The sequence below is a fragment of the Hemicordylus capensis genome, chromosome 1, assembly GCF_027244095.1.
Source record: "Hemicordylus capensis ecotype Gifberg chromosome 1, rHemCap1.1.pri, whole genome shotgun sequence".
Taxonomy (NCBI): Eukaryota; Metazoa; Chordata; class Lepidosauria; order Squamata; family Cordylidae; genus Hemicordylus; species Hemicordylus capensis.
In genome coordinates this window covers 299,583,868-299,655,956 of record NC_069657.1, presented here as the reverse complement: position 1 = coordinate 299,655,956, position 72,089 = coordinate 299,583,868, and the positions used below count along the sequence as shown (strand labels likewise).

At 43.1% G+C, this 72,089-nt stretch overlaps 1 protein-coding gene across 1 annotated transcript; it reads left to right on the top strand.

The window, feature by feature from the left end:
* Window positions 1-20,348: 20,348 nt before the first annotated feature.
* Window positions 20,349-71,550, top strand: LOC128340820 (protein eyes shut homolog). The gene is made up of 3 exons (XM_053286549.1): window positions 20,349-20,457; window positions 51,866-51,978; window positions 71,453-71,550. Exons 1-3 carry the CDS (start codon window positions 20,353-20,355, stop codon window positions 71,493-71,495), a joined length of 261 nt encoding a protein of 86 aa, XP_053142524.1. The 5' UTR covers window positions 20,349-20,352; the 3' UTR covers window positions 71,496-71,550.
* Window positions 71,551-72,089: the final 539 nt, after the last annotated feature.

The window sequence follows — 72,089 nt, the reverse complement described above, 5'->3', positions numbered from 1 at the left end:
CACAACACTAGAACCAGGGGTCACCCCATGATACTGAAGGTTGGTAAATTTAGGACCGACAAGCGGGAGTACTTTTTCACACAGTGCATAATTAATCTATGGAATTCTTTGCCATGGGATGTGGTGATTGCCACCAGCTTGGATGGCTTTAAAAGGGGCTTAGACAGATTAATGGAGGACAGGTCCATCAATGGCTACTAGTCTGGTGGCTGTGGGCCATCTCCAGCCTCAGAGGCACGATGCCTCTCAATACCAGTTGCTGCAGGGGAGCTGAGCAACAGCAGGAGTGAGGGCACGCACATACCTCTTGCCTGTGGGCTCCCCAGAGGCATCTGGTAGGTCACTGTGTGAAACAGGATGCTGGACTAGACGAGCCTTGTGCCTGATCCAGCAGGGCTGTTCTTATGTTCTCATGAAACCTAGATGTTTGAGGGCCTATCAGTTTGAAAGTGGAACAAGGCACTTCCTTGGGTGATTTCCTTGGTATGCAGAAATATATAAGTGACAGTGAAAGATAAATAAATAACCAACCCAGCCATGTGAGCAAATACCCATCACTTTATCACGTAGGAGTCAATTCCATAAACTAAGTATGCTTCATGTAAAGAAGCACATTCTTTTATTTGTCCCAAACTTACTGACAATCAAATGTGCATACAAACTACCACAGGGTTAACATTCCCTTTGAAACTATATAAACCAGTGTTTCTTAACCTTGGGCCCCAGATGTTGTTGGACTACAACTCTCATCATCCTCAGCCACAAAGGCCATGTCTGGGGATTATGAGAGTTGTAGTCCAACAATACCTGGGGCCCCAAAGTTAAGAAACCCTGATATAAACTATTCTTAACAGGCCAGAGATTTTAGTGTACAGGAAGAGAAAGCCATGCACTCCTCCCCACTACTTTGGTTCCCAAATAAGCACAGAAGCAGAAGTGATGACAAATACATGCTACCCTCCTCTGCCCATAATGTGTAGTCATGGAGATGTGTGATGTCCTCGCATATGTGTTTCTCGCCTTAGCAGCACACAGTAATGTGGAGGTTGGGCAGGGAAATGCATAGCATAGTATCTTAATGTCACACATTTTCATAGCTACCCATTACAGAGGGGGGCGGGACTTAATGCAAAGTTGCAATTTTCAATAGTGAATCTGTATTGATCACCACCCCCAGTCTGCCCTCAGACTATGGCCTCATTGATATGATATGCCAATTCTCAGTTACACTTCTCATCATCCGAATGTGGAGAAAACCCAAAACCTTGGTTCTGCTGGCATCTTCAAATTTCAGATTGAACCCTCAGCTTGAAGTTGGGCAGGCTGCTGGAACCGGAGCTCCAGTGACCCCATCGTGCCATCCAAATGCAGCAGCCTGGGTTGTGCTGAAGCTCCTCCCATGAACATGCCCCTCCATTTCACAACCTATGGTTGGCAGACGAGTGTCACTCTTGCTGGAAGAGGGAGAGGAATTGCTGGCAGAAGCAATGAAATTGCAGCTGCCGGATTGTCTGGGGCATGATTCTTGGCTTAGGAACATAGGAAGCTGCCTTCTACCAAGTCAGACCATTGGTCCTTCTAGCTCAGTGTTGTCTACACAGACTGGGAGAGGCTTTTCCAAGTTCCCTCCCTGGCATCTCCAAGCTAGGGCTGAGAGAGACTCCTGCCTGCAACCTTGGAGAAGCCTCTGCCAGTCTGTGAAGACAATACTGAGCTAGAGGGACCAATGGTCTGACTCGGTAGAAGGCAGCTTCCTATGCAGATGCTCTTCCCAGAGTGGCCCCATCCCCAAAGCGGAGTATCTTAGTGTTCATGTTTGTAGTCTCCCATCCAAATGCAAACCAAGGCAGATCCTGACCAGCAAAGGGAACAATTCATGCTTGCTTCTCCAAGACCAGCTCTCATACTTCTGAGGTTAACCTCAGGTAAGCCTACCTGTGGTTTCATTTGTCTAAATTGGGCCTATATCTATGTCTGTGTTATGAAGCTGCCTTATGGTGAGTCAAACTATTGGTCCAACAAACTCGGAATTGTCTAAGACTATCCAATGGCTTTGTGGAAGAGGTGATATTTGAACTTGGGAATTTTCTGAAATGCAGCTCAGACCCTTTGCCAGGGCTGCACTAGCAGCTGTTGTTAGACTGCAACTCCCATCATCCCTGACTATCAGTCAGTGGAATATAGGAGTTGTAGTCCAAAGACAGCTGGAGGGCCAGAGTTGTGGAGTCTTGCCCTTAGCCAAAATGCTTATACTAGCTTTCATGTCATCTGTGTAATGCTGTAGACTGATGCATAATTAGATCAATAACTGTAATTAATTTTGAGCCCATCAGTAATTAAGCAATATTTTAAATGGGCTTGTGTGGAAGGTGAATAAATGAAAGCTAATATATTCTGGGTATGCATCAGGATCAAATGGGAGCAATCAAGGAAGAGGGTTAACCGGCCTAAAAAGGCTGCTTGGAGCAGCTGGCTCCTTTAGATTATAGCACAAGATGAAAACTTCTGCTAAAAGGTATTGCTTTTATGGCACACAGGAAAATGATGGCACATTATTCAATTTGATGTGGCATTATCATGTGTGAGAATTAAGCTGCAATATTATCTGGTCATTAAACACCCTAGTGCCAAGAAGAAATTGTTACAAAAAGGCCTTCCAAAATTTTGATGTCTAAGTCACTTTATTCCCAATATGTCTATTTCTATATTTCCAATCGACTTGATTAACCTGCAGAGTATATTTAGTGAGTGTTATTTTGATCTTAGTCTTTTTCACAGATGAATGGAGTAGCAGCCGGGCTAATAACTTCACTTCCTGGGGGTAATGCCACACATTAGAAAATGTCATAAATACTTGATCCTCCAAGTATACTTTCAAGTGTATTTTTATTGGGGATGGGGATAAGTGTACACAATAAAGGAATAGGATTTAATGGCATGAAACCCTCAAGCAAAGCCATCTCTTCAGATTATTCTAATTTGCTGAAAGTATCTAGTTCTTTCCTTTAAAGAGTTGACAAGATGGCAGTAATAATGAATTCAGGGATATGAGAGACAAATAACTATACAAATCAATTTTGGACTCAATTTACATTCCCTTGACATGTCATGAGGCTTATCAAAGGAATGCTTTCTGAGGCATGGCTCACAATTTAGATGCTCCCAGGCAACATTTGCTACTGCTAATAACATGTCACTCAAATCCCAGTCTGGACAACAGGTTATGCTGACACAGCTCCTCAGATTCTCAGTTCTGTGGAGAACATATGCCAGCAGTGTGATAGTGATTCTTCCAAATTCCTCTAACTTTCAGCTATAGGTTTGAACACAGGAACCACATGGATGGGGCCAATTGTATGGTTCCTTCCCATCTGATTGTTACCCATCCAGGAAGGATGGGAAATGGAAGGAAATAGAAGTAAGTAATAGGAGCAAGTTGGATCCTCCAACCAATACTGTGAGTTTATTATTCATAGCACCTTTATTATTCATAACAACACCATGAGGCTATTCACACGATGGGAGAAAATCAGGCCAGCAGAGGCTAGCCCGATTTTCTCCCATCGTGAGAACCACCGGGCTTGGCTGCAAGCCTGGTGGTTCTTCAGTGGGTAACCCGCTAAACTACCCCTGCCCTAAAACCGTGCTGTGGCAACTCACAAGTAGACCCCCACCGGGAGGCTTAAAAGCAGCCTCCCAGCTCGGGGGTCTCTCCAGCATGCCCTGTGAGCCTGCACAGGGCATGCTGGAGGTTCCGGGGGCTGCGCGGCCCCCAATCCTCCCAGCCCCCACCAGCTCCGTAACGGAGCCAGCAGCTATGTGGGCAGCCACTTCGGCCACCTGGAGCAGACTGCCAGCTTATGTGTGGGGAGAGCAGGCTAACCCTCCCCAGGCAGCTCCCACTCATTGTGGGAACCACCTCTATGCATTCCTCCTTTAAATTCCCTGTGCAAACACAGAAGTAGATGGAGATTGTATATCCTTGCCATGCCATGCACAGCGCTGGTGCAAAAAGACCTTGTGTCATGCTTGTGGAAAGCTCTAAAAGCATCTTTCTTTCTTGTTTACCATATTGTCTGTGGGTTTTAAGTAGGAAAGGTCAATTCTTGCATTCCTGAGGGTCAATCTAGTCCCCAAATTCTGGTCTGGAGATCAGAACAATCCAGTTCACTCAGGAACGGCCAGACTTTTTCAAAAACATGATGTCACCTAGCTGTAAGTGGTTTACTGGTATGCATGCAGCACATGCTTGCAGATAGTATGAGGTCATCACCTGAGTGAAAGAGGGGCTGAAAACAAATATGCTTCCTGAAGGATCCCCTCAAGATGCAGAACTTCAATAATTTACTTAATGAACTAGTGATAAAATAACTTTTATCACTTGATGAAAATTTGGTAAAACCATCGGGGGTGGGGGAGAAAAAATGGCATTTGGGATCACATTCAGTCCACAGATTCCTGGCTTACACTGATCATAGGTACTAATTCAACATCACACCATCTTATACTTGGAGTACAAGATTAATCTGAAATAAATGATTATTGTAAGCACGTTAAGAGCCCTAGCCTCAAGTTTCATTTATATGTCACAAAGGATGGAGATAGATAGGAAATATTCCTTGGTTTGTTACTGATCTCTCCTTAGGTCCATTTAGGTTTTCATTGTTGCTGAGCACAATTTTCTTTATCACTCCTTCATGAAAGTTTCCATCCTGATCATTATAGCTGCTGCTAGCCTTAGACATATTCACACCTGATTTGAAAAGTCAAAGTGATAGCCTCCTGCTCTGGAAAGAAGCTAATCATTTGTTTAAAAGGACAAATGGAAGTGGTGATTGGAGACAAAAATGTGAAAGTGGCACCTCTTGCAGATACTGTTGGCTGAGGGACTGCTTCATAGGATTTCTTGGTACACCTGGCCCAGGAGATACTAGTAATGTCAAAGTGAAGTTGGCTGAATGCTGTACCAGCATTATAGGCAACTGTGAGGTGGCATAAAAAATTATGAGTAGCTCTGCTTAGATGGCACCAAAATGAAAAATCCCTGAAAGACATTAGAAGAGGTACAAAATTTGAGGGTCACCTTTCTTTAAACAACCTATCAGGTTTCTTAAAGGATGCAAATATTCTGTCTAATTACTAATTTATTCTCATCACCCTCTTATACATGACATCCACTAACCCCATACTATTCCCAGGCATCTGATGAAATAACTGGAGAAGAGTTATAAATTATGATATCAACCTGCGCTCAGTATTAAAAATTATTTGGCAAAAGCTACTTTTCACATACTTTCTAGAGCTGCCTGGCCATAAGAAAAATCTGCATTTCAAACAAACAGCTTTTCATTTTCTTTAGTAAGGAATAAAAGCTAAAATAGCTGAAATGTTTTAATTCCCAAGAAGCTTAACTTTTTTCTTTGTTTTCCTGCTTTCTTGCTGAATGGTAAAAGAAAGGAAGGAGAACTCCACTGACTGCTGAATATCAGGATCCACTCCTATATTGTGCTTCTACAATGTATGTATTTGCCTGAAGCTTTTCCTTAGGATATATCTTTCTGGGATTACTACAGTTATGTTTTATAATATATCCCTGATTTTAAAAGATCCTCTAAAAACTGAGAGGGAGAACCATATCAAGAATCCAGAGATCCTTGAGCACAGCGGTAAATTGCATATCTAATGCTGTGTGTGGAGGATCTCCACTGGTAATCAGATGATCAGTACTATTAGCTCTAACATCACTGACCTTTATTATAATAACTTGTATATTATCAAAGGAGGATGGAGCAGATGCCAGCTATTACGCAGCTACTCAAAAGTTGCACCTCAAACTCATCAGATTCAAGACACAATTATAAAGCATTAATAAATATCTGTCCTAAGTAGATATACTTTCAACATTACTGAGTTTTCTTTCTTTGTTTTTCCATAGGTGGCAATCGGGTCTTGTTCAAATAAATCCCAATGTACAATTTACTTTTAAACATTCTACTTGAGATTCAACAGTGTTGGTGTCATGGCTCTTTTTGTTTTTTTTTTAGGGTTTTTTAATGCAATCCTCTAAGCACTACCCCCTCAACAATTGTCATTCATTAGACTTCTTGAAATAATAGCTCCTACTCTTTGGATCCCTTAGAATACAACTCAAAGGAAATTGGAATTGTCTTGTTGAAATTACTGGCTCGCCTACTGAGCAGAGCTTTGTCAGCCTTGTAACAGTATTTGCACAATTGCACTAGAGCGCAGAATTGTTCAAATGCAGTCACATGATAAAGGACCACTGTTTCCAAAGGCCTGCTCTTGTACATCTGGATTTGCACATTTTGCAATGTTGCACAGCTGTACAAATGCTCCATTTGTAAAAAGGCTGACAAAGCGTTGAGTACTATGTGAGCCACTGACTTAAATATTAAATCATGCTCTTGAGTTGCAATCACATGTGCGCATACTTGAAAGTAAGGAAATTAAAATAATGTAATTTAGTTTATTAATGGATTTTTACTTGAGTACCTAATCTTTTGTAGATTTTACTCATAGTGAATCCATCATTATTTAGCTCACAGTGAACTTCAGTGTGTACCAACTTTGTCATCGAGTGCTTACAGTGCTGCAACTCTAAACGTAATATAAATATAGTGCGTGACAATGCTATTTTATTTCACAGTTCTCACCCTTTTCCTTTTGGTTTTCTTGCACTATACTTTCCAAAATGGTCTTTATAAAGAGTTGTAAGCATTAATTAAATCAAGACCCAATGGAATGTTTGGGTTTTTTTTTTTAATTTCCCAAAATTAATTATTGGGAAAGTTTATTTGAGTTGAGGAAGAAAAAGCAATTGCTATTTCTACAAGAGTAAAAGAACAAGATGGATTTAATTATATTTAATTGATCATAATAGAGTTAACCACACCCTAATAATACCAATTAGCTGATCCTAACCATTGTTTTATAGCCTTTCAAAGATAACAGCTTAATGAGGCAATTATGCTATATTTTGAGACAAATCATGTGATCTATTTTTACAGATCAGTGTCATCAAAAGAGAAGTTTAGCACTGAAGATTTAAGATCATCATCAAAATACGTATAACATACTAAGGTCATTCTCACAACCAAAAAATATGTTCTACCAAGGTTTGGGAGCTGTGTGTGCTCCCAATTTTTGGTTGTGTGGAAGCAAGGTAAGAGGAAAACCTGGGTAGAAGTGATTGGGTGGAAGCGTGTTAGGAGGAAAAGCTACCCAGTTTTTCCTCCTACCTTGCTTTCACACAATCAAAAATTGGGAGCACACACAGCTCCCAAACCTTGGTAGAACACAGTTTTTGAACACGGGAATTAGTACTCTGGAGATATGCAACTTTGTTGCTGCTCTACTCTGGTGAAAGTTAATACTTACTGGAGCTCTTCTCACGATCGGTGAGAAGAGCTCCTCGGTGGTCTGTGGGGAGAGTGGGTTTGCCCGACCCTCCCCACAGACAGTCATTTACCCCGCCTGGGGCTACTGGCCCATGGCTCACCCGGCAGCTCCGAGGGTCGGGTGCAAGGAAGCGCCGCCATGTGGTGCCCCACCACCCAGAGCCCCAATAATGCACCTCCCCCGAGCGTGCCTGCCACGGCTGCCACAGCAAACACATAACCAAAAAAATGAGGTCAAGGGAGTGCTCTCTTCCTTAACCTCATTTAAGCAGGAGGCTTCACAGGCATGTTTGCCACCGTGTAGCCACTGGGATCGGGCCTGAACCGGGTGGTTCACACAAGCATGCAAAACCAGGCTGGGTTCCCTTAAACCGGTTTTGCTCGCTCATGGGAAAAGCTTCACTGTGTTTCGTCCATAGACAAAATAGTTTAGAACAGGGCTGCAAAGTTCAGCCCTCCTGCAGATGTTAAGTTACATCTCCTATAATCCCTGGGTATTATAGTCCCAAAATAGCTGGAGGCCTGAAGTTGTGCAGCCCTTTAGAATGACCAAGACAACCACAAGACTTGTGGCACTGTAAAGACTAACATGCATTGTAACATAGGACTACAGTCCACTTCACCAGATGCAATTTTTGTCTGTGATAGCTGAATCTACAATAAATGTGTTAGTTTTTAAGGTACCGCAAGATGCTTTCTTGCCTTTGCTGAAACAGATGAGCATGGCTAACCTTCTGCAAGACAAGTGAACTGAACACAGGACAAGTTTCTGGATCACTGCTTTCCTTTTCATGGAATCCAAATGGATGAGAAACTCAATTCCCAGCATGACTAGCATTTAACAAGCTGAGCTGTAAATGAAATCTGTGTGTTTCATTACCTTTTAAACTATTATGCCCTAAAATCCAAAATATGTTTTTAATCATCACTCACAAATGTCACTAAATATAAGGAGGCCACATGTAAGGTTTTGGAGGCACTTGCAAATGTGCAAATGTTATTGTTATGTTAAGTCACCATTTATCCCCCTTGGTGTATCAACTGATTGTCTGACCTTTCCATCCATCCAACTTTGAATGGCTTTGGGCACTGAATCCAGTTCTACATAGACAGAGCTCATCACCCAGGTTGCAATTAGTAAGCCAGTGTTTAATGATTACATTTGGAGAAGCACAAAAGATAAAACTCCACAATTGCCACTAGGTTGGACTGGGACACAATTACAAGCAGCTTAACCACCAGGCGCACTTGAATGAGTGTGCATGCATTTCAACATTTACAATTATGCAAACGGGGTTGAGTGGGGAGCCCAAAGGAGAAAAGGCATCCTGTTTTTTCACTTGACCTTTCCGGAACCCTTCGTGGTGTTGGAAGAAAAAGTATTTTAAAACCCAGATGGAATATTTATACAGCATATGTACTAGCAGGCAATTGTGTCAGGAGCAGATGTTAAACAAGAATATCTCAAAGCTGTTATTTTAATTTGACCAGTCCCTTGAAGATTCAATCAAGCACAACCAAAAGGTACATGGCTGCACTCTTGACAAGTGCAAGGTGAAAGCTGTTCCCCAGTCTTCTAAATTGTGAACAACTTCTCCAAGGCACATAAAGCTCCAGAAAGCAATTCCAGAATGTTAGCAGCTCATAGGCAAATGCATATATAACAGCCATTACAACTAGAACGTCTCATACCAAAGGCTGCATCTTTTATCAAGTAGAGGCCTTTAATCAAAGTTTTGGTTGTAAATTCTAATGCACACATCCCTCCCACTAGCTAGCTCCTAATCAGCAGGATATGAAAGACGAATTTATCTTCTGTACCACTCCCCCTGCCTCACTCCATCCCTGATACATGCTTTCAGTCCTTGCCACCCAGCTCTTTCTATCTCCTACCTTCTCTGACCCTCTTTGCACACTTCTGTTCTGTTTCTCTGTCTGCAGCTGCCCATCTCTCTCTCTCTCTCTCTCTCTCTCTCTGTTGTGCCCCGTCTGTCTGCCTGTCTCTCCCCTGTCATTCCTCCATCCAGGCTGACACATGGTCTGTTTACAATGAGGCCTCACACAATGTAATAGGCTGATTCTCACAACCTGCAATAGAGTAGGACCCAAGTTTGGGAGCTGCGCACTAGGGATGTGCAATTGGATTCGTGTGCAAGTTAATTCATGCTGAATTGAGGCAATTTGCATGATTAAAACACAAATTGAATCGCCCTTAAAATAAAGGGGCTGATTTGCATTAGGATCAAGTTAGGCCTGAATCAACACGAATCGATTCATGTTATTTGAGTGGCCATTTTGGCAGGGCCCCTGCCCCTTGCTGATTGGTTTTCTGGCAATGACTTCTGATTGGCTTCTGATCTCCTTGCTTCTTGGCTGGCTTGTTGTCATTCAAATCAAGTGTTGTTATGGGCAACTGTGCCCCTAATGGCTTTGGAGAGGGAGGAGAGAGGGAAAACAAAAAAAAAGGAGATAATTTCAAAATGTTTTCAAAGGGCCTGGAACTGCAGAGTTGCCAGAAACTAAGGGGTATACTGGTGGGTCAAATGGGCCGTAAACCAGAATTTGGCTTTTTAAAACCCAAATCTGGCCACCTAGCCTGGGAGGCAGAGAGAGCCCTTAGTGTGCCCTTGAGGAGGATATAAAAGGAGAGGAGGAAGGAAGGAATCAAGGAAGGTTTGATGATGTGGTTTTCTCTGCACTGAGTGTAGTGTTCTGTGCTATTGCTGCTATATTAACTATCAGATTTTGCTGGATCTTAGATTGATAAAGGCAGAACTTGGGTACCTGCCTTCCTTCCTTGAATTATGGTTTGGTTTGAATTGTAGCATTGGAAAGTAGCAGCTCAAGTCTCTCTCTGTGTGTGATATTTTCTTGGTGATTGCTGTGAGCTCCTTGTCTGGCCTTGAGAGAATAACTTATACTTCACTCACTGTTCTAATCTGCTCTGCAATCTGCATTGCAAAGTGTACTCACTCAATCAAAATGTGCCTGAGGACGTTGCTGTAGTTAGGGATGTGCGGACCAGTTCGAATTCGAACCGGGGTGGTTCGGTGGTTCGGATTCGAACTGAACCAGCCATCAGGTTCGAACTGCAGGTTCGACTTCAAACTGAACCAGGGGGTGGTTTGATTTGAACTGGTTTGGACACCCAAAAATTGGTAGGATGGTAGCTTGCACCCAGGGGTACCTGTCACCCAAACCCCAAAGCAATCGGACACTTGTATGATTTTTAATGAATTTTTGAATATTTTATTTTTTCTCATAGGGTATAATGGGACTTGAACCAGGCCATTATAACTTATTGTGGAGCACCCATGGGTGCCAACAACCACCCAAACCCTGAAGCAATAGGACAGTCCTGCGATATTTAATGAATATTTGAAACATTTTTAATTATTTTTCTCATAGAGTATAATGGGACCCGAACCAGTCCATATCCCCTATTGTGGAGCACCTAGGGGCACAAAAGCAGGGTGGGTGGTAGAAAGACAGGGGTGCCTACCACCCAAAAAACCCCAAGGCAATTGGACACTCCTCTGATTATTGGTGAATTGTTAAAGTATTTTTGAATTCCTCATAGAGAATAATTAGGATTGCAGCAAATGTATAGCCTCACGTTGGGGGAAAAGGGGTGCCGTAGAGTGGAGTGTGGTGGGTGGTAGTTCCTAGGGTGGGCAAGGAAGCTACCTGAATTATTTGAAAGGAATTGGGCAAAGGGATGATTTTTAAGTGATTTTTGAAGTTTACGTGTCTTTAAGGTTTTTCTCCATAAAGAAGCATGGAGGTGTCAGCAAATGTATAGCTTCACGTTGAGGGCAAAGGGGTGGCCTAGAGCAGTGTGGGGTTGGTGGTAGTGCCAGGTAGGGGCAAGGAAGCTACCTGAATTTTTTCAATATTTCAAAAATATTTTAACAATTCACCAATAATCAGAGGAGTGTCCAATTGCCTTGGGGTTTTTGGGGTGGTAGGCACCCCTGTCTGTCTATCACCCACCCCGCTTTTTTGCCCCTAGCTGCTCCACAATAGGGGATATGGACTGGTTCGTGTCCCATTATACTCTATGAGAAAAATAATTAAAAATATTTCAAATATTCATTAAATATCGTAGGACTGTCCTATTGCTTCAGGGTTTGGGTGGTTGTTGGCACCCATGGGTGCTCCACAATAAGGTATAATGGCCTGGTTTGAGTCCCATTATACCCTATGAGAAAAAAATAAAAATAATTTTCAAAAATTCATAAAAAATCATACAAATCCCAATTGCTTTGGGGTTTGGGTGACAGGTACCCCTGGGTGCCAGCTACCATCCTACCAATTTTGGGGTGTCTGAACCAGTTCAAATCGAACCACCCCCTGATTCGGTTCGAATTCGAACCTGCAGCTCGAACCTGATGGCTGGTTCGGTTTGAATCCGAACCTCCAAACCACCCCGGTTCAAATTCGAACCGGTCCGCACATCCCTAACTACAGCAACGTCCTCAGGCACATTCTGATAGCTTCCTTGCCCACCCTAGGAACTACCACCCACCACACTCCACTCTACGACACCCTTCCCCCCCCCCCCCCCGACGTGAAGCTATACATTTGCTGCAATCCTAATTATTTGAGTCCCATTATACCCTATGAGAAAAAATAAAAATAATTTTCAAAAATTCATTAAAAAATTGTATGAGTGTCCGATTGCTTTGGGGTTTGGGTGACAGGTACCCCTGGGTGCTAGCTACCATCCTACCAATTTTTGGGTGTCCAAACTGGTCAGAACCAGTTCAAACCAGTTCAAGTCCGAACTGAACCAGGGGGTGCTTCGAACAAAACCAAAACCGAACCACCCCCTCCTGGTTCAAACCCGGTTCGAATCCAAACCGAAATGGGTGAACCGGTTTTGTGCACATCCCTAGCTGTAGTTGAGCTTATGGCTATGCTTGCTGCTGCTAAGGGTGCTGCTGTGGGAGCTGTTGCAGTGCTAGAAAGTAAGGATGGAATCATAACTCTATGTGAAAGAACAACTTGTGCTAATGATGTTACTGCAATACAGGCAGGTCGTTGGCAGTGGTTTTGGGTCAGTGATTCCTTTTTGGACATCTTTGGACTGTGTGTTTGGCAGAATTGTAGTTCTGTGTTGGGAGGGACTGTGCATGCTTTTGTCCTGTTTTTCAAGGCAGGATTACAGAATTTGTGCACCACACTCTGCTTCTTTCACCCATGAATCACCCTGTTGTTCCCCATGGGTAGGTTCTAGGGACACCAAATGGGTTGGGTGATACAGTATGATGGGTTCTAACTACCACCCAACCCAACCCACAAAGGAAATGGGCAAGTGGGTGTTCTTTAATTTTTTAAAAACCTAACCCCCCCATAGGATTCTATGGGGTTTTATGGGATTTTTTTTTAAATCGCCTGCTTGTCCACTTCTTTTGTGGATTGGATGTTAAATAGCATCCATCATGCCCTACCACTCAACCTACTTTTGTGTCCCTAGGACCAATGGGGAACAATGGGTTGATCTGAATTCCCCATTGTTCCCTATGTGTCAATCATGATTTTTTGGTGAACTTTCAAATCAATTTGTCGAACCAGCCAGCAGTGGCCAGCTGGTCTGATGAATTGACTCTAATTTTTGCAATGGAATTCAAGGTCTAATCGAATCGCCAAAAAATAAAAATAAAAATCATGAACACCTCTACTGTGCACACTCCCTTTTGGTGATCATGTGCTTGTAAGATGCAAGGTAGGGAGAAAAAGGAAGCCTTACAAGGGAGAAAAAGGAAGCACCTAGTCAGCAAAGCAAGTGTTTTGTGGGCTGGAGAGGGTGAGGGGGCCACAAGTGTTCCATCCCAATGCTAGCCACACCCGCTGTGTCTTTGTGATGATGTGGCATGGAGAGTGTGACAGCAGTGGGTGGGGAGAAGCTGGGCAGTGGTCCAGTTTGCTTTGCCTGTGATTGTTTTGTCATAAATCCATAAAGCCATGGTGGTCAGTAGCACCTTGGTTCAACTTCAGTTGGTGCACCAGATTGACCCTTCCTTGAGAGGGCTGATCTGGCCCCTGTCACCCATGTCTTTGTCACGCTGTGTTTGGATTATGTGCTCTATGTGGGGTTTGAAAAGCATTCAGAAACTACAGATGGTGCAGAATGCAGTGGCCAGATTGATCTCTGGGACTGCTGTGAGTGCACATATTATTCCAGTCTTGAGGACACTGCACTGGCTGCCAGTCTGTTTCCAGATACAATTCAAGGTGCTGGTTATTACCTTTTAAGCCCTAAATGGCATGGGCCATGAGTACCTTATGAACCACCTGCTCCCAGTCCCAGCTGAGTCTACCCACCTGACTAGATCAGCAGGGAGGGCTCTGCTCTGCATGCCAACAGCTGCTGAGTCCCGTTTGTCAAGTGAAGGCAAGTGTGTGGGATAGGACCTTTTCAGTTACTGCCTCCAGGCTGTGGAACTTGCTCATGGATGAGATCTGCATGGCTGACTCTCTCCCAGCCTTTAAAAGGAAACTGAAGTCTACCCTTTTGATACAGGCTTTTGGTCAATGTGCTGTCCCTGCTGTTTATACATTTTTAGCCACGTTCTTTTCCTGGTTTGTTTGTTTTTAAAATTGATTTGTATTGTTTTATCTGGTTTTTATGTTTTATTTAATTTGAATGTTTTATCTTGTTAAATGCCCTGGCATCTTAGGACAAAGAGTGGTATATATAAAAATATAAATACATGAGTTAAATTTGGGCTGCTTGTCATATCTTAGTTAGCTTGCAATGTTTTAGACCATGTATGGTTTCCGGAAAGACTTTTAAAGTCTTTGGGCTTAGATTGTGAGCCCTTTGGGGACAGGAATCAATCTTATTTATTTATTATTTCTCTGTGTCACCCTGAGCCATTTTTTGAAGGGTGGTATAGAAATCGAATAAATAATAAAGTTGTTATTATGCTTTAATCATGCATTACAAAGCAGGGTTTTTTGTTTGTTTTTAAAGTTCTTATAAAGCGAGAATGTGAGTTACAAGAAGATTCACACCAGAACAATGAATTGCTTCCCAAGTAAAATTGGGATGTTTGCTAGCCCTTGAGTAGAATGAAACACAGATATTTTGAATACAGTATATTATTATAGCCTGCCCTGATAAATTGAACTTCTTGGGTGTTTGATCTGTCTGTTTCAGTTAGTCATCACTTTGAAGTGAGATTGAGCAGGTCTGTTGCTTTAATTTAAATCATTTTTAAGAAGGCGTTTTCTTCTTGGCAATATTGAGAACTGGAGAGACCACTTCCCATGAAATAGAGTTTATCTCAAAATGTAACAGGAATAAAGGTTATTGTTGCACACTCATTCCAAAATTTCAGCATGAGGCATTTCCTTGTAGTTATGAACAGGTTTCTCATACATGTTGTTCATAATGTGTACATATACTGTGTGTTTTATTGAGGGAAGGCTTTGAGGGAGGGTTAGGTCTCATGTAGAGCAACTGCTGGGAGGGTGGGCCTTTTCTAATAAGGGAGAAGCCCAGGAAAATCAGAACAGATGCACCAATCCAGAGGACTGGGTGGGAACTATACTCACAGCCATCAGCAGGAGAAGAAAAAGCTTTGTTCTTAGTTGTTCTGTCCCAGGAGTGCCCTGAGGACGCAGCTGGCTGAGAAGCTCCTGGAGAAATGGGAGGCCGAGATCCCGGCCTGTGAATATCAGATAGGGACCAGTTCAGTTAGATGTGTGAGGGAAGTTGCTTTCCTTTATTGTATTGCTTGAATCTGATTTGCCAGGTTAATTAAAACTCGTATCTTACGATCTGCTTTATGAAAAGACAGTTGTTCATAATGCACACCTTTTCTTTTTAATCTAATGAGAAATCCTTGTTTCTGAAGTGTGCTACTCTTCATTTTGGGTCTGCTTTAGTCACATGCCTTTTGGAGGCCTAGGACTGCTCAGCTCTTCTAGGGAAGGTTTTGCCACTTTACCCCCCTCCCCACACACACACATACCAGAATCTTATGAGGAAAGAGTGGTTTCTCCCACATTAAAACAAAGTGGATGGTGGCAGCCTACATTGGATCCCTTACAGTCAAGGATTCACATCAGTGTGAGCTCCCCCCTCCTCCTCTGGCTCTGCTAGGAGATTTATTTATTTATTTATTATATTTTCTATCCCACTCTTCCTCCAAGGAGCCCAGAGCGGTGTACTACATACTTAGGTTTCCCCTCACAACAACCCTGTGAAGTAGGTTAGGCTGAGAGAGAAGTGACTGGCCAAGAGTCACCCAGCTAGTATCATGGCTGAATGGAGATTTGAACTCGGGTCTCCCCAGTCCTAGTTCAGCACTCTAGCCACTACACCATGCTGGCTGAGATATGACAGGTGTGTATACAGATACTTTGCATCATCATGTGTTCTCTTCCGCACTTGTTACATATTGCTGTCTTCATGGAAGAGACTCCTCTGGCTAGAAATATTGCAACCGGCAACAGAGGTTTTCTGGTAACTATGAGATCCTTCTGGTTTTGGTGCATTCTTTGTTTAAGTTGTAGCCTGTTTTGGAAGATGGCTCCCCTTGCTCCTCTGTGATCTCAGCAGCTAGCCAAATAAATGCATAACTCTAGTGCACACCACTCAAAGAAATTCCTATTCATATAGTTACTTGCTCCCTTCTTTCCTGAGCCATGAAAAGTTCCAGGCGCAGCACTACTGGGTTTAGTTTTCCTCTGAATGAGAGGGCACCAAAGACTCAAGGCATGCTTGTATTGTTTGTTTTCTGTACAAACATACAAGTAGAACATAAGTGGAGGCAAAGAGGCACACCTACATCAGCAGATCTGCTGCCTCACAGCAGATCTCCAGAGAGAGACCTTTCCCCACAAAGGGATCACTCCCTCTCCCCATGTCTCTGTTTTTGCTTTTTTCCCCTCTCTCTTTTATACACACACACACACACACACACACACACACACACACACACACTTACACTTCTTCCACCACATCTGGAGAGGATTCATGTATGGCAACCTTCTTCACAACACTATAGAGGAATCTCCAGCTACCCAGAGATCATCTCTTGCTATTACTTCCTACTGGAAACCCCAACCAGCCATTCTGGGTTATTAGCCCAACAAAGGACTAGTGAGTCAACAGCTATAACATTATGTATGGAGAAAAGAAAGTTCTTCCTTATAGTTATTTGATATTTTGGAGGGTAGGAAGAAGTCATCAATTTATATTTCTTTCTTTTCTGACAATTTTTACAGCAAACACTGTTACTGTTCTTATCTGTACTTGTTTCCTACACATATGAATTATTAGAAGGCACTTTAATTTTGCTCTGGCTCCTTCTAGAATGCACACCATATATAGGAATATATATAGGAGAGCTAGTAGTGTGGTAGCAGACATGAATAGTCCCCTTTGCTAAGCAGGGTCCGTCCTGTTTGGATTTAAATGGGAGACATGTGTGAGCACTGGAAGATATTCCACTTGCGGGGGGGGGGCTGCTCTGGGAAGAGCTCCTGTGTGCTTGCATGCAGAAGGTTCCAAGTTCCCTCCCTGGCATCTCCAAGATAGGGCTGAGAGAGACTCCTGCCTGCAACCTTGGAGAAGCTGCTTCTAGTCTATGTAGACAATACTGAACTAGAACAATCCTTTCAGGGGTTGCCAAAGGTAATCAACTGGAGATTCAGTAGTGGATAACGTGCTCCAAAGGTTACTGAATTCACATATTATTTGCTTGCAGCACTCTGTTACATGGCAGGATCTTGTTTCCACTTAAGATTTTATTTTGTTTTATTTTGCTTTCCGCTTAAACTTCTATATCTTGCTGCGACCAGAGCATACGAGTCTTGAATCTTCTTAATCATCCAACCGATCAAGTTTTAGTGGTTTGACCTTGCTCTTAAGCAGCCCTCTGCTTTCTTGCTGTGCAGAAAAAAGGTTGAATATAATGAAACAGCAAAGAGAAAGGCTGTTGCCTGATTTTCATAGGTCCTCACTGTGCTGCTTTTGATTAAGGGAGAACATTTCCTGCTAGCTGGCTAAAGGAACATGAATTAGGGTTGTATTGTTAAGGGAAAGAATAATAAAATAACATAATTTGCCTTATGCCAAGTGTTTTCAGTGCCTTTAGCTTTAGCTGAAGCATCAAACTACATTCTGCACACCCACAGAAACACTCAGTGAGCAACCACTAATTTGAAACTTTAAGATAAGTAATAGAGTTTACAGAACTTACTGAAAAGATTCAGATTTTTTTCTTCCTTACAGAGATATATTGTACTGCCCAGATGGTGGGAGTTAGTGGTTCACAAACTGCACAGCAAGCTGCCCATCCGAGCAAGAGGTGTGCTCACTGCTTCCACGGCTCTTAAAATATACTCTGCCAGTGCACTTGCAAAGGCGGGGAGGCTCTGTGCCTACAAAGGAGTGTGTCCGCCCAGAGAACTTGTATTTTGGGCGGTATAGAAATATGTTAAATAAATAAATAAACCCCCATTATTCCCAATGGGAGTAGAAGCCACTGTGCGAGGACACACTCCTCAGTAGGCATGAAGCCTCGCCATCCTCACAAGTTGTGCCAATGGGGTTTAAAGTGGTTGGAAGCAGTAAGCACACCGGTCACTTACACAAATGGCTCACTGCATTGTATGAGAGCCAGTGTACTATAATGGCCAAGGGCCAAATTACATGTGACATTAAATGTGAATATAGAATACATGACGTTTAATCCAGAAGAGGAATGAAAGTGGTCCTTTTTTTCCTCCTTTAAAAGGTCATGATCTGTGCTGACAGTGTGGCACTTGGTGACATTATTACTTTTCCACTGCATCATTTTCACCCCAAAAATTAGTCCCACAAAGTGGCATTTGCTGCAAATCACTACACCTTTGAGATGTGGCGTCTCAGAAGAATATGCAAGATTAATGGACCAGTAGAACAACAAATGAAGAAGTACTTCAAAAAGCAAAAATACATAAATAATACAGACAATCGAGAGACATGAACTGGCATATTGTGGACATATTCTCAGAGGAGTAAATTATCAAACACAACTAATGCAAGAAGGAAAGCTAGCAGGAAAAAGATCAGGAGGAAGAAGAGATGGATGGATGACCTGAAAGAATGGCTAGAAATGGACACAGAAGATATCTACTATTCTAGGGACTGTGATCTTGTTGGAGATGGAGTTCCAATGCATAGACCTTTTGCATCAACTATCCTAATGACCACTAGGGGTATTGGGAGTAGAGGTAGCTAGTGAGGGTCTCCTGACTTTCCTCTACTCTATGACCTCTGCTTTAACTCCTCAGGTACATTCTGTAGTGAGTCAGTCCTCTTCCTTTCCTCCTAGAGAGAAGATGGAGACATCTCTCTCTCTCCATACCTATTCATTATGTAGCTGATAGATACATAGGGCTTTCCTATTCTAAATGTATTTCACCAATAAATCAACTTTAGACTCTACAGTGATCTCCATGTGTTTTCCTTAAATAGCTGCAACAACTAAACTCTGCACTCTGTAACTGGAGTGGTAGCTTCCTTAGACTTTGCTAAAATAATAACAAACCCCAACAGATCTATGGTTATTGCTGACTGCCAACCTCCCAATCAAATGAAGAGAGAGAGCGATTACTTCAGGAACAAATTGCCATGGGAGAGGGGCTATTTTTAAGGCAAAAACAGCATGGGGAAAGTGAACCTGCCTCCTGCACCACACTCCTTCCCTGGATTAGAACCTTATTCAACTTATTTTAAAGAGAGAGAAATAGTCCAATCCTAGGTTAAGTACATCTTCTAAAAATGCATTTAACGTTTGGCCCTTGACTGTGAACTGTAAACTAGGAAACCCCCCGTGCAGAACTTGAACTCACCAGGGGCCTTAGGCAAGCCGTTCTTTCTCTGCTTCAGCTTCTAATGCTAACTTACATTGCAAGGTTGCCATAAGGATTACAATGGCCTTATATGTGTGGTGAAGCATTTGAAACACTCCACAGCACTATATAAATGCTGAGCATTATAACTGTGTAAGGCTCTTCACACAAGCATCCCTACCCAGGCTTCCACAGCCCTACCTGGGTAGGGCTGGTCGTGTGAAGCGCAGGAATCGAGGCCTTGCGGGTAGCCCACGATTCCCCCCAGACTTTTACTGAGGTAAGAGAGCATGTGCGTGCTCTCTTATCTCAGTCCCTAGTCATGGGTTTCCAGTCGTTTATCTGCCTGAGCAGACACAAGCATCTAGAGTGCATTGTGATATTTCTGGAGGCTGGGCCGCATTTCCCTAGCCTCCAGAATACTACACTGCTCACTGCAGAGGTGACTGTGTGCATGGTGGAGTGGCACAGCAAGCAGCTCGAGAAGTTCATGTGGGGGGAAGTAGGTATACTCCTGTTTCCTCCCAGCCCTCCCTAGCCACCAGGAATTTAGGTTGTGTGCATGAACGTAATGTCCCCCCCGCCCCGCCCCCAAGAAGTAAACTACTCTTAACTGTATTTTTTTTTTAAAAAAAAATGGCACTAATTCAATATAAAAAAGTATTTTCTAAGGGTAGATCAACATTTAACATAGAAATATTTACCAAGGAAAAAATTAACATTTTATTTTAAAGTATTTCTTAAAAAAATTCTTACTTGATTTCACAGTCATCTCACCATCATCTCTAAACTGCTATTACATTCTTCCCTTTCACATAGTGATTTCATTTGCATGGCAATTATATCCCAAAGACATGCCAACTTACAATTGATCATCAAATAGCTTCTATTGTGTTTATGTATTTCAGTATAAGATGAGCTGTTTACTTCATTTTCATTTCTCCTTGATTTGGCAACAGCCTAATTAATTTGTCAGAGCATTTATACAATGTATGACATGGTAGTAAAACTTCTCCTCTTTCTGTATTTATGCAGGCAAGACTTGGTAATGTGTGAGGCTGAACTGACTATCTTGGGAGTAATGACAAAGACTAGCATTCCCAGCAATCATTGGTCGACTCTCATTTGTCAAGAAACGGGACCAATATTTATAGGTGGCTTACCACATCGGTATGCAACAAAGCAGGTATTGTTACATTTTATAGCATGCTATGTTTTATGGAGAGTACACTCCCCAGGATTCCTAGCCCAGCCAATTAGAGATGTTTGCCATGCATGCACTTCTCTGTGGCACACCTGTTCTTTGCTTGTTTCAAACCATGGTGAGGACTGAAAGAGTTGGTTCATGGGAACAGATGGATGGTTGGATGGGTGGAAAGGCAGTAGGCTGGATCAATGAATGCAGAAAATAGCAATGATATTGTCAGCATTTCCTGGTATAACTCCATAATCCTGGATAGGCTCCAGATGTTGGGTTGATAATTTTTCTTCATAGCTGTTGGCAACCTTCGCTTTCTCATATATATATATTTACTGTAACATATATAGATGTGGTTAATGTTCATGTGAAATTGCCTGAAGTTAACTTGATAGATGAAGTTCCTATTTCATACTCTTTTTATAAGACAGAAAAGGAACAGTTGGTATGAGCTAGAAATTGTGTGTGCTCTCTCTCCCTCTTTCTTTTCTCTTTCTTATCTCATTTTTTCATAGACAATCAGTTCTGTGCTCTCAAAACTCTGAATAGTGTAATAGGTTTTTTGGGTTTCTTTCTTTTTTTACTCCTAAAGGTAAAGTGTGCCGTCAAGACGCTTTTGACTCCTGGCGCCCACAGAGTCCTGTGGTTTTCTTTTGGTAGAGGAGGGGTTTACCATTGCCTCCTCCTGCGCGGTATGAGATGATGCCTTTCAGCATCTTCCTATATCGCTGCTGCCTGATATAGTAGCAGTGGGGATTCAAACCGGCACCCTTCTGCTTGTTAGTCAAGCATTTCCCTGCTGATCCATTAGGCGGCTTTCCTTACTCCTAGTGATGGCAAAATATTACTCATATCAGTTGATTTATGAGGGCTGTCTATGGAATGCTTTCCAGAAATATATACAAAACATGCTGCAAACCAGTACTTCCAAATTTATCTAAACTAAGATCAGAATTTACATTGAAATTTACTTCTCCAGTTAGCCAAAGCAGAAGAACATACACAGCTAAGGGAAACAAAGTATTGGCGTTCTTTTGTGGGTTTAAAAAAAAAAATTAAATAGACTCCCTAAAATGTGGCTGATGGAAGCTGTTCTGTTGTCATTTGGTTGGTTGAATAACAATAAGAAACATTTCCAGATGAATAGATTAGGAAATATGTTTGGTTATGACCCCAAATCATTTTTAGCAACTGCTGAAGTAAACTAAACTAGCATCAGTAGTAAATCAGTATAGATGTTACTATGCAAAAGAATGAGGCAAGATTCTCCCAGTGCTCTTATTTTTCTTAAATAAATGAAAGATTCATTTGTGATAATAATTTGTGTATTTTGAGTAATATTCATAGCTATAACTTGAGAGGCCATTTTAAAGTAACATTTTACATACATTAAAGGGAAGGGAGAGCTAAAGAAAGAAGATGGCTGAACTTTCCTTATACTGATAGGAAATGTCCTTGTGTTATGAGTAGAAGATCTCTTAATAATTATTAATGGACTTGTCTGATATTTAGGAGATGAGGGGAATGCAGTTCATTTTATTTATTAAAGATTAAACAAAACAGTTGATCTGGTTTCTTGCTGGAACTTTACCTGCTATCTTACTTGCATTATTCTGACTATCTTACTTGCACTATTTACCTTACAACAAGCACACATTAAAGAATAATGTCAGGAAAAGAACTGGCTAGGGTGTTTTTCTTTCAGTTGTGTACACACACAAATTTTAACAGACGCTACAACTTACTGTAAGTCTATATTGTGTATTCTATTCACTTTTTGTCTGTCTTGGTGTGGCAAAAGGTGTATACAAATGAGCAAAATATTCCATTTAAAAGTCATTTCCAGTTACTGCTGCCAATATCTAAGCCAATAATGCCATGCATGAATAGGAAGAATTACACGATTTATTCCAGCTGTTCTCTTTCCACTAAGGCCCTCAAGAATAGAGCTGCACAGGAAGCTGGCAATTCAGTCTGCAGAATCAAAGTGAGCAAACAGTAAAAGGAACCACCTCCATATAATTACCGGATCTCAAGGAGAACCTATATCTAGGCTGCCAAATCTGATCTTCCGATCCTGCCAAGGGCAATTACTGATGGACTATTAGTGGTTATGCCTTGGCAGGGAGAAATAGCTCCAATACTGGCAAGCCAGACATAGACAGAACAGCTTTTTGCACAGTATTAGTCCAAGCCTAACAAAGTGATGCAAATGCCTATAGTCCCTGTTTGTGCCACAAATACAAATATGGAAAGAAATGACTTGAATTATTTGTGTCTTCATATGAGTAAAATGGCAGCCCTAAACAATCCCAAGGTGGGATTGGTGGGCCACTCTATGAAACAGGATGCTGGAATAGATGGGCCTTGGGCCTGATCCAGCAGGGCTGTTCTTATGTTTTTATGCTCACATGGGGTCCATATTATATTTAAACCAATCTGAGCTGGCTTATATATCTCCTGTCAGCCATTTTGAATCCAAATAAGATGGAGGTACTGACTATGAGGGATCAGGTTCCAATCAATTAATCAATCAATTTTGATTATGGTCATAGACCAGCATAAAGTATAAGGCATGATTACATATTACATATTAAAAGTAAAATTAAATATTAAAAGCTTAGAGGTGCACAATACAAGCATATAATGAAAGACTATGATAAAAGACTATAGGAATCAGAAGTAGAAGTAAATTTTTAAAATAAAACTATGGATGTCTAAAACAAAGCAAGACTGCAGACTAAATGACCTGTGTGTGATGAGTGGCAGAGATTTGGAAATTGCAGTTTTAAAAGGGTACAAATATTTATAAAATATTTATAGAAAGCATCATAAAAACATCCTTTAAAAGGGCCTAAAAGAGAAAACCAAGAATGTATTGAGAAGTTATATGAAGAAATGTGGAGGCATACAAGGACATATAGAATCATACAGGGGCAACTACAGACATAGTAGACTTTGATCCATTTAGGGTAAGGTAAAAAGCCAAGAAGCTGTGGGACTCTAATACTGTAGGAGTGCTGGACTGCTAATTGTGCAAAGAGGCACCTTTTTAACATGGTGATTCTATTTAGCAGGGGGAGAGTAACAGGCCCTCTCCACCCCTAGCACAGTACCTCCAGTGACTGTTGCTGGTGTCAATCTTATGTTTCTTTTTAGATTGTGAGCCCTTTGAGGACAGGGACCCAACTTATTTGTTTATTATTTCTCTGTGTAAACCGCCCTGAGTCATTTTTGGAAGGGCAGTATAGAAATTGAATGAATGAATGAATGAATGAATAGTGCTCCGAGGCAGCAGGCAAAGGTGTGTTCAAGTCAGTCCATAAAGTTGGGCACTGCACAAGCCAGTGGTCATCCTCCAATGGATTTTAATTGCTGCTGCGCAGAACCTGGCAACACTGTAAGTGGTGGCAGGGTTGCTATCAGAAAGCAGTAAAAAGGTGTAAAACTGGTTCGTATGATCAGGATATTTTTGTAATAATGGTAGAATGAAGGTGGCACAAATGTCCCTGTAGTACAAACACTGAAGGAGGATGTGCCATGTTGTTTCTACTTGCCTTGCGTCACAAGGGCATTGATGTTCCAAGAGTGGGCTCTTCCTATATCGTCCCTCAAACATGGCTGAGGGAAGAACATGGCAACATGCCAGCTGAATGTCTGTAAAATGCTGTTTGATAAGAGCCTTGGCCAGATCGTAGCCCATGTTAACTAAGAAGGGTGGGAACAGGTCCAGGGACAACATTTTAGTCCTAATTGACTGTTTCCAACTGGACTGAAAGTCATCACTCAGGGTTAGGGGGCCAAGGCCTGAGGGACAGAGAGATAGTCTAAGCCAATGGTTAAGTGTGGTAATCCAGACCCTTGCCTCCACTTTAATCAAGCCCTTCTCCAATCGCAAGGTGGTGTTGGAGACATGTCTTGGAACTTGAAGAGCTGCTCTTAGAAACATTGATTGCACATGCTCCAATGGGGCGAATTTGGGGAAGGGGCCCAGCTGCGCACCGTAGAGAAGCTGTGCTAGCAGCTTGGCTTCATACAATTTAAGTTCTAAAGGTAAATAGTGGCCATCAATTGTCCGGAGAAACTTAAGGATAGCAGAGGTACTCCTCTGTGCATTTAATGCAACATGGTTCCCATGTGTCTTCCTAGTGCCAGTGGAGTGAAGGACTACCCCCAGGTATTTAAAACATGGAGCCTGTTCAATCTTGTGACCAAGTGCTGATCTTGGGCCTTTTAGCAAAGGCCATAATTTTGATTTTATGATAATTAAGTTCCAGCAGATCTTCCTTGCAATACTATGCTAAGGCCCTCAATGCACATTTAAGGCCAATGGGAGTTCTTGAGATTAGTCTTGCAGTATCATCTGCATATAGTGGGGTGGAGATACGGCTCCTGCAGGTTTAGGAAGGGTGGAAGCCATGGATTCCTTAAAAGGAATGATAGGCCTGTGCAAAGTCAGATTGGTAAAGTTGGACATATCAAAAGGGTTCAAAGGGAATCCAGACTCAAACTTGCATAGTCAAGTTTGGTTTGGACTTTTCCGACCCCGCTTTGGGAAAAATTGGAGCTTTCCAGAGCTCCAAGAGGTGACAAGAGTCTCCTTTGTTTTGTTTAGTGATTGTGGCTGGGGGTGGAGGAAGCTGCTCCTGCCTTCTATCTGCCTACCAGCCTGCCTGTGCAAATCCCACCCCCCTTTTAAAAGAAATTGCAATTTTTTTTGCCCATTGTGATGCACCTCCATTGCATCAGCTCCGTACAGCACTAATCTGGGAAACATTTTCTTATGTTGAGACTTTTACATTTACAAAAGTTCCCGTCCCCTTTAAACCAAATATCATCTCCCTTTGATCTCTGTATTCAACAGTATCCACAAACAATGTTCCAGTTGGTGCAGAGCAGCCATTTGAAATCTTCAACACCAACGCCTCTTAGATGCTTGCATGGCAGGTTTCCTGCTCCTGCCTGCTCCTCTTGACTATTTCCCACACTGATGGTGCCCTTGGTGAGCACTGATGGTTCACCAGCACAACAGCTCTTCTCTTCTCCCATCTATTCCATCTACCTTCTTCCTCTCCTTTTCTCCTCTGCCTTCCTCCCCAACCGCCTCCTAACCAACATTCCACACCCTTGGCAATGGTTGTTTAGATCCTGTTTCCTGGATATTCTCTCTGACATCAGCGACACAAATAATACATCTAGAAGCAAGGGGAGCAGCTAATCCTGTGGGGTTGGGGCCTTATGGGATAGGAGAGCTGGGCTTCTAAAAATACATTTTCATATCTCCAAATTTTTGCTATATTTTTCATTATGACACAGATTCTTACCTCCTTTGTGGCCAAATAATGAAAATTCTATGTACTTTAGTTTTGTTGTGTGTTAAATAAGTGTCCTTTCCTGGTTTTCCATGGGGCAGAGGCAGGACTTTGGAGAGGTCCAAGGGAAGAAATTGACTGGATACCTGTCAGAGCTAGACTGAGCTGTTAAATACCTCTGAGCTCAGACAATCCTTTATGGACTTTCCATGCCTGGAGAGTGGAAGGCTTAAAGGGGCAGCCTAAAATTAATTAATTAATTAATTAACTTTATTTGTTGACTGCCCCATAACAAATTATTATTATTCCTTCTGGGCAACTCACAATACACAACTAGTGGTGTGCACGGAACCATCTGGCCCGGTTTGGTTCGAGGCTGGACGTGCCTCGAACGGAACCGGGCCAGTTCGGTCCAGCCCCCATCGAACAGCCCCTGATCCAGTCCAGGGGTGGTCTGTGAATTTTTTATCTTAATTAAAAAAAAATTAGCCAGGCCTCGCAGAGGGCATTTGCGCATGCACAGCGGTGGCCAAAATGGCCACCGCTCACCTGTACAGAGGCCCAAAAGGGCCAAATATATTACATTTACCCTACCATGGCAGTGATGAGGGAGGCCGGCGGGGGGAGGAGGGACCCTCGTGGACCCCCCCACGCCCTCCAGCAAGCCCCCCCAAAGGGGCTACAGGTATTTAGAACCATTTCTTTTTTAAAAAAAATTAGCGGACCTGTCCAGCAGTTTAGTTCCGGTCTGGACAGAACCGGGGGGGGGGTTTCAATTCTATCCCAAACCCCCGAACCTCCGGACCGAACTGCCGGACCACTGGACACATCCCTAAATACAACAATAAAATATGAAATAAAATACACACAATAAATCATAACAAACCAAAAGGGGGAAGAAGAAAAATACAAAATAGAATAGAAAGCAATTTTAAAGCTCTTTAAAAATCAGTTAAAAATCAAATTTAAGAATCAAAATGTAACACTCCAAATCCATGCCTTCTGGAGTCTGGCACTCCTCCACTGCTCCTTCCAGGTTTGTTGCTGGCACTGGCATGCAAATATTGGTGTGGGATAGGCCAGTTCCACAATGGGCTTGGGTTTTGAGGGTACTGCCTCAGAGAGCTCAGGCCCTGAGGGAGCTACCTCAGGAAACTCCAGCTCTGGGGCACTCTTGGGTTCTGGTCTGGTATCAAGATCCAGGGCTGGGACTTGGGCTGGTCCTGTCTCCTTGAACTCTGGCCCTGTATTAAGATCTGGAGCAGAGATTGGTCCTGCTTCCTCAGAGTCGCTACTGTGAGTGGAGTCAGTCTGAGCCATGACAATAGAGAGAACAAGTACTATATGCCCAATTTGTGGTGATGTGGAAAATATCTGAATATGTTTTAATGTCGCTTGATGACGAAACAGGCTGTAAAAGAGAAATAATTTGTAGCATGGCTGGCAGGCAAACACCTTTTTTCCCCACAGGCATTACAAGTTTCCCATTTATTTTATTTTATTTTATTTTAGGTTAAATTTGTATACCTCCTTTCATTAAAACAATCCAAAGGCGGTTTACACACAAATTAAAAACAAGACTATAAAAATGACACAATTAAAATATTAAGCTAAAATATAAAACAAATCTGATTAAAAAGATTTAAAATACACGCATTTCATCTCATCTCCTCACTTTGCCCAGAAAATTACTACTGCGGCATCTGAGTTTTCCTTTCTTATGCAAGCTTTATGCATTTAGTTTCATTATGAAGTTTAATTATGCTGAATAGTTTTCTTATACAGAGAAGGAATATGAAATAATGATAGTTGACATCTTCAGTGGTGTAATAATAATAAGCCCAGAAATATAAATTACTGTAGCAATTACAGCAGCACAAATAACACCATTAATGCAATCAACTGTTAGTGTGAATATTTGACAACAACCTTTAATCTTCCTTCAAGTGCATCTATTTTACATTCTCTGCACCAGAATGCAACCTAATCAAACAATTAATGATACTTTACTGAGCAAGAACGTAATTGCACTAGAACTTCAGAATTCAGAAATAAGTCATTATTTATTTCAAGTTATTATTCACAATAACAATTTTCTTTGTGCATTTTGATATGCAACTAAGTTTTAAAATGGTTATGTTATAGCCTCCAAATATCCTGGTGTCTCTCACGCACACATTTAAAAACAAGAAAATCTGATATTGTTTTTGAAGCACTTTAAGGATGTCCTGCTGTGATGACAAAAAGACATGAAAGAACTGCTTCAAACCCTCACTGAAAAAAGCGTTCCCATCTGGCAGTGCCTCCAAGCAAGGAATGTTTGTGAGCTCCTTCCCACATAGGTCAGCCAGATCCCATGGCGATTCTCCAAGCCAATAACAGTCCAAGGCCACAATGCAGCTGATCTTAGGAGCCTGATCTGAACTTACTCACAAAGCTGGAGATCATAGGTTCAGTGTCAACTAATACTTTCGCAGTGTTATAGCAAAGCACACCTTCCTGCTTCAGTGCGATGAGCAGCAGAATAGGGGTTGTTGGGGCCTTTGGGGCAAAGCCCTGTAGTGCCCCCCCCCCCCACACACACACATGGCACATTGAGCCGTCCACCCACCCAGGTTACAAGAGAGTGGAAAGGGAGTTGATGGCAGCAGTGGTGACAGGCAGCTCCTCTCCTCCCACCCTCAGAGGATAGAAAGAAGAGGCAGAGCCACAGACAGGCAACCTCTTCCTGTGCTCTTCCCAAATGCTTGTGGTCCCAGAGTAATTTGCCCTCTTTGCCCTCCTCTGTACCACTGAGAGGAGCCACTGCCAAATTTGTTTCTTCCCATTCACTAATGAGGATTGGGTTGGAGGAGGAGGAGCTGTGGTGCAAGTCTCTTGACCAAGAGTCTCATGTGGCAGCTCTTCCCTCTCTTCCCCATTACAACTTGGCATCATCATGAAGGCCTTTGAGAGAAAACCCACTAGTTGAGGGGAATAGTGGGGAAAGGAGGATTTGCCACAAAACACTTGGGCCAAGAGGGTTTCCTATCCTTTCCATTGGCCAAGGTGAGTTTTCCCTGAGGCTTCATGAGGTCTCAGGGACCTCTTTGGGAAGCTTCAATGGACCAATGGGGGTGCCAGACAAAGGCAGCAGTGGCTCAGTTCTGTCTGTCAGCTTGGGAGTGGAGTGAATACTGGGGATTCAAGGGTCAGTTGGAGGGGCCCTTTGATGTGGGCCAACTTAACTGACCTCTGATACTGCTCCTGCGCATAAGAATACTTTAGATCATTCATAAAGACCTAACTTGTAGGCAATTATGCTGAGCTGAAAGATTTATAGTAGCAGAATAAAGACTACCAGAGTCTGCAGCCAGATGATGAATGCAAGTTAATGTGAACTACAGCACTTCATTCCACTGCATTTTTGCCCTCACTATCTCACTAGGATTGCCAGGTCACAATGCTATGGTAACAGAAGAAGCCATAGCTGACAGAATTCTCCTGTATTTTAACACTAAGACACCAGAGCCCTCTTTCCAGTTAGATCTGACAGATCTATGCTCCCTTCCCTTCCCAGCGTGGCCAAGCCTTTTTTCCGGACCTTACTATTTCCATCTGCCCTTCCCTCAGATTCATGGATCCACTGTTGATTTTGCTGTTTAAAGGTAAAGTGTGCTGTCGAGTCGGTGTCAGTTCCTCATGACCACAGAGCCCTGTGGTTGTCTTTGGTAGAATACAGGATGGATTTAGCATTGCCATCTCCCATGCAGTATGAGATGATGCCTTTCAGCATCTTCCTGTATCACTGCTGCCTGGTATAGGTGTTTCCCATAGTCTGGGAAACATACTAGCGGGGATTCGAACCAGCAACCTCTGGCTTAGTCAAGCCATTTCCCTGCTGCGCCATAGCCACCCTTATTCTTGATTCTTTGACCTTTGGGTTCCATATCTTCTGGAATAATCTTCCCAGTTAAGTGTTTGCTTGTTTGTTTTGTTCACAAGATACAGCTCCTCCTTCCACAGGATTTTCACAAAGCTTGAATCTCAAACTGACAACTGCTTCTTCCCACAGAAGTTGAACTGCTGACATTTTGTTGCTGACACTTTGGCTCCTCTGCAGTTGAAATGTTCATAATACAATATAGATCATTCCAGACTATGCTTTGGATTCCTGAACCACAATATTTCCATATACACCAGGAACCAATTTCCTCAACTAAAAAGTATTTAATACTCATTTTGTTTTATTTGCTGAAATATCAATTCCTAAAGTTTTTCCCCAAAATAAATGTTCATAACCCCATGTAATGAAGGCTAGTTGTTGCTTACACAAATGAAATTTATAGATTTAATTTAATTATTATTAAAGCCCACCATGTGTATATAAATCAAGCTAATCACATACATCATTAGCAGCTAGTTTGACTGTTCTCTAGCCTTCGAAACATTTAACAATAAAATATAACCAAATTATTCTTCAGTTTCACAGCATTGTCTCCACATAATTCATCCCCACCCCCACCCATCCCCTCTCTCTCTGGAAAGTCTATGCTATATAATAAAAAGAGGAAAGAAATTTGCAAGGGAAAAGAATATATGAAAAATGCATTTGCTTTTGAATCATGAATTTTTGCTTGTATTACTTGTGTATTTATTTTATATAATAGAAAACAAAAACAATAATAATGACAAATTAGTAAAATTATTTTTAGATTAAACTGCAGATAAAGCAAATGCATGGTTCATCATGACCAGAAGATGCTAGACCCCATATGTCCCACACAAACTGAAGGTGACAAATAGATGCTTCTAGAGCAGAGGGACCAGTCTGAAAGGACTCTCATCACATTTAATTCAGACATACATCTCCCTTTTCAGTGTCAAACTCTGGAGAAACATGCAGCAGAAGTTTGGCATGGGCAGTGTTGATTGGCTAGCGCCAGTGACAAATCTTCCAACAACTCCTATGGTCTACGGAGATTTTGTACAAGGAGACACAATCTAAATAAAGCTATAGTGACACTTGAGGCTTCCAACTGCATCTGACCATGTTTGAGGCAGGAACATTACGGGGAATGCAGCACCCTTGCATATGACCATGTTCAGTTGGAAACCAGAGTATTGCCACAGTATCTATGATTGCTTCAGACATCATGCCAAACTGGAGGCAACCATGCCAGAGGTTCAGGTTGTTGTTCATCTGCACCCAAACCTGAATTTGAACCCTCGGTTGCACTTCGGTTTCCCTGCTGAAACCTCCAGTTAGAAAGTGGCTTTGTGTCATCTGAAGGCTGTTGCTGTTTGAAAACAGTATTGAGAGTAGGAAGCTCCTCCTTCTCCAGTTGGCTGCTGCAGTTTTCCTTCATGTGAAGGAGGAAGCCCATGCAACTAGTTCCTCCCTTGCTTGCAGTCCCCCAGACTACAGATCAGGATCATCTGATCATCTGGGAGCACAGCAGGGGGAATGGGGGCAAACTGCAGAACTGTTGGACCTGCAGTTTACCATTATGTGCGAAGGCAGCCATTGTCTCTCTGATTCTGTGGCTGACCCAGCATTCAGTTACATCTTTTATGTCAATTGCAAAACTTAGCTCATGCCAGGGTGGTGCAGAAAAACCCATTGTAACTTCTGCTTTACTGTTGTATCTGTCTTCATGCTGAGACTGCTGCCTAGAATACACCCAACACCCTCATGTGACTGCAGTTTACAGGAAAAGATTGGTAGTAATGGATAAACTGACCCTATCTACCCCCAGCACAGTACTCCTCCAGTAGCTGTTGCTGGGATCTATCTTTAAAAATAAATAAAATTGTGAGCCCTTCAGGGACAGGGATCCTTATTTACTTACTTATTGTTTGATCTAAGATCGTAAATAAACAACTAACTTACTTACTTATTATTTCTCTATGTAAACCACTTTGGAAGCTTTTGTTGAAAAGCAGTGAAGCTGTTCTGACTATCACTGAAAACTGGGCTAGAGTGATCATCAGAACCACCGGGCTCGCAGGTGAGCCTGGTGGTTCCACAGCAGCTAGCCCGCCTGACAACCCCTCCTCTTAAATGAGGTTAATGGAGCGAGCTCTCCGTTAACCTTGTTTTTCTGCTTGTGTGTCAGCCGCAGCTGCTTGCAGCCGTGGCTGGCACACTCAGGGTGGAGGGGAGAGGGGACCCCAGGAAGGCACTACACACTCATGCAGTGTCTTCCTGGGGTTCAGGGGGCCGGGGCCATGCGGTTGTGCCCCCCTTCCCCCAATCCCCAGAGCTCCCAGCAGAGCTGCAGCCGGACATGGGAGCGCCCAGCAGGAGCAGCCACTCGTCTGGGCAGCCGATCTGGCCACCCAGCAATGAGCAATGCTCATGTGCAGGGAGAGTGAGCTAAACCTGCACAAACCCTCCTGGTGCTTCACACTAATCATGTAAAGCGCCTCAGTATATAAATATTGTTATTGTAGTTGTAAAATAACTTTCAAGGAAGGTTGCCCACCATTATAGGTTTTTCCCCCCTCATAAAGGAATCCCAAATAATTGTTTAAGGTACCCCAGAGTTGTGTGGAACACAGTTTGTAACACACTACCTTATGGGACTAGCACCTATTTAGAAATAACACCAAATTAACCTGCAATGACATGATTCCTCAATCTTTCCATCTTATTTTCACCAAAGACATAACTAAGCCTCGGGTAGAAACAAATGTCTACAGTAATACATTTTTAAATGGTTAATTAAATAAAGGAAATATTTAGTGAGTTCGGGGCTCTGCTCATTTCTGTCCAGCTTCATTTCTTTTGACCACTTTTTATTTTACTGTTTAATCTAATGTGATTTTCTGAAATGAAAGACACAAGTTATGGAATAATTTTCAATTGACTACTCTCCATACATTTTAAAAAGCTGTCTGAACTGCATGGAGTGTTGATGCTTGCCAAGGACCATTCCAAATGATTTTCTTCTTGTTTCTTAATAATAGTATTATAAGGAGCCATTCCTAGTAGTCTGACATGCTTTGGTTTTCTCACTACTGTTCATGTGTTCATGTGTGGATGTGTTCATGTGTGGATGGGGCATTAGTCACTGTTAAGAAGATAAAGGGTTGTATCCTAAGAATGTTAGTTATAACTAAATTCCATTGGCCAACATATTGTGCAGCCTAACATGGGTGATGCCAATCTGCCCACACTGCTGTGGGCTCCTGTTGAAGAATCAACAGTCTTGTGCTTTTGTGCAAGAGTGCAAATACTTTCAGTAATGCAGCCGCACTACGGAAGTACTGCTAAGATTTGAGAAAATGTGTTTTCTAAGTAGTGCTTCTAGAGCATGACAAACACTGAATCCACTCTCATTTGCTACCAGAGAATCTACACTCAGAACACCTCAGAAACAACAATACCCAGTACCCCATGGGCTTGTGGGTATGGGGGTGGTTGGCACCCTATGTGCACTACACCACGACTCACTCTGGGCCACCCCAGTGCCCCACAAATGCAGTTATGGGGTGCTGAAACCCCCATTATTCCCTATGAGGGGAAATCTTAAAGACGCACAAACTTCAGAAATTCTTTAAAAATCACCCCTTTGCCCAGTTCCTTTGGAATCTGGATGGTAGCAGGTACCCATTGGGGCACTGCCACCTGACCCACTCTTCTGCCCCTGAAGCCCCCTTTTCTGCCCCAAAGATGCCCCAAAGATGCGGAAACTTCAGAAATTCTTTAAAAATAAACCCTTTGCCCAAATCCTTTCAAATCTGGGTGGTAGCAGGCACCCATTGGGGCACACAACCCATTGTGGGACTCCTAGGAGGCACCCACAGGAAGAAATGAGCACTGTCTGTCCCCATTGTCCCATAGGATGGATGCAGCACACATCAACAACAACTGCAGAGCTTTGCAAAGAACAAGGTTCCCAAAGGTCACACACATCCACTGTGTCACACACTCACCACACCAATTATGTCCCCCCCCATAAATGCAATTGATCTACACACAACAGTGTGAAACAACAACAATGAAATGCACTGCCCCATGCGCCCCCTCCCAATGCAGGGTAACAGGAGCAGCCAGCAACAAGTAAGCAAGTAAGTCAGTGTGATATAACAGATGCAGCAGACTAGGGCCAACAACAGCATCACATGTTGCCACATCACATCCTCCCTCCCCAAGCATTTTTCATCCACAAGCAACAGACACAGCTACATCTGTGGCACCCAGCCATAAAAGCGGGTTGAGTAAGGAAGGGTGCAAAACAACATTCTGCTAGTGGATCAGTGAGGTTTGGCCACCCTCCCACCTAAACAAGTAGAAGAGTGATGATAACAATGGCACACAATTTCTGGCGCATTTTTTGACATTTCTGCAACAGATCTGAACAGATCGTTCTGTACCCAAAACGTTTCGCACATCCCTAGTGTCTAGCACCCTACATGCAAAATTCTGACCAAGAGCAGCCAAAATTAATAAGAGCTTTTTGAGAAAGGCGCTTCCACCATTTGAAGTTCAAAATGGAGTCAGTGGCTACAAGCAAGATTATTCAAAGCAAAGTGTGCCCATCACCAGCTTTTCTTGTTAACAGAAACAGCACAGTGGCACTCTTTGTGGTGATTATATTTAACTTGTATAGAGACATCTAGTGAGTGCTTCTGGAAACAAATCTAACAAGTTAAAAATAAGGAAGGAGTCCAGGTGCTGCTGCTTTCAAACCCCAAGCTTATGGCAAAAATGCTGCTGAGTCCCCAGCAGACCAGAAATCATTCTGATTGTCACTGTCCAAACGTAATCTTTCCAGTAAAGGGCTTTATGCAGTATTTTACTCAACAGGATTTTAATTGCTTCATACTTTACAAATGCAGGGTATTTGTGCTAGTTACCTGACAATATCTGAATGGTCTTTTCTGGAGTAAAATGCAAAGGATGACTTTAAAAGGGAAGCACTGACGTTTTCCTTGGGAGGTAATTTTTAAAACTTCAGAAATCACATAGGACAAAAGGAAAAGTAAGTAGCTGCCTAGTCAATATATCATTCTAAATATGTCAGGTCATCAATTGGGCCCCTGGGCACCCCTCCTTGTGCCCCTAAAGAGAGGGGCAGTCTAGACCTGCCTACCCAAAGGAGGTCCAGGAGTTTAACAGTATTTGCCACTGTGGCTAAAAGCAACAAAGGGAGACTAGCCAAAGAGGGAGCACAGCTTCAGTTCCCTGTTTCAGTGCCCCAAACCAGGCACCCTAACACCCTAACAATGGTATTCCCCTATGAAAGCTTTGGCATTCCTGAGACTTCAGGGCAAGGCAGCCATGATTCCCACTTTATCCACTCATGATGTTGCACTCCTAAACTTAGCACTAATGCCACCAAGCCATGCCTCTTGGATCATCCAAATCTCCAGAATCAGCAATCAAAGGGGAGCAACAGCAGCAGAGAGGGCATGACCTCAGCTCTTGCCTAAGGGCTTCCCAGAGGCATCTGGTGGGCCACAGTGTGAAACAGGATCCTGGACTAGATAGTCTTGGGCCTGACCCAGCAGGGCTTTTCTTATGTTCTTAACAAGTCAATATCCTTAGATTCAACACTTTACCTCCATCCCAAGAAAATCCCATCTTCATATCTAACTACCCCTAAACCCACTGTTCTCTGCTGGGAGTCACCCTCAGTAGCCATTCACCCAGAAAGGCAATAATTCAGCACACAGCTTCAGTACACAAACTATCTTCTTTCCCTACAAAGATAGCCAGCCAAAAGCCCCTCAAATCACAGAGTCTCTGGGATTCATTCTTATGCTTTGCTAAATAATCACGTCCCAGAAAGTACAGCGGGACAAACCTGCAACCTACACCTTGTCTGAACTTTACAACCCTGCCTTGAACTGCTAGGCCCTCTTCATCTCATTCCTGCCATGTACCTCTGCCCACTGGGTGCTCATGTCTGTCTAACCTGAATGTATAATAGCACCCCACGTTCTGTACTGAGAGTCCTGGCTCCCCCTTCCTTCAGATTAGACAGGAAATGCAAGAAGCCCCTCCCTCCTTTCTCCACTCCTGGGAATCTGTTCTTCTCTCCCTGATTCTCCCTTCCCTTCCCTGTATATGTGTCTATAAGAGAGAGAAAGAGTGCTTGTGGGACCATCAAGATAAGCTAGAAAGTTCTGTTAGAGCTATCTTTTACCAGTAAAGTTGGAGACGGTGGTCAACTCCTCCCCTGGGTAAAAATGTAGCCCCAGAAGACACCAAGGCTTACTGATCCTGTAGCATCAGGGCCATGGACTGCTGCATTCAGACATAAGCTGCTGCACATACCCCTTCCACAGGGAGTTTACACTCCAGACTGTGGTCTTCCATGAGTTGTCCAGGGCAAAGCCCAGAGCTGGATAATTTCTAGCCAGAGGCATCCATAGGTGTCGCTTTCAGTATAAGAGTTCCTGCTGGTATACTCTCCTCCTTCCTTTCCTTGAAAGCATGAAACAAAATGAAAAGCAACTTCAAAACAGTTGTCCACTTCTCACCATGGACCTCAGCAGCACAGGGAACTGCTCCTCTCTTACTTTCTGGCTCCCAGTACTCTCCTGGGATTTACATAGCCTGACCCCTTGACTCGCTCTTCACTGGAGAAGCCACTTCCTTAACACTCTTTCCCCAACTCCCTCTTCAGCACTGTCCCTTCTCCTCCTCCAGACCTTTTGCTGGCTCCTCTCCCCGGGTTTCTCCTGGGACCTTTACACACAGCAGGCTTTACCGTGAGTTTACCGGGAGGCTTTACTGCGAACTTGAAGTTGTCCCAAAAACCCGACACAAATAGTGGAATTTTTTTTACCCTGATATAAAAAGGACTACACTCTAACACGCAGTGAAAAACTCAAATTGTGTATGAACTGCTCCCCGATAACTTGCAGGGACTTGGGGTAAATCTGGCCAATATGTGCACGCACCCCCTCCATTCCAGAGGAGATGCAAGTTAAAGGGCTTCAAAAGCCCTGTGTGAAAAACTTCCAGCTCTTTCTTCTTTATATCCATGGGTTTCTCCCAGCTCTCTTTCCCCTCTGCTTCTGCTCCCTTCTCTTCTGCTGGTTCTTTCACTGGCTTCTCTCTCCTTCCCTCCATGGGTTTCTCCTGCTGCCTTGCCTTCTTTTCCCAGTCTCCCCCTTCCCTTCTTCTGGTCCTTTGAACAGCACACTCTTTCTCTCCCCCCCTGCTTTTGAGTGGCTTCCCTCCCTCTCTTTCCCTGGCTTCTTCCCTGCTTGCTCTGATACACTTGCTCCTCCCTTCCCTGATCTTCCAACTTCACTCCCCACTCTTCAATCAGTTTTTCCTGCTCAGCAGACAACCCACTACCACTTCCCCCCTCCCCGTCTCCAATAGCAGTAATCACTCATTGACCAGACACAGCAGAAGTAAAGCATTAAAATCCAGACTCATATATATCTTGTGTCTGTGTAATGTGGAAATCCCCTCACTTAACACCATAGTCAAGCCGCTAATTTTGCACTCAATAAACAATTTATTTTAACTGAAGTTTAAGCCTGTAGTTGTGACTTTCTTGGGAAACATCCTGTTTTACCTTATAGGGTTGTTGCAATGATAAAATGTGAGTTTATCTCCCCAAACTCCTTAAAGGAAGCGTACCAGTGTAATAACTAACTAAATAAAAATCATTTCTGTACTTCCTGGAACATGATTATTCATAGATTAGTCCTTGTTTACACATGCAGCAGAATCAGATAGTGAAGTCCCAAGTTGGCCAACTGGGGTGTAATACTAATTCAGACTGCATTCAGCTTCTAAATAGAAAACTTTGCCATATTAAACTTCTCCACCATGAGAAAATTAGCACAGCAGAGAGAGAAATTCTAGCCTGCCTCCTATCTGATCTGATAGTATGCTATTTGCATACAATGGAGCATTCAGCAATGATATGCCTTCCCTGGAGCATTTCCACACAGGGCTGTTACTGTGAATCGCCTTTGGAAGAGAGTGTGTGCATTCACACCGTGGCCAAACTTACCCCAACGTTCATTCTAGATCATTGGAAGCACTCCACACACAAATCAGGCTTTATTTACCAAATTCTAGCTTATCTTGACATATTTCCGGGTTTTTAAAATGCTGATTTTAAGCGGGTTTTTCTGAAAATGCTCGAGCAAATAGGGAGAGGCACTGACGTAGAATCATTAACATTATAAGAGGGAAACACTCTTTAGAAATGCAGATATAGCTCTTTAGAAATGCAAAGCGAACTAGCTTTCCTAGCTACAGGAAGCAAACTCTTTAAGTTCTAGTAACAAAAGTAAAACTTCTGTGTTTGCTCATGTTTATGTAGTTATTTATTTATTTATTTATTACATTTATATACCACCCTGTCCAAACAGCTCTGGGTCAGGCGCGTAACAATGATAGGGCAAGGGGAGACAGTTGTCTGGGGGCCCCACTGCCTGGAGGGGCACCCCAGAGGCACCTCATGTGACTCCCCATTGCCCCCTGCCCAGCCCCATAGCCTCTCAGCCACTTGCCCTCTTCGCCGTCTCTCCTGCTTGTTCTGCTGGCCGCAATCGAAGCAGCAGGCAAGCTGCCAAGAGCTCCTTTTCTCCCGCCTCTCAGCTGGTCGGCGGGTGGGCGGGGCTTCCACGGAGGCCTCCGTGTAGGCCGCAGTGAAGCCTGAACTCGAGTAGGGCCCAAGCCAGCCAGGAAGGAGGAGGCAGCCAGAGTGTTCTCTGCAGCAGAAGACCCCTTGCTGCCCTGCTTAACCCAGACCAGCATTTGCCAGGTAGAGTGTGAACTCCTTTTTGTGGTTACCTTTCCCGCCCCCCCCCCCATATATAGGGATCTGCTTGCCATAGGGCTTGGATATGGGGGGGGGGGGACCGAGAAGTCTCTGAATATTTATTTTGAAACAGCTTGGAAAATTTGCTGACTTAAAAAAAACTATCTAAAAAGTCCTATAAGTGGCTTGTTTCATGGCAGAAAATTGCAAAAACTTCTGGAACAGTATTTTATTAATTTTATTTATTCATTCATTCATTTATAAATGCACTTATGTTCAAGTTGTTTTGCAACCCAGAAGGTCTGAGTGAGAACTGTGAAGCATGTGTGGTGCTTTTATTTTATTTTTCTTGCGTGTGAACTGCTTTCCAATAACTTGCAGGGACTTCAGGGTAAATCTGGCCAACATGTGAATGCAGCACCTCCATTCCAGAGGAGATGTGTCTTAAAGGGCTTTAAAAGCCTCCTGTGAAAAACCTCCTGCAATCAAACTTGACTGAATTTGTTCAGAATTCTGAGAAAACAAACATAGGTTCACCCTGCATGGTTGAAAGTCTCCTTTGCTAATCTGCAGCGAGGGGCCCATTTTAATAATTCATCTTTCTAGTGTGTTCTAGGCATTAAAAGTAATACAAATGTATAGTACTCAATGTATATCACTATATATTGTGATGTGTGTGTGTGTGTTCAGTGAAATGTATTTGCAGGCAGCATACTTATTTTGGAATATCAGACTTAAATCCTTGGGGGCCTGGGGTGTGCGGAGGCCCTGGACTTGGGGGGGGGGCATTTTAAATCTTGTCTCTGGGCCCACTCCAACCTTGCTACGCCCCTGCTCTGGGTAGTGCACAACAACACTTTTAGTGGTGCACAACAACACTCATGGGTTGAAAAAAGGGAAGAAATCCGTTAGTGTATACAAATGCTCCCAGTCTAGGACAAAAGGTTTTGAAGGCAACATTGTGTTCCTTCCCAAGGAGCATGCTCTCTCTCTCCCCATTGGCTAGAAGAAAAACACAGAGGTATGCAATGTTAACCTGCAACAAAAGGAAACCCGAGAGCAGAGAGGAGGGGCTTCTTCCCTCAATGCCGCAAGTGTAATTCAAAGTGGCTTTGCTCAACATTTACCCCGAGACCTGGAAGCTATGTGTGGGAAAGCTCCAGCTGCCTGATAATGGGTGTAGGGTCTATTGGACAAGGGGGGACAAATTTCCCCTGGCCTGGAAGGTCAGGGGGCCCACAAGGCTTGGGGTACACCCTGATGCCCCCTCCCTTTCCTCACCGGGTGCTGGTGCCCTGCAGCTGGGGCACATGCTCTTTTTCCGAGAGTTCTGGGAAGAGAAGAATTGTGATGGGGCTGAGCTTCCTTTCTCCAGTCTCCCTCTGCACTTCTTCCTCCCAGGCAGCAGACTGCCCCTCACTACCTTCAATGCTCCTGGCGGTGGGCTGGGCTTCCTTTCCCTTCCCTCCCCCTGCGCTTCCTCCTCCCATGCAGTGGACTACCCCTCGCACCCTCAATGCTCCTGGCCACTGCAGCCAGGCCGCCAGGCCCCAATCCACTGCCACTGCCCCTGGTAGAGAATGGCAACCCCCAGCAGCACCGCACCCATCCCTGCTTGTGGCCACCCTACCACTCTGCACAGAAGGTGAACCAGTGGAGGGGAAGGCTTGGGGGGGTTTAGGTTGCCCCACCCCTCGCATCTGATATCAGATGCAGGGGGCATGGCTTGGGCACTGGGGTGCATGCGACAGAGGCCTCATAGCTCCAATCTGTCCCCTGGCTGCCAGAAACCTCGCTACACCCCTGTGCCTGATTCTACCACCTCGTTCAACCTCATTCTGCTGTATGTGTCGATCCAGCTTTAGTTATATCTGTGTTAAAAGGTGAGCAGAGCAACTCTATGGAAAAGCTATACATATCTAGCTAGTGATCTGAAGTGCTCTGTATGTGTACCCAAATATTACTGCAACAATACTGTTGGAGATGGAGTTCTAGTGCATTGACCTTTTGCACCAACTATCCTAATGACCACTAGGGGCACTGGGAGTAGAGGTAGCTAGTGAGGGTCTCCTTTACCTGTCCCTGCTTTCCTCTACTCTATGACCCCTGCCTTGACTACTCAGGTACTTCCTGTAGTGAGTCAGTCCTCTTTCTATCCTCCTAGAAAGAAGATGGAAACATCTCTCTCTCTCTCCCTACCTATTCATTATGTAGCTGATAGATAAGATAGGTCTTTTCTATCCCAAATGTAAAGTAAAAAGTAAAGTTGTGCCATCAAGTTGGTGTTGACTCCTGGTGACCACAGAGCCATGTGCTATTCCTTGGTAGAATACAGGAGGGGTTTACCATTGCCTCCTCCAGCGTAGTGTGAGATGATGAGCTGGGTCTCACAATCAGTGAGACCCGGTTTAGAAGGGTGAGTGGGAAGGGAGCCCTGGGCGGCCCACACAGTTGCAGGCTCCGTGATGGAGCTGGAGGGGGCTGGGGAGCTCCAGTATGCCCTGCGCAAGCATGCAGGGCATACTGAGGAGATCCCCCCAGCTGGGAGGTGGCTTTTCACCTCCCCTCTGGGGGTCTACCCGTGAGTAACCATGGCGTGGAGCTGTGCCACAGCTATTCACGGTCTTAAAACAAGGTTTGCGGAGCACTTGCTCCGCAAACCTGGTTTTAGGGGAGGGGTACTTAGGCAGGTTACCCACCTAGGAGCCACCAGGCTCGCAGCCAAGCCTGGTGGTTCACATGATGGGGCGAAATCGGCCCATCATGTGAATAGCCTCGATGCCTTTCAGCATCTTCCTATATCGCGGCTGCCCAATATAGGCATTTCCCATAGTCTGAGAAACATACCAGCAGGGATTCAAACCAGCCACCTCTTGCTCTCTAGGCAAGTTACTTCCCTGCTGCACCATTAGGTGGCTCAGAATTGACAGTGATCTCCATGTGTGTTATACTCTAAATAGCTCCAAGAGTGGTAGCTTCCTTGGTGTTTTGCTAAATAATCACAAAACCCCAGCAAATACATCAGGGCTTCACAGATTTCCTGTTTCAATAGCAGGTCTTTGTGTTGCACTTAAGGCTGCTCCTGAAGATCCCCTGAGCTTTGGTAGCAGGGGACAGTGGCTGATATCCAAACTTAGTTGCTCAATAGTACTACTTGGAAGTCACTCTAAGTGACTAATTTCAGCAGGACTACTCAGAAATAATATAGTCTGGGAGTCAGCCAGTGATTTGAAAAAGGACATCCAGTGCCTAGTTGTTTACTTGGAAATTCCCAGCAATTCATTGGATCTCAGCCACAGGGTAGCATCCATGTTTGTCTTTAGTATGGAGCACGAGTGCTTGCTCCAGAGTAATGACTCTTGTTCCAGACTAAGGGTGACTGTGGATGGCTGCCCATTGCTTACTGGGATCAGCCCATGCAGAATGCAAATCAGTGCATTTTATTAGTAGGTGAATACCTAAGAGGAGAAAAATGTGTTGCCTTGTTGCCAGTATATCTACAGAAAGTTAGTTCTGCAGCATTGTTTTTCAAAATCAGTTGACCAATGAGCATATATTTCGGAAGGCTGTGAATTGTAAGCAAGCCCTAAGTGGTTTCTGGTGTCTTATTATGCCCAATCCAATGAACTTGATACATACATCATCTAAGACTTGTCCCATAGTAAATAATTTAATAAGTGTCCCTCCATATTATCTGCTAGTGTTTAAAGCCTGCCCCCCACCGCCCCGCACTTTGTTTTAGATACTCCTATACTACTGGCAGTGATACTTTTGCTGCCATCTTCATGCACATGGGACGTGATTACAAGGGCTTTTTCAGTGTGTAATTAGAAAATGTCACTGAAAACAAAAATGTTTAGTTAACTTCTTTTTCAACCAAGTTGTCCACCAGCTTTTCCTCTCTTTAAATTGTTCTGTTGCACATTCCCTAGATAGAAAAGATGCCATTTTGCAATCAGTTTGGCCTTCTTGTGCTTTTAGTGATATATCAAACATAGAGCAATTTAACTGACACATTATTCTTAGATTGGCTGTTCTGTTTCATTTTGTGCTGTTCAAGGAGTGAGAAAGGAATTTGATATTGATCTGTTTCTGGTAATTAAAATTAAAGCTGCTGGCAATATAATCCTAAACATTTGTGCCCCTGTATCTGCCTCTGATACATAGTGCCATGTTTTATGATCATGCCCAGGCATAGCTATTCCTGTATTATCCCTTGCAGGGACTTGCACAACAGTTCTGAAGATCTGTCCATTATTAATTTCACCTAAATTTCCATTTGAGTTTTGAAAAAGTGCAGTCTGGTGAAACTGAAATGAGAAGAATCCTTTGAAGAAAAGGTCTACCCAGCTCTACTTTAAAGGGAAAAAATCCTTCATGTCATTTATCTGTTCCCTAGTGTGACAATCCACCCCTTTAAGTTTCTGATTGTATTGATTTGTCACAAGCTTAACAGAAGGCTGAATCAAATTTTTACAGGGCAAGGTAACGAAGCAGCAGGCATTGCTTTCAGCATAGCATTCCTTACCCTTAAGCAAAATGGAATGCATTGCGATGAACAGATTTCTTTGTTATCTATTTCTCCCTTCAGCACCATCCATGTACATAGTGCCTTACAGAGTTATAGAGGCAAAAATAGAGTACCTCAAGGAATATACAATATCAAACAGAAAGCAGAGAAGAAGTGGAAATGAGGTCAAGTTTATTTATAAACCCCCAGGGTGGAGATATAATTCGGCAGATGGGTTCAAAGAACATGAGCTGCCCACCTCCTGGGTGCTGCCTGGCTCACTACTTGCACATCCCCCGAGCTCCCACTGGCCTCATTCCCAGCCGAGTCCATTTTTGGCTGTACATCCTCTTCATTCTCTCCCTCATTTGGTGAGAGAATGAAGAAAACGTGCAGCCAACAATGAAATTGGCTGTGAAATGAGCTCCAGAAGGCCGTGTGGGGCCCTTTTGGGTGCCGGCAATGCCCATCACATGCAGGGGCATGGCCAGCACTGGGAAGGGCCCATGTGGCCCTCTAGAGCTCATTTCCTAGCTGGCTTCATTGTTGGCTGCATGTTTTCTTTGTTCTCTCCTTAAGCTACGGAGGGAATGAAAAATGTACACAGCTGGTGCTTCGTTATTAGCTGGGAAATGAGCCCCAAAGGGCCGTGTGGGTCCTTCTGGGTACTGGCCACGCCCCTGTGTGTGATGCCCCATGCAAGGGTGTGGCCAACACCCAGAATGCCCTGCACAGCCCTTTGGAGCTCATTTCCCAGCTGGTGATTTGTTGGTGGTTACATGTTTTCTTCAATCCCTCCCTTGCTCCAAGCAAGCTGCACACACACACACACACACCCCTGACCACAAATCAACAGCTGGGAAATGAACCCCTGTGCAGGCCCTTCTGAATGTTGGCCACACCCCTGCATGTGACATCACATGCAGGGGCATGACCAGTACCCAGAAGGGTCCCACATGGCCCTCTGGAGCTCATTTCCCAGCTGATAACAAAGTACCAGATATGTGTATTTTTTGTTCTCTTTCAGAGTAAGGGTAAGAAAACATCTAGCTGATAATGAAACTGGCTGGAAATGAGAAAGGTGGAAGCTCAGGGAAGGGGTAAGCCAGGCGGCTCCCAGGGGTATGTGACATCACACACGGGGTATGGCTGGGGAAAGGGGCAAATATGAGCCCACTCTCCTCTAGCTACATGCCTATAAACCCTTTTTCTGCACATACTGGCTGAATTCAGCAAAGTATGGGTGCTATATGAGTAGTGACAATACTTCTGAGGGATTTGACTAATGTACAGTAGCATGGGCAATTGTGATGGGGAGGGGGATTAGGATGACTTCCTTTTCTCCTGGAAGCACCCTTCCAATGAAAATATGTCCATGAGGACTGTGCGAGTCTCAGGGACATATTTTCATGTGGCACAGAGCACTTCCAGGAGAAGGGGAGATAATCGAAATTCACACAGACACTCCTGTGTGATTGTCGGTGCTGTGTTAGTCCAACCCATCAACAGCAGCAGTGCTTTTCGCATAGTACCCACGCGTTGTTAGTCTGAATGTCAGCCACTGTACGCAAAGTGATTCACAACAAATGATAGATATAAAAATGTTAGTAACGATAGGAATCATTACAAAATACTGCTAAGGAATCAAACTGACGAAAATAACAAACCAGTCTATTTAAACCATCAATTTAAAAAAAGCTCGATTTGTAACAATTCATTTTCCAAACAAGACAACATTAAATAACTGGACAATCGTTCATTTATCCAAACTTGGAAAATTTACAACCATTACACAGCAGGAGACAATAATTAATGCAAAATAAATTAGTGCCAATGTAATAGGCATCATCAATCTCAAAACTTCCAAAGGTCTGATTTTTTTAAAAAAACCTTTCACAGTGTACCATGATGTGTGGTGTAGGAGCTGCCCTTGAAGACCACTGAGAAACTCCAGATTACCACGAATATAGCAGCTAGATTTGTAAGTACTATCAGTAAAATTGAGCATGTTTTGGCTCATTCATCCCCTCCACCCCCAAAGCTCCTTATTGATTTTTTTTTAAGTGCCACAAATAGAAAAAGCAAACTTAAAAGAAGAACAAATAGAGTGAAAAGAGATACAAAATACCATTACACTGGCTGCCAGTCTGTTTCCAGACCCAATTCAAAGTCCTGGTCCCCACTTTTAAAGGACCGGGTACACAAAGAAGAATTGCCTTCTTCCACATGAACCTGCCCAGGCTTTGCAATAACCCACAGATGTTCTTCTCTGGACCACCACCACTGCACCCAATCTCCTGAAGTGAGGCAGGTGGTGACTGGAGAAAATGGCTTCTATGTGGTGGTGCCCTGCTTGTGAAATGCTGTCCCCAATGAAGCTCTCCTGTTATTAACTCTGCCTTTTTCTTTTTGGCACCAGGTGAAGACCTTTTTATTTGCCCTAGTCTTTTCAAGCTATGTTTTTTTTCCAGTTTTTATTGATTTTAAATACTGCTGTTATTTTAAAATTTCCATTTTGGATGACGTTATTGATCATTTTAATCTGTGAAATTCACTGGGTTTTAGGGCAGAAGAGCAGTGTACAATTTAAAAATATATATACTTCAGGTGCTTAAATCTGGACCCAAACATTTTAAAAAATGATTTTAGAAATAACTAAAATAGTACCAGACTTCAATGCATATAAGCATATGCTTAAATTTCTTCCTTTGAAATCAATGGGATTTAATAATACTTAATTTTGATTAGATTACACTCATATTGTATGAGTTGTATGAGTTCTAAACACTCTGGTTTCCTACATACTTAGACTTAACTTGACATTGGGGGATTATTGTTCAGTCAGTATAGGCTATTGTAAAGCCACAAAAGATGTGCATCTTATTTCTAAGATTAAATAACCCATAGCATCCTAAATATCAGGGGGAAGAATTGCTACTGCATTCTAAACACACACACACAACTTTGAAGAAGCACAACACTTTTCACTTTCTGCTACGTTTTAATGATTCACAGGTTTTCAATTATTTTAATGAAACAAGGAGTAAAAGCATTCTTAAAGCAGCTAATTAGTGCCTTGTAATCTTCCATACTTGGGAAGGATGATACTCTATGCTATCTTTGCACCTCGGCAGGAACTACGGATTCGCATAAGAGGCAAGCTGGGGAGACCTGGAGTGTTTCCACCTTGCTTGCTTCTAAAACAGGAGAAAGCTCCTGCTGTGGTTCTCCTCAGTATGAGGCTGTCGCAGAACCAAGTTAGGCAATATGAGCTGGCTCTAATTATCAGCAGTCCCAGCAGTGTAAGGTGTCAGTAATGTCTTTTCTTTTTGTGCTCCCTACCCCTGCCAATATTGTAGAACTAGTCCTTAAAATAAATAAGCATTGCACCCAACCTTTCAGCTGTGACCGAATTAAGAAGGCTTGAGTAACCATTAAGATCTGGACCACTCAGAGAGCCCATGATCATTACTTGGTCACTAGCAATGGCTGACGGAGCCACTGTCAAATAAGCCACACCAGTCAGGAGCTTCCCGATTGCTTCCGATGCGTTGCTCTTCAGTGGAACCCATTCACACACGGCTTCCAGTTGGCAAGTGTTGAGTTGTCAAGTTCATGGGCTTGCATGAAGCCCATTTTGTCTTCAGAACAAAACAGAGAATGAATCGCATTGCGAGTCCTTTCTCATGATCCGTGACAAAGAACTTGAAGGGGCAGGAGAGGAAGCCTCAAAAAGCTTAACTCCCCCACAGATGCTGGGTGGGTGGATCACCTGCCCAGACAATTGCCAGCTGCTGATGGTAGCAGGGAGGTTTGGAGGCCGGGAGGCCCCTGGAACTCCCATCATGCACTGTACAAGTGTGCCGGTCTGGAGCCCTGCAGTCTCCCATCTGTAAGCAGCCAGGGCTGGCAGACAATTTAAAAAAGGGGCTAAGGGAGTACTTGCTCCCTTAATCTCATTTTAAAGGTGGACTCCAGAGGTGGATTTGCTGCTGGGACCTGCGTGCTTCCCGGCAGTTCTGATGATCAGCCGAAACCAGTCTTGGCTTTCTTAGCCCATTTTTGGCTGATCGTCAGAACAGCCTCTGTGTACGAGTATGTATATTTTAAAATTAAATTAGACTACTTGGACTGTCTTTTTTTTTTTTAAGCTGTGGAAAAAAGAAAAACCGTCTTGGTTTCTAAATTATTAACACTGATTCTGAAAGCTTTCAAAGGAGCAGGCTCTTCTGGGCATCTGTGTACAAATCTAAACAAACTTAAATGAATTTAAATGTGAAACCACTGATGAAGCCCTTAGTATAATAACTTCTCTTGACTGATGTGAGAATCCTGTAGCACTTCTACAGCACATTTTTAAAAGGTCAAACATATTCGCTTCCTTTTTCCCCCCCATATTGGCTGCCCCTACTCATAAACATCTTCTGAAATATGTATTTGCTCCGCAGTCCATTTAGCCTACCATGCTCAACATGTGGGCGGGTGCTGCTTGACAGGAATGCTTGTGAGACAGTGGTGCTTAGGGCAAGAAGGCAAGGCTCATCATTATTTTATTTTTATCTGAGAGAAAAAAACATGTTGAAATATACTGATCACAAATCCAGAGGAAGTGACCAGGGACTGAATCTGTGGATTTCTATCTTCTGGCAATCATGATATAACATAAAATATTCACAAAGAATACAATTTTCAAGAAAATGCAGATAACCTTTCTCTCCCCCTCCCCCTTTTGTATATATTCCCAAGGTGCATTGTTAATTTGCTCTTCAGTGTGCAATATAGATTTCAGGTTGCTATGGTGATGATTTTGCCCACACTAACTTGACATTAGCAATGCTGAAAGAGCTCAAATGAAGACAGAAGCTGATATCAATGCTGTAACAATGCCACTTTTGGCCTTTGACTGTTTTATCAGGGGCTGTTGTTTTGCTGCTTATGCTAACAATAATGAGAATCTGATCTGAAATATTAGCATTTCTGAGATGTTGGTTAAAAAAAAGTTATAAAACAATGCAAAAGGTTAAGGGAGGGAAAGAAAAAGAAGATAAATCCTCAAGGAACTTGGTTTTAGCAAACCATTGTGGTACAGGTTCAATTTGGCAGCATAATTTCTGTCATGGATCAATGAATATGTTCTTAGTCCATGTCGACATTAGACCTCTGATCACATTTTAAAATAATAGAAATCTGTTTTTCTGTGCATGTTAGAGTCTAAAAATAACTTTGGCCCCCTATCCAGATCCTGTCACACATAATGTGGTATGTTGCAGACATTCTGGTGCACACCAAGACAGGGGTTCTCATACTGTGAGCCGGGACCCCCTGAGGGGTCATGAGCAACTTCAAAGGGGGTCAAGAATCAGGAGGGATCTGTCGCTGAGGTGTGGGGATGTTCAAGAGTGTTGAGTTTGTCTTCCATCCCATGGGCCAAAGAAGTGCACCTGCGGTGCCTGCCCTTGGTTTTGTTAGTAGCAGAGTGGCCAGATGATTGTTTGTTCCTGTCTCCCTGTTCACTTTCCATCACCCCAGCCATCTCTGTGCCTTTGAAACTCTGAGTAAGGGCCCTGCTTCTCGACAGCTCCCTTCCAAATTCCAATCTGTTTTACAGTTGCTTTTGACAGTGTCCCCCAGAGGGGGTCCCTGCCCACAGTTCAAGAACCCCCAATTTTAGGGGGCAAATGTGTCAGGGGGAAAAAAAACTCCTTAAAGCCCCTGCACTAAGATCTCTGCCAAAAAGACAGGCAGTGCCATTTGTTTTGACCGTACTGATTAGTGCTGGTGGTAAAAGTGTGTTAAATATAAATAAATAAATAAATAAATGTGAATTTCTGCATGTTAACCATTTTTTGATCTCTTGTGCAAGAGCACAAATCTCAGCACCCTAATTTATATATTTAAAATGTGTTTATCCTGCACCTCCCATCTCTAATAGATCCTTAAAGTTCACGTATAGTACAAATCAATGAAACCATCAAAACTACTCATAATGCTGACTGGTTTCCTTTCTGCCAGCCTAGATTAGTGATCTATCCATGTCTTTGAGTTGCCCTTATTGCAGAGGTTTTACAACTTGTGTCCCCAGATGTTGCTGGACTATAGATCCCATGGCCTATGGCCATTGGGGCTGGGGAAGATGGGAGTTGTAGTCCAACAATAGCCGGGGACCCAGGTTTTAGAACCCCTGTTTTATGGGGAGGGGCAACTGAATTATAATCTAAGATGATAGGAGTATGGAAACATTGAGAAATAGTGAAATATTGATGCTATTGTTTGGCTGCTAGTCCAAACAGAAGGATCAGGTCAATGGGGTGTGTGACAACCAAACGTTCAAATCTGTGTCTCTAGTAGCTTTGCCCAACAGAATTCAGATAGTAATTTTGCTTTATATTCTTATGTTTATTGCATTTTTATGTCTGAAATCATATCTCAAGCTGATATACAAAACACAGTCTATTAAATAAAGATATGGTATAGCTCTTCTTGGAAACAGAATACATATAATATATCAACTGTAAATATATACTTAGATAGTATCTGGTTGTTGTTTTTAATTAAGGCTGCAATTCTATTTATACTTAGTTTGGAATGAACCCCATTAAACATCCTGGGTAAATATGTATAGCGTTGCATCTATACATTTTGCACTAAGCAATGCATAGCAATGCATCTATAGCATTGCATTAAGTGAAACAAAACCTTACTTACTTACTTACTTACTTATTTTGCTTTGCCCTTTTATTACTATGCTATGAATGGTTGCTATCTATGTGGTCACTAAGAATCAACACTGTCTTGATGGCAATCAATCAATCAATGAGCTATTGAGTCGAAAGCCAGAAAGAATTTGCACCATGAGAGACAGTATTCCTATCCCTCTTGAAATATTATAAGTAGCTGATTCCATTGTTTCCAATGGAAGCAGTGCTGTGCAACTGCATGATCACTGTTTTAAATTGTTGCACAATGGTCCTGTGGTGCAGCACCATCAGGGCTGCCTGCCACATGCACAGCAGTCCTGGCAAGTCCCTGTTACCAATGTCCCACTGTGCAGAATATCCACCTCTGACTCTGGTCTGACTTTTCAACCTTGTTCCTTGGGTTAGGACTAAGCTGACCTCATACTGCCTATCTCTCACTTACCTAGGTAAAAGGCAAAGTGTGTCATCGAGTCAATGTCGACTCCTGGCGACCACAGAGCCCTGTGGTTGTCTTTGGTAGAATACAGATGGGGTTTACCATTGCCATCTCCCGCACAGTGTGAGATGATGCCTTTCAGCATCTTCCTATAACGCTGCTGCCCGATATAGGTGTTTCCCATAGTCTGGGAAACACACCAGCAGGGATTCAAGCCGGCAACCTCTGGCTTGCTAGTCAAGTCATTTCATTGTGCCATTAGGTGGCTCACCCACTTACCTACTTGTCACTTATCAATGTACTGGTTTGACCACTAATGCTTGCATTGTCTTAGATTCCCACCCATGACAAAATGAGCCCTGGTGCCAGGCAGCTGTAGTCAAATGCATTAAATAAAAAGCAATAATAAATTCAATGGAAAGTCTGAGGAGTTTTGCGTCTTCATGGTTCCAGACTTCATTGTTTAGAGAAATTTGTATAATATGTGACAGCTAATTAGTAGCAGTAGAAGTGACTGACTGATCATAAATGTAGGTCATTATCATATGGTTACTTTGTTGATATTGCATGTATATTCCTCACAGTTTAGTTCTTCCGCTTCTGTCCATATCCTTAGCACTTACCTGACTGCATTATAATGCTAGCATATGAATACATAATTGAACACATGAGGGAGGATCTAGGAAGATGTCAGAAACCAAATCATATGGATAGGTTAATAGGTGGAAGATTCTGCCTTAAGTAATGGGTTGTGTTACTTTTGAATGCCTCCCATTCCTATGATTCTGTGTTCCCTAGGGAGGCTGCCCATGCTCCAGAACAACTGGGCATTTGGTGGGGATAGTCACTCTTTTTAATTCACTTCTGCATAATAGGTGTAATGACCTTCTTTCCATGGTATCTGTTAGGATAACTGAACTAAGACTGCAAATCACTTCCTAAACTAGAAGTGCTGTAAGAAGGATAATTTTGCCCATAAATCAATGTAAGATCTTTCTTCTCAGCCAGCATTCTCTGGCAACTGGCCAGCTATAACCACAGAGGGGCTTGCTTTCATATATTTTGGGCATGATCCATCCAAAGTTAAGCACTTTAAGTCCCACTGATTTCAGTGAGAGAACTGAGCACGTGCTTGTGCTTTAGTCTCTTTTGGATTAATTCTGGCTGGATTGTGTGCCTCATCTATAGAGGCATAGATTGCATTTTATAATGGGCAGCATCCAGACTCTCACAACTAAATCCCTATGCATACAGGTGTACATGTTGTATGAGTACATGTTTTTGTGTGGATGACTGATCAGGGGTGTAGCTATAATTGAGCAAAGGGGTTCAAAGAAACCTGGCCCCCCAAGCTCCACCCCTCCCTATTTTCTTCATTATCTCCCTCACTCTGAGGGGCCACCGGAGAGAGGAGCGAACATGGACCCCCTCTCCCCTAGCTACGCCCCTGTGACTGATTATACCGTATATGTGTTCACTTTAAAAATGAATATAGAGCCTCACAAATGCATGGCACAGATAGGAAATATGCTGCTGTATGTGTGTTCGACATCCTGTATGAATAATTTACATGCATACAGATCTGTATATGTGCACACTATACACAGATTGTACCTGCATTGAACATAATGTGTGAACAGGACTTAAGCCCTGTTGAAATGTATGAGACTTAAGTTAGTTATGACTAACTCTTGATTTCCTCCCTTCCTCTTTAGGTGACTCAACCTATCTATAATTTTACTGGTTGCATAGAAGTGACAGAAATCAATAAGTTGGGCCCTTTCACCTTTTCTAATGCTGTGGACAAAAACAATATTGACAGCTGCAGGTAAATAACTTTCTGTGACTTTTCCAGGCAAAGGAAACTTGCTCTGTAGATTTTCTTTTCCTCTCCTGTCCCAAAAGTGTTTCATTTTTAATGGATCTGAAATGTGTATAGGGAAATGGTATTTAATGTATATTTTGTTTTCTCTCATAGTCAATTTTTCCTCTATTTGTGGAAATTTCCTTCATTAGTTAGTCTAACTCTGTACATATGCTGGGCTTCTTCCCAGTGGCAGCTAAGGCATTGTAGGCAGAACAAGAGAATGCAAGATAAAACATTAGGGGAGAACAAAATAAAATTTTCTTATGCATTTTGTCTCACTGTATCAGGATTCCCATTAACCTAGTATGTGATACTTAGTAGAACTGGTGCTGCACATGAATGATACAAGATAGCAAAAATGTAAACAATGGAAGTCAACACGCTTAAAAATAATTCAGTCCTATGTTTCTACTGCTTGCTGTTATTTCAGCATTCATTAAGACAGCATGATCTCATTTGGAAGAAAATTTGTAAACAAGGCTCTTTCATGGAAGCCATTAAATTTCTTTCTAATCAGGATGGTTGTACTGGTATAGATGAAATTAGCTGAACTATGCAGAGAACTGCTTCCTGCATAGTGCAGAAACTCAGGTTCATTTGCAAACTGAACTTATTGGCTGTCATTCAGAAGAGAATCTTGAAAAATGAGGTCCAATCCTGGATAGGGCAGCTGCTCAAGTCTGGTAACTCATACCATTAAATTACAATCTGAGCACCAGCAGAAGGGCCAACTTGGCCCTGTGCACTGGCACCAGAGCCCACCCACAATCTCTTTCCTGGAACAGCAAGAGCCTGTGGCACTGGTGTGCCAGGCCTGAAAGAGGTGTACCATGCAAACAGGTTCAGTAAAAACAGTAGCTGACACGATGAGGAAAATTACTCAAAGTCGTCCCATTGAAGTAATTTCAATGGGACTTCTTTGAATAATTTCCCCCCATCATGTCGGCCAATATACTTAGGCTGCCTTTCTAGATGCACTTACTTGGGCATAACCTTGTTGAACTCAGAGCCTGACATCCTAATGAAGCACCAGTGCAACAGGAGAAGCACCATTGTAGCAGCAGTGCTTCCAAAGAGTTCCAGTCCAGTGTGGCACTGGTGCTAGTGTGTGTGTGTGTGTGTGTGTGTGTGTGTGTGTGTGTGTGTGAATATCAATGACCTCCCTTCCTCCAAAAGCCCTCTGTGTCATCTGAAAATATGTCCTAGAGGGCTGTGCAGCCCCCAGGGATATGTTTTCAAATGGCAAGGAGTGCTTCCTGAGGAACCAAATGTTGTCAAAATTTGCCCCCACTGCTGAGACAGAAGCCCCAGTACTTCTGTTGTGTTGGTGCTTTTTTAGTCAGGACATCAACCAATGGTACTTATTAATAAGTAAACTTACAAAGGGTTGCACAGATAACACCAAGTGTGATGCAAGCTTTTGAGTTTCACAGAACTCTTCATTAGTCAAACTTGTGAGCTTCAAAGATCTCTTATGCCTAAAAACTATATACACCCTGAATGATAGTTGAACAGCACCTGGGAGTTGAAGAGGCAAAGTCATGCTCCTATCCAGACCCATCAGTTCAAAACATTTTTGTAATGTAATGTTGATACAAGTGAAAGCAAAACAGCTTGAAAAACCCTCAAACTTTGACATAATATAGAAGCAGGAGGCGGGTGAGGGGGACCTCTTATATGCTAGTAATCCTGTATGCTGACAATTGTCATTAGCTGTTCTAGGGGTGAATGTTGGCTGAAGTTGATGCACTTATTTTAGGGTAGCATATATTTGCTGATACCTCTGTACACATGTATTGTGTAGACACTCTGATTCTGTGGACTTTGTTTCACAATGTAATCTCTCTCATCTGCCACCTTATGCTATTATTTGATAAAGACATTTCAATGAATGCTGTAATTTTCTTTGGGATCATCTTCCGCATGCCAAACCATTCTTTCAAGCTCTACTATGCATAGACCTTGCATAGTTGAATCATTTTCTAAAATTGTTACAAAAGTGTCAGCAATGTGTTTAAAAACAAAACAAAACAGAAAGAATGTTGCTCTGTATTCAGCAGGCAAGGCCTTTTATATTCCTCAATTCTAATATCCTCTCTTTTATTGTGCCAACTTTATCACCAGTGAAATGGGGTCTGCCTGATTCAATGTTAACTGTCTTTCTGTAGGTTTAAACCCATGCAGGCTGTATTATGGCGTTAATTCCTGGTTTAGATGGATTGGAAATTGAATGTAATTGTTGGCTTTTGCACTTGTGTATGGCATTTAGCCTGCAATAGGTAGACACACAAAAAATATTTTCAGATGAAATTGAATGGAGATGGGCAAGCTTCTTCAAGCCTATGCAGGCTTATGAGGCTTTTGTTTTGTTTTTGTTTGGGGCGGGGGTGGTGGTCATATAACAATGTTTCTATAGCAGTGTTTCTGAGTTTTTAACAGCTACATAACATCTAGTAATTTGACAGGTGAAGCTTTTCTCAACTCTCTATTTCCATATTGGGGAAACTTGTATCTTGATGATGATTTATTATATTGCTTTTGAGAAAAAGTTCTCAAAGCAGTTTACATAGGAAAAGGGTAAGAAGAAGACGGTTCCCTTTCCCCAAAGGACTCAGTCTAAAAAAAAACACAAGGGAGACACCATTAACATCCACTGCTAAGATGATGTGCTGGGGCTGAATAGGGCCAATTGTTCTGCCCGTTTAATATAAAGCAAATCATCACTTTGAAAGGTGCCTCTTTTGCCCCGTTAGCAGGGTAATTATTATGTTTGCTTGTCATAAAGCTGTTAAAGACACAGAAGTATTCTACCCCCAAATGAAGTGGCCACTGATTATTTTGTAGCATGGAGACATGTGATACCCACCTTTTAAAAATGATAACTGAAGCCATACTGTTTGGATTTCTTAGTCAGGATCAGCCCTGAGCTAATTCAAGTGTTCAGAGTAGACACAACACAGTCCTGCATTGCAACTGTACCACTTTAGAATGCATATAAAGGATGTTGTATAAAAACATGTTTTTGTTTTGGCATGTTAACACAGGAGAGAAGATATTTCCACATATAGAGAAAGGTCCCTGGTAAGGCTGAGAAAGATACCCCACACACATATTGAAACCCTAGAGAGCCAGTACTGGGCAGTGTCTGACATGTCCCACAGCGCAACATGGGCAATTCTGAACTGCCCTCACCACTGTGGGTGTCTGAAATACATGCCCATGTTGCTGCACAACAGGGTTGTTCCACTATAACTTACTGTTGCGTGATTCATGTTGCAGTACAACTTGGAAAGGGGAGAAGGCGAGTCACTTCATAATGTGTGATTGCTCAATGGTATGTAGTCGTGGAGCAGCCCTGTTGCACAGCCATTTGAGAGTGAATTTTTGATGCCCACAGCAGTTTGGGAACTTCAGAACTTTCCATGATATGATGCAGGACATATCAGCTACAGCACACAGTACTGAGCTAGATAGGCCAATAGTTTAACCCAGAATAAGGCAGCTTTGTATGTTTAACATTGTTATTAGGGTGCTTTCTAGGAAGTGTTACCCAGTGTGCATTCTGAGGGAGTACTACTACAACAACAAATATTCATATACCACTTTTCAACAGAAGTTTCCAAAGCGAGTACAGTCATATTTATCTTCTTATATATATATGAATGAGTTCTAAGTCTTACAAGCTAACATTAAAACCAGATAAATATCTAGAATATGCAATAAAAACTACTTGGGACATACGGAATTTCCAGTAGGCATTAAACATTATTTGAAACTAGTGTTTTCAGGTCCGTTGAAATAACGGGCGCTAGTAGGGGAGAATTTCTTCCCCCTGCCCCACTCCTCGGCCAGAGGAGACAGAGACCGGGACTGGGGGCGAAGTGGAGGCCGTTAAAAAAATATATGAAAAATTGCTGCTGCGGTCGCCACCACCGCCCGCCCTCCCTCCCAACTGCCGAGACCTCCTTACCCCGGGCCGCGTCAGTCGGGTGATGAAAGTTCTTAATTTAAGAGGGAGAGAGGAGCTTGCAAGCAGAGCTCCTCTCTCTGCAAAGCCTCTTCCCGAAATGGCGCTTTGGGCGCAAAGGACACCTATTGCGTCCTTTGCGTCCATAGTGCCAGTTCGGGCAGAGCCTTTGCACAGAGAGGAGCTCTGTTCGCGAGCTCCTCTCTCCCTCTTAAATTAAGGACTTTCTTCACCCGACTGATGCGGCCCGGGGTAAGGAGGTCTCGGCAGTTGGGAGGGAGGGCGGGCGGTGGCGGCGACCGCAGCAGCAATTTTTCATATATTTTTTTAACGGCCTCCACTTCGCCCCCAGTCCCGGTCTCTGTCTCCTCTGGCCGAGGAGTGGGGCAGGGGGAAGAAATTCTCCCCTACTAGCGCCCGTTATTTCAACGGACCTGAAAACACTAGTTTCAAATAATGTTTAATGCCTACTGGAAATTCCGTATGTCCCAAGTAGTTTTTATTGCATATTCTAGATATTTATCTGGTTTTAATGTTAGCTTGTAAGACTTAGAACTCATTCATATATATATAAGAAGATAAATATGACTGTACTCGCTTTGGAAACTTCTGTTGAAAAGTGGTATATGAATATTTGTTGTTGTAGTAGTACTCCCTCAGAATGCACACTGGTCCCAGTCTCCGTCTCCTCTGGGTGAGCCAATTTCCCCTGCTGCCTCTTCCCCGGCTTCGCGGCAGCCGCTTCTGGCCTTTCCGCGGCCGGGCGAAGTGACCAACATGGCTGCCTGGTTCCTGTCTCCGTTTCTGCCTCGGCCTGTTCTGGGCATGCGCTCCGCGCATGCCCAGAACGGCCGAGGGAGGCACGGACACATGCCTTGGTGTCCACGGATGGACACTAAGGCTTTTATTAGAGAGGATGCTTTTACTTCCACAAAGGTCTTTCATTATTGAAATAATTTCAGGTTTCGTGATCCCCCACCCCCCAATAACTTTTCACAAACACCTTATGTATACTCATTGTTCAGACTTGGCATGCCAATAGAATCATGAGGTCTTTTTTTGTAGCTATAAGGGGAAAAGAAACCTATCAGATATGAGGCCCAGCCTGAAACAGATGATCAGCAGAAGAAGTGACCTTGTTTCAGCTGAGTAATGTAGCCACTAAGGTTAAAGGTAGTCACCTTGAGTGGTGCAGCGGGGAAATGCTCAACTAACCAGCAGGAGGTTGCAGGTTCGAATGCCCTCTGGTACTATATCGAGCAGCAGCGATATAGGGAAATGCTGAAAGGCATCATCTCATACTGTGCAGAAGGTGGCAATAGTAAACCCCTCCTGTATTCTACCAGAGGAAACCACAGGGCTCTGTGGGAGCCAGGAGTCAAAATCAACTTGACGGCACACCTTATCTTTAAGGTTAAAGGTAATTGCAAAGCAGAAGATGAAGTGTGAGTGATCTGTGATTCCTCCTTTTGTGCTCTTGGGGTGACATGTGGAACTGGTATACCTTCATTGCAGGGAAATGTGGAAGCTGCAACTGTGTCTGTTTTTGTGGAGAGGAAGTATATGTGTGTCTCTTATTTCAATCGCTTTGTAAATTTTTAATGAGTTATTTATTTACAGTTTCCAAAATAATAAAATTTAGGGGAAAGCCTTCTGTAAACTGCTCTCAAGAGCACTCAGTCCTGGAATTTTAAAAACAGGAGAATGCATCAGGCAATAACATGTAAATTAAAATAAAGAGAAGGATTACTTGTACTGTAGCTGGTATATATATCTGTAGTACTGTGGCCAGAAATGCAGAATAAGTCTGCACCAAATGCTTAGCATTATGCTGGTCTCAGATGGTAATAAAGATTGTTTGATTGATTGAATGCTCAGCAGTTTTAATTGAATAGTGAAAAATAATGGCTGACATCGAGACTAACTACTTGGACCCTTGTGGACATATTTTGAAGAGGCATCAAGAACAGCAGCAGGAATGGGGGCATTGGCAAAAATAGTGCTGCCTCTGTTGCTCACGTGAAACTTTCTTCTGTGCACACCTCATTAGTCTAGATGTCAGCCAGTGTTCTTAAGGACAGAAATATTTTCCCCATAAAAGCTCTAAATTATGAGTGTAATCTTCTTCCTTGTTTGGTGTTCCCAGCCATTTAGAAATGCTGCTATTCAACTGAGGACCAAAGAAGCTATTTAGATTTAGGGTAATCCTTCTTGGAAGGTGAAAAATTTAACTCTTTGGAAGGTGAAAAATTTAACTCTTCAGTTGTAGTCACTGAAAGGGAGATGCACTCTTCAATACTGCCCAAAATGTTCATGCAAAAAAACTTTCTTCTTTTAGCTCAGCAGGATACTTAGAACTTGCCGTTACATTACCAGTCTTTTTGCAAGCCATGTTTAAAATAGTCAGGGCCTGTGTTGCAACATATACTTGGCCCTAGTCTCTCCTCTTAGTGTGAACTGCAACAAAATTCTCATCTTCATGTCCATCAGTGGCCTTCTCCCAGTTGCTGCACCTTGGTTGTTACTCGGAAGTAGCTGAATGTCCTACCCACATTGAAGAAGACACATGGGTGTCCTGACTCCTGACTCCATGCGGGAGAAAGCAACTGAGGTGCAGTAGAAGGGAGGGGTCCTTTGGAATTGGGGGTGGGGGTGGTTGGGGGGCATGCTGTAGGCCAGATGGCTTAAACTGCACTAGGCTATAATATACAGTGTGAAGTATAGGTTGCTTTTTATCTGAATTGTTTTAAAGAACAAGAGGAGGTAGTCTTCAAAAGGTTAATGAACTGCATATAGAGTTTGTTTTTGAAGGCTCACTAAATTCTGCACACGCATTAGCTTGCCTTTTGGTATTTTGAAATCCAAACAGATTTAGTTATAGAAATGGCAGAACATATCTGAGTAAATTCCAAACCACTTAAATATTCATAAGTTCAAAATATACTCACAAACTCATACCTCTACCAATATATATTTATTTATTTATTTCATGAACGGGGGTTAACTTTGATTCAAACTGGAACTAGAACAATAATCAGATATCTGGAGTTCATCACAGTGGTGGTACAAACTGAGGGAACTATGAACGAGATCACAGGCAGAAGAAGTGAAGACGGCAGGAATTTTGGAAAAGTTTAAAGAAAGAACTTCTCTTTTGACAGGATGTGAACAAAGTTCTCTGAGCTCAACTTGGGGAAGACTTCTTGGGGCTCAGAGAAGTCCCCTTCAATGTATAAGCAAATGTGAGCCCTAAGAGGAGTTCTGAGCTTAGAGAGCTGAGAAGTTGTTGTTATTCTGATTTTTTTTAAACAAGAAGTGACAAAATAGTTTACATAGCAAAAGGAATGGGGAAATGCCTCTCTGTCCCAAAGAGGCTCAAGTTCTCCCTGCTAGCCTCCCCTTCAGTCCTCCACCCTTTCCTCTTAGTGGCAGTGGGACAACAGGAGAAAAAGCAGCAATCCTGCCACATGAGGAGGAGGGAGACTTTTTTCTTACTCACCAGATTGCTGAATGTGGATGCTGGGAGGCTTTCCCCCACTCTTACTGTGTCTCATGCTGGTTTGCAGGCCACTCAAGCAAAGTTGTAGTGAACCTTGGGATTTGGAGTCTTTCCAAGGAGTACAGCAGTATATGCAGTCATACAATGTACTGCAAGAGTCACCACCCCCCTTGTCAAGTTTGCATTTCTGCATAATGAATATCTTGACTGGTGTGTCTTTCTTGCCAGACAATGCATCTGTCAATATATTCCCATACTGGCAGAACCCAAGCATCATTTCTTTGGCGGGGGGCCAGTACAAACTTGTAACCTGCAATCCCCACCCCACCCCACCCACCTACCCATCACACATGCATACATGTTTAGGCCACCAGCCTGGGTTTTTGAAGAAACATAAATGAGATAGTGTAGCACTTCTCTGACCTGCCTTTAGCAAGCCTCCTTCTCAGTGTAGTTGTGCGAATGGTGATATTACTCTTCTCTGAGCATTACATTGGAATCATATGATACATTGGGGAGCTTTTCTTCATCATTCATCATCATATACAGCCCCTTACCAAAAAAAAAAAAAAAAAAAGTCCCTGGGTTGTTCACAATCTAAAAATCATTAAAACATTGACACAATTAAAACAATTTTAAAATACAAATAAAAACTCTAAAACCCGAAGCTTTAAAAATATAGACTAAAAAGCCTAGCTAAACCAGTACGTTTTCAGGTCTTTCTTAACAACGTTCAGAGAAGGGGAAACTCTAATTTCATTAGGAAGCACATTCCAGAGTCCCATGGCAACTCTAGAAAAGGTCCGGTTTCAAATCGCCACCAATTGAGCTGGTGGCAACTGCAATTGGACCTCCTCAAATTATCTTTATAAGCGGTAGGGTTGATGAAAAAGAAGACGTTCTCATAAATACCTTGGACCCAAGCTGTTTAAGGCTTTATAGGTAATGAACAGCACTTTGTATTTCGCCCGGAAACCTATTGGCAGTCAATGTAGTTCTTTAAAATTGGTGCAATATTATCTCTTCAGGCAATCCAAAAGGAGAGGAGAACTGGTCTTGTGGTAGCAAGCATGACTTGTCCCCATAGCTAAGCAGGGTCTGCCCTGGTTGCATATGAATGGGAGACTTGATGTGTGAGCACTGCAAGATATTCCCCTCAGGGGATGAAGCTGCTCTGGGAAGAGCAGAAGGTTTCAAGTTCCCTTTCTGGCTTCTCCAAGATAGGGCTGAGAGAGATTCCTGCCTGCAACCTTGGAGAAGCCGCTGCCAGTCTGTGAAGACAATACTGAGATAGCTAGACCAATGGTCTGACTCAGTATATGGCAGTTTCCTATGTTCCTATGTTTCTAATCCCAGAGACCAACCTGTCTGCTACATTGTGTACTAACTGCAGTTTCCAAACTACATGCAAAGGCAGCCCAACGTAGAGCGCATTGCAGTAGTCAAGTCTGGATGTTACTAACATATGCACCACTGTTTTAACGTCATTTATCTCTAGAAATGGACATAGCTGGCGAATCAGCTGAAGAAAGCACTCTTGGCCATTGCCTCAACCTGAGAAATCAGGGAGAGGTTTGGGTACAGTAGTAGTCCCAGACTACATACCTTCTCTTTCTAGGGGAGTGCAACCCCATCCAGAACAGGAAGATCTAAACCACTTCCTAAGTCTTGACCTCCCACAATGAGCACTTCTGCCTTGCTTGGATTCAGTCTTAGTTTGTTCTTCCTCATCCAGCCCATTACCACCTCCAGGAAGGCATTTAGGGAACTTAGGCCATTTCCTGATGAAGTTGACATGGCGAAATAGATTTGGGTGTCATCAGCATATTGATAACACCATGCAGCAATTCCCCTGATGATCTGTCCCAGTGGTTTAATGTAGATGTTAAAAAGCATTGGAAACAGTATGGAGCCTTGTGGGACCAATTGGCTTTTGTTTTGAAGAGCAACAGTCCAAGCCACACCATCTGGAATACTGCATATCATATATCAGCATACCAGGCAGTTTTGGATGACACAGATTATTTCGATCCTTTCCAGACTGGCTTTGGGGTGGGCTATGGGGTTGAGACTGCCTTGGCTGGCCTGATCATCTCCAATTGGTGATTGACAGATGGAGTGTGACTCTGCTGATCCTTTTGGATCTCTTGGTGGTTTTTGATACCATTGACCATGGTATCCTGCTGGGTCACTTGAAGGAGGTGGGATTGGGTGGCATTGTTTTACAGAGGTTCCATTCCTACCTCTCTGGCAGATTCCAGATGGTGTCACTTGGAGAGTGTTGCTCTGAAAAGCGAGAGCTAAAGTGTGGGGTTCTACAAGGCTCCATACTGTCTCCAGTGCTTTTTAACATCTACATGAAACTGCTGGGAGAGATTGTCAGGAAGTTTGGTCTGGGATGCTATCAATATGCTGATGACACCCAGATCTATTTCTACATACCAACTTCATCAGGAAATGGCATGACTCCCCTAAGTGCTTGCCTGGAGGCAATATTTGGGCTGGATGAGGGATAACAGGCTGAAGTTGAATCCAAACAAGACGGAAGTACTGTCTGTAGGGGGTTGGGATCTGAGTGATGGTTTAGATCTGCCTGTTCTGGATGGAGTTACACTCCCACTAAAAGATCAGGTTCGTAGTCTGAGAGTGTTCCTGGATCCCAAACTTTCCCTGATTTCTCAGGTTGAGGCTGTGGCCAGGAGTGCTTTTTATCAGCTTCTGCTGATATACCAGATACATCCATTTCTGGAGACAAATGAGCTTAAAACAGTGGTACATATGCTGGTAACCTCTAGGCTCAGCTCCTCTAATGCACTCTACGTGTGGCTGCCTTTGTACGTAGTACAGAAACTACAATTGGTACAGAATGCAGCAGCCAGATTGGTCTCTGGGACAACACGAAGGGACCATATAACACTGATTCTAAAAGAACTGCACTGGCTGCCGATATGTTTCCGAATGAAATACGGAGTACTGGTTATTACCTATAAAGCCCTTAACGGCTTAGGACCAGGGTATTTAAGAGAGCGCCTTCTCTGTCATGAACCCTGTAGCCTATTAAGATCATTTGGAGAAGTCCAGCTGTGGTTGCTGACAACTCATTTGGTGGCGATTCAGGACCGGGCCTTCTCTATGGCTGCCCCAGGGCTTTGGAACTTGTTCCCTGCTGAAATAGGAGCATCTCCTCCTCGGTTTGTTTTTAGGAGGACCCTGAAGACATACCTATTTTCCCAGGCCTTCAACTGAGATAAAAATTTTAAATTTTAATGTGTGTGTTTTATCCATAATTCTTATCTTTTTATGAATTTTGAATTTTTAAAAGCTTTATACTATGTTTTAATTCTGTACACCACCTAGAGATTTCTATACTAGGCGGTATATAAATACAATAAATAAATAATAATAAACAATATTGATAACATGCTGCACCAAATCCCCTGATTATCATCTGTCCCAGCGGTTTCATGTAGATGTTAAAAAGCATTGGAGACACTATGTAGCCTTCTGGGACCTCATACCAGAGCTCTTATTTTGAAGAGCAACAGTCTCCAAGCGAGAACATCTAGAATCTGCCCAAGAGGTAGGAGCAGAACCATTGCAAAGCCATGCCTCCCACTCCAAACTCCTTCAGGCATCCCAGAAAGATACAGTGGTTGATGGTATCAAAAGCTATATTGAAATCATTTAAATCTTCTTTTTGCTCTTCTGTTTCCCTAGTTAGTTTATTGCTTGAGTAATATCAGAAAGGCCTTCTCTGTTTTGAAAAAATGGAGGACTGATTAGTGACTTTTAGGATCTTTAGTTCCCTCTGTTTCCATCCTGACATCAGATTGCCTGATTTGTATGTACAATCAGATATGATGTTTGTGAGAAAAAATGACTGACATCCAGATTAATGATGTGCTAGGGTAAAAATGTTTTTTCCCCCGCCGGTGCTGTGCTTAAAAACAGTCCCACGCAGGGGCGTAACTACAATTAGGCAAGGGGAGGCAGCTGCCTGGGGGCCCCCATGCCTCGAGAGGCCCCCCAGAGGCAAGTCACATGTGAAGTGTGTGTGTGTGTATCAGCGAGGGGCCCATTTTAAAATTTTGTCTCTGGGCCCACTCCAGCATTGTTACGTACCTGGTCCCACGGGGTGACAGTGTACCTCCTTGCCACCCCAGTGCACGTTGGACTGGATGTACGCACACGCACTGGACACTTCCGGTCTAATGCAACCTGGGGTGGCAAGGAGGCACGCTGCCACCCCGTGGTACCATTTTAATGGGGGGGAGCACCCTCCCTGCTTCTTAAAGGTAGCCCCCATGCACATCATCAAACCAGCTGATCTGCCGGACCTCTGAACTGGTTTGTGTGCATCCCTACTTCCAGCTTCATGATTCTAAGTTGTTCTTCAAAATGTCAGGTTTTCAGCAAAATGCATTATAACTGCAGATAGCTTGCATGTTATTACTTAGATAGCAACATTTTCCGTGTGAGGAAAATAAAAATCAATGAAGAAGCACTTCAGCATCTTCCTTTGGATCCACTGTGAAGTCGTCCTTTATGTTTGTGATTATCTCTTGCTCACTTTCTAGAGCCTGGCCATTTCCCCCCCAGTTTTATCCTGTGTTTGACTTGCCCTCTTTGATTTTCCTCACCTTTTATTACATTTGGTTTTAGTGTTTTCTTTCCCCTGTAACGTCTTCTCTTATGTTCAGTTTTCTTTCTGCCTGTGTGTGTGTTCCATTTCCACACACCCACCCCATTATCCTCCCCACCATTTGGCACCCCTGTTGAAATGATGCATTGCAATGATTATGTTGAGAAAGGTGGTGGGCATCATCCTACCTTATATCTTTAAATGTCCAGAATTATTTATATCTGCATTATTTAAATCTGCAGTGCTGTCTTTATGAAATGCTCTGGTGAAATGGTTTGGATATTAAACAAAATCCTTTGCAGTGTAAGTGCACATAGACTTACAAGTACAAATCATGGCTTGTTTATAAACAGCTTTCCTTGATCAGCAGCATGCTAGAAATAAAAACCCATCTCTCTGTTTCATGCTTTCTGGAACTGTAGCTTTATTCTTTGCAGCGGCTACATGGTTTTGTACTTTAAAACACCATAAACAGTGGGGCAAAAACGATTGCATAATTCCTTTTTTTCGTCTCCTTAATTATTCTTGACTCACTGTTGGTATGTTGTTGGTTGTGCAAGAGTTTACAGTTTCTGTGGAAATAAATGAATCAGACAGGCTTTGTGCTGGAGGCTTTAGAAGTGCAGCCAGTTACATAGGATTCTTCTAAAATGTCACATTCTGAAATCTTTTTAAAAAAAATATATACAGCTTTAACCAGTTCAAAGATGTCAGTTAGGGTTTTGCCTAAAATGGGGCTGGTTAAGTATGAAAATCGGATATACACTGATTCAGGGTGGAAGCATGGAGAGATCTTTAGTGAAATTCCCTTAAGGAAATGAATGTAACTGCACCACTGCTGCTCCTGACAAAGTCAGTGGGCAGTCAGGCTTTTGGACTAGACTCAGCCCGGGGACTCTGCTCTAAATGGATGTTCATGGCGGGGCTCAACCGAGAGATCTGTGAAGTAATTGTAAAGTAGAGAGACCCAAGCTCTCTTTGGATGTTACAGAAGAGATGCTGTGCCTCACACAAAACATCTCAAAGTGTGTCTGGAAGTTCTGCTTGACCCATCAATCACATCTGGCAGCATTTTGGGCCCAAGACTGCTGATCACAGAAATGGCAGCCATCACAATTACAGACAACACTGTAACTGTGAGTGGTGTGCTGCCGGGAGTGGTTGTCGAGCTGGGTGGACTTCTGGACCCACTTTGAGACACTATATGAAAGTGAAGCATCTCTTCTATAACATCTGTAGAGGGCTTCGTTGAGATACACACAGAGTGTATATAATTAGTCACTTAAGAATTGTTCTATGCCATTCCAGCAACATCAGGAGCCTATGATCTGGTTCCATCCCATGCCAGTATCACCTTCTCACAGAATATAAGGAAACTAGCTTAACTTGTGCAGAGGATCTGCATGCTAGTACTTGATTGCTCCCCTCACCCCCTGCCACAGCCCCCCCCTCACCTCAGATATCTCTCCACCCTCACCTGAGCCGCACTCCTGCTCCTCATCCTCCATCCCATTGCTTTCACCCCCCTCACCCTTCTTGGTCACTCATCCATCCCTTTACTCCATTCCCCTCACCCCTTTTGGTCACGGCTGCAGCATTGCTGGCACCTATAGGGCCAAGCTGCAGCCCCCTTCCCCCAGATACTTCCCCACCCTCACCCTGCTCCTGCTCCTCCTCACAGGAGCAGAAGCAGCAGTGGTTGACCAGGCCCTTCCTCGCTGCCGTCACCACCATGGCCGCTTGTTCCCTTCAGGCCACTGACAGGCCCGGACCTGTCCCTTGCCTGCCTTCCTCTCTCCCTCTGCAAATGGCCTCAGTAGCCCCAAGAAGTAGTAGTGGTTGACTGGGCCCTTCCTTGCTGCCAGTAGCCACTGCCATGGCCACTTGTTCCCCTCAGGCTGCTGACAGACTCGGGCCTTACCCTTCTTTTTCTCTCTTTCTCTCTCCTCCACTCGCTCTTACCAACTATCTTTCTTCCCCTCCCTTCCAGAGTTAACAGATCTTGTTCATCTTGTTTCCTCATCTAATTCACACAATGGCAGCCTCCTTCTCCTGAAGGGGCTCTTTCCTCCCTCTCAACCACTCTCTTCGCAGACCCCTGCCCGCTATCTTTTTCTATATATAGATTCCTCTCCTCTGCAGTCAAGACCATCTTCTGACCAGTAACAGTTGCATTCCAACTGACCTTAACCATCACAAGCTCCTCCCCCCATCTGCATGTGGAATCCTCATTGCCCAATCACCACGGTGCCATAGGCTGCGCCTCCCTATTTGCATATGGAATCCCTACTGCCCAATTACCATGGTGCTTCTGCTCTCACAGGCTCCTCTTCCCTGTCTACATATGGAATCTCCACTGCCCAAGCACCACAGTGCTTCTGGTCGCAAACTCTCGTGAAAGCTGCCACACACAGGATTAGCCACGGGTATGCCTTAGAGAATTATATATAGACTAGCTGAACCAGGTGCAGACCATCTGCGCCTCTAGACCCCCCCCCCGGCTTTCTCCCCCTCCCCCAAGCCCACCTGCCAGTCTTTGCTTTCTCCCGCCCACTGCCGCTTTCTTCCCCCTCCCCCCACCAGCCACTGCATTCTCCTGCCTGCCCCCCTGCCGTGGCTTTTTTCTTCCTCCTGTCTGCCCATCTGCCGCTGCCATTTTTCTCCCCCCCATCTGCCTGCTGCCACCACTTTTTTCTCCCCTCATCCACCCACTGCCACTTTTTTCTCCCCCATTCACCTGCTGCCACCACTTTTTTCTCCCCCCCATCCACCTGCCACCACTGCTTTTTTCTCCCCCCCCCCATCCACCTGCCCGCACGCCAGCACACTGCCACTGCTTTCTTCCCCCTCTCCTCCTCCCTCCTCCCTTGGCCGTTCTGGTCCGGGCCGCCTCCATTATTAATGCTGGAATTCTCACAGTGTGTTGCAAGAGTTCCGCTGCCAAATCCTGGGCATGCATGTCGGCTAAAAGAATTAGATAGATAGATAGATAGATAGATAGATAGATAGATAGAGCCAGAAGTAACATCTAAAGGGACTCTAAGTAATCACAAAGAACGACATACATCAAGAAGTCAAGAGTAGCTTTGAGCATCTGACATTTTTTATAAATCAACTGTTAAGAACTAGAACATGACTGAGTACTTTCCTCTTCAGGAGCACTGCAAATGAGAGGGACCAAATTATGCCACCTAGCAGACTGCAATTATTACTGTGGAATTTACATACTGATGATATTCCACCCAAAGTGGCACATTCTGACAACAGAGAGGCATGCATTTGGCTTCCCACTGGTAACATAATCATTCCTCTCTTCCATCTAGCCTGCCTTGGGCCTATCATGCTAACAGGCTAACAGTAAGCATGTATGCAACTTATCTCAGAATTGCAACTTTGGGATCTAGACTGTGAAAGTTTTGGTTTAGCAGCTGCTTTTTAATACAGGCAAACCCCGTTATCTGTGGGGATTCCATTTGTTGCTATGACAGAAACGTGTATAACAGAGCATTAAGCCAATGGGAACTGAGTAGGTGGGGGTAGATTCCTGAAGGCTGCACACCTCCTCTCCCCCCCAAAATGGCAAAAAGGGAAGAAATGATGAAAATAAAGTGCCTTACCATGTTTTGTGGGTCTGCAACTGTTCCACAAAGCCCTCCGTCCCAAATCTGTCATTTTTCTGTAATTTTTTTCAATGGGGAAAGTTGGTGTTTGTTTGTTTTTTAAAGAACTACAAATAGACTCTTTTCCTTAAAGTGGTGACCAGAAATTACCTCAGAGGTCATTTTTGGCCACCCCAAAAGTATGGATACATGGAAATTAACCCCTTTAAGCCCTGATTTCCATGTGTGCTGAGGCCGGGTGTCAGTTACCCAATCGCGGAGGGAAACACAGATGTTTGGTCCGCAAGTGGTGAGGTTCACCTGTGGCACTAGTTTAAAAGGAAAGTGTGCCATCAAGTCAGTTTTGACTCCTGGCACTCACAGAGCCCTGTGGTTTTCTTTCATTGACTACAGGAGGGGTTTACCATTGCCTCCTCCCATGCACTATGAGCTGATGCCTTTCAGCATCTTCCTATATTGCTGCTGCCCGATATAGTAGCAGCAGGGATTTGAACCGGCAACCTTTTGCTTGTTAGTCAAGCATTTCCCCTCTGCACCACTGAACGTGGCTTGGCACTAGTTTAGGGGATGCTTAATGTGGCAAAGACATGCATTTTTGGGTGTTTTGGATATCTGCATGTGGTGTGTGTGTGTGTGTGTGTGTGTGTGTGTGTGTGTGTGTGTGAGAGAGAGAGAGAGAGAGAGAGAGAGAGAGAGAGAGAGAGAGAGAGAGAGAGAGAGAGAGAGAGATTATTCAAAAAGTTTGGTAAGGAACGGGAACATAGCTATAATACAAGAGGGAGCAAATGTTTCTGTGCTTTTGAAGAAGAAGGGGGGTCCACTGGCTGGCACAGAACTCCCTCTTCACTCTACCCTCCTGCCTCCCTGACTCGGTGGCAAGCTGCTCGCTCCTGATCAGAATGTGGAGAGTGTGTGATAATTTGCATATGAGTGAGAGAAAGGGCATGCCGAGAATGTTTTGTTTTTCACAGTGCTGATATATTTCTTCTGCAGCAAAGACACAGGCATGGGGGAAGAAGAAGGCAGGGAGTCCAGTGGCCCACCTTCACTTCTTGTCCCATGGCCCACTTCAACATTGGTATACCCCTAGTAAGAAATTTTTAAAAAACAGAGGGTAGGACTCTCTGAGGGTTGGCACAGAAGTAGAAATAAACAATGAAACAAACTAATGTGGACCAAGTGGTAGGGGCAAATCTTCCAGTTGTTTTAGCAAACTCAGAAGAGTTAGTTAGCAAGAAATTTAGTGGGCAGCATCCAAGCCTATGGTCATGTAGCAGAAGCTCCTTCCACTCATGGAAAATTGTGCTGATGCAAGGATGATTTCTGCTCACAGAATAACCCCTTGCATTAGTACAACTCTCCCTCTGTTGACAGAAGAAACTTCCACTGATGGAGCACCGCTATGCCAAAGGTTTGGATGTTTCACAGTGATGTCACTTCCTCTTCTGCATAAGAACATTCTGGAGTTAAGCTCTAAGTTATATTAAGCAGCCAACATATGGGCAAAAGAGCGTGCCGAGCAAATACCTTTAAAAATTTTTTATTTTCCTTGCTGTTTGTATTAAATTGCAAACCTATGAGCAGCTTTTGCCTTCTTTTAACAATTGTATGCTGCTTAATAAGGGAGTGTCTCCAAAGGTCTAGAACTGGATTTATCCATGTGCCTTATGCACTAGGGATGTGCAAAGCAGCTCGACCTTTAACAAGTTAAACATTGAACCAGTCTGGCTTCAGGGCTCGCCCTCCCGGTTTGACTTGAAGTCAAGCTGAAACCCACCCACCCCTGGCTGGCTGGCTGAGGACCGGTTTGGGGGTTCTACAGTTAATTTTTTTAAAAGCCTTCCCCCCTCCCCCGCATAGCCCAGGCCATTTTGACCCATTTCCGGGCCATTGCAGCCCTTTCTGAGGTAGAAGCAGCCATTTGGGAGGCTGCCATGCATGTGCCCTGGCCAGGGTGTATGCGTGGCATCCTCCAAAATGGCAGTTGCTACCTCAGAAAGGGCTGGAACAGCCCCAGAATGGGTTGAAATGGCCCAGGGGAGACCAGGAGGAGGGAGGCTGGTGGAGGGAGGGGAAACAATTGGAGATCCCCCTGCAGCACCCCCCAAGGACTCGGAGATGGTAGGTCCGCCATTTTGGGGGAGGGGAAACATGTCCTTGGCACTGCCTAATTGGGCCTGAATCGGCTCTAATTCAAGCTGAGCCCTCTTTCAGGGTGCCAAAACCTAACATGCCCAGTTTGGTTTGAGCCCAGTTTGGACATGAACCAAACCAGGAAATTTGGTTTTGTGCACATCCCTATTATTATTATTTTATTGTTTTTGTTATTTTACATTTATATCCCGCTCTTCCTCCATAGGGCCCAGAGCGGTATACATGATTATGTACAAGAATCTCCATGTGTCTCCTCTAAATAGCTGCAACCACTAAACTCTGCATTCTACTCTGTAACTGGGGTAGCTTCTCTAGTGCTCTGCTAATTAACTGGTGACTCAACTGAACAATTTCATACTTATCAGCTGCCTTCCCCCCAGAATCTAGCAACACTAGTGCTAAACATTGCAGAAAACCTGGGAAGAGACAACTTAATGTTTGAATATATGCCCAAGATTATTCAAACGTAGTAAATGATTGAAAATCAATTTTTACAAAGTATTTCAGAATCATTTTGGTTTTGAGAATCTAAAGGCAGAGACTGTGTCAGATTCTATGTAAAATTAAAACTAATATAGGACTCAGCTTTCTGGTGTTTATCTAAGATACTTTGAAATGCAACAATTGTGGCATTCCTTGTAAACAATGTATAATAATGTTGTTCCATGTTCATATAGAATGATATTTTTGTTGCCATTTAGCTTTCTACCAGGGAGCATGATTACATAAAAGAACACTCAAGAGAATTTTATTAAAAGAACAACACTCATTTCATAGTTTCCTGTGAATTCTTGTATCATTATTACAGGGTTTGCTTGTAACTGTTAGAGGAATATTATTGTCAAAAAACCAAAATGCACAAAATAGTTTAAAGAAAAGTGGTGGAAGTTGATTTCTCTGTTCACTGTATCTGATGCCACTGAGATTTGAAGGCTGCCATTGATGCCTTACCAATTACAACAACATGTAAATAAAGGGAAATTGTTTTGTTATGCATTCATAAATAATTAAGAACTTCACAGCAGGCTTCCAAGATCTCCATGTTATCTACTGGGAATGTCTTTTAATGGAGATATAGTTGCCATTGTTCCCATACCAGATTGCATTGCTATAAAGCACAGCACTTTAAAGAAACTGGATAAGAATACTAGAAATATTGAAAGGAGACATTTGTCTTCTGGGAGTGCTGTACAGTATTCTCATTTGTGCACAGTTTTCATTATTTTTGGTGTATACAAATGACACAAATGGAAGAGTTGTCTTAAGCTTACACAAGCTTGATTGTTGCTTGGAAAGTCTGAAAGTTTCTTATATTTCCTAATTCCTGCCTATTAAATATAATTCTGTATAGTGCTTAAGTCTGCCATGTTAAAATGCAATAATTTTGGCATGGATTTTAAGATATTTGTATTTAAACAAAATATTTGCTATAATGCATTCAGGCACAGCAGCATACCATCAACAAAAGTACTTAAGCTGGCTAGGCTATATTGTGGGGTCAAAGAAATTTCACCTTTCTGGGTTTGTCTTGCTATTTTGTCTTTCTCTTCCAGTGAGTGGAGACATAAGGAGGGCAGCAACAGGAAAAGATTCTAATGCAGACCTTCTCCCCCACCATTTTTGTTCTTATGCATCTTTAAATGAAAAGGTATTCCCAATTTCAGAAACATAGGTCCTGCTAAGCAAGAAGTAATTGATTGCTGGACATCAACAATCAAGAGATCTATAGAAGTTTCTCATGGTAGGCACTTGCCTAAATGAAATAATTGTTCAAATCTAGGGAACTTCAAAATCTTCTCTTGTAATGTAATATATCCTATAAAATATGCACATTTCCACCATATACATTAAATTTGTACTAACAACATGATATGCTACATTGAAATCAGATGAAATTCCTCCATACTCATTTACTAGATCAAATACTCTAATAATGTTAAGTGTCCCTAAATTGCTATGCTAATACTCTATCATGTGGTCAACATGTCTAAAAATTATTAAAATTATTACAAAACATCTTATATGGACAAGTCATAACACTAGGAACTATATGCGTTCTGAGTTATCAACATTTGACTTACAAATGAAATTTTGTAACTTTGGGACTTGCTGTAATATGGAATTACATTGGAATACTAGAAATACAGTGGGATCATTCACACAACCAAACAGGGGAGTGGGGGGATGGCA

Excerpts from the sequence above, each read along its gene's own strand:
- LOC128340820 (XM_053286549.1), top strand. The coding sequence starts at position 20,353 with ATGACAAAGACTAGCATTCCCAGCAATCATTGGTCGACTCTCATTTGT. Across the intron at positions 20,458-51,865 it reads ATCGGTATGCAACAAAGCAG|GTGACTCAACCTATCTATAA; the intron begins GTATTGTTACAT and ends CTTCCTCTTTAG. Across the intron at positions 51,979-71,452 it reads AACAATATTGACAGCTGCAG|TGAGTGGAGACATAAGGAGG; the intron begins GTAAATAACTTT and ends TTTCTCTTCCAG.